Genomic DNA, 72089 nt, shown 5'->3' with positions numbered 1-72089 from the left:
ATGAACTACCAAAAATACAACAATAGTGATAAAGGTAATCCAAATTATAAAGGAAGATAATGCTATTTTTGCAAAAAAATTGGACATGTTGAGGCAAATTGTTTTGAAAAAATGAAACAACAAGCAAATATTGTAGAAGACAAAAATATTTTTCTTACTTGTATAGATTCTAATATAAGTAAAAATGATATATGGTTTTTTGATAGTGGATATAATAACCATATGACAAGAAAAAAGAGTCTCTTTCAATATATTGATGAATCAGTGAAATCGAAGGTTTGACTTGGGGACAAATCAAGTTGAAGTTGATGACAAAGGAACAGTAGTAATGAAAACAAAATCAGGTATTAAAAATTTAATTTATGAAGTATATTATTTTCCTGGTTTGGCACAATTTTTTCTTAGTGTGGGGCAGTTGATTCAAAATGGCTACACGCTTTTATTTGATAATGGTGCATGTGAGATTAAAAGATATGGGCAGCTTATTGCTAAAATTCAAATGGTTCAAAATAGAATGTTTCCTCTTGAAATTTTCTGTTTTAAAAAGTATGTGTTAGCAACCAACGTTGATGAGCAATCTATTCTTTGGCATCTGTAATATGGTCACTTGCATTTTAATGGGCTGAAATCGTTAAGCCCAAAGAATATGGTTCTTGGATTACCTTTCATTAGTTTTTCAAAAAATGTTTCTAAATTATGTGTTTATGAAAAACAACACCAATAACCATTCCTAGTTGAAAAAGCATGGAGAGCTAAAAGGCCATTGAAATTAGTGCATGCTAACATTTGTGGCCCAATGAGAACCAAGTCAATGAATAATAATAAATATTTTTTTGTTATTCACTGACGATTTTACTAGAATAAGTTGAGCATATTTTCTTTCAAAAAAATCAGAAGCCATTGAAAAGTTTAAAGAATTCAAGATTTTTGTTAAAAATGAAAGTGGGTATGCCATAAAAGTTCTTCGTACAGATAGAGGTGGTGAATTTTTGTCTGACAGTTTAAGTCTCTTTTGTAAGCAAAATGGCAAACAGGCAATTGACAGTGAGAAAGATCCCTTAGTACAATGGAGTTGCAGAAAGGAAAAACAGAACTGTGATGAAAATGACAAGTATGTTAAGTGAAAAATAACTTTCAAATATTTTTTGGGCAAAAGCAATGGTTAACACAATGTACCTATTGAATATATCTCCAATAAAGGTGGTAAGAAATAAAACTCCTTATGAAGTATAGAAAAGGATAAATCCCAATGTAAGTAATCTGAGAATTTTTTGTTGTGTTGCTTTTGCATTTATTGATCCAAGTGAAAAAATATATTTTTGTTGGTTACTGTGATGAAATAAAGGGTTATCACCTATACAATCTTGTCACAAGTAAATTAATTATTCATAGGGATGTTATTTTTTATGAAGAACAAGTATGGGATTAGAGCAAAGAAGAAATTCAGTATTTTCCATTTGATGAAAATATGTTGGAGGTTTTGCAGAAAAAAGAGAGAAATATGAAACTACCACCACTCATGATGAAAGTTGTTAGATCTCCACCAACTGGTAACTAGGGCATTTAATCCTCTCTAGATAGAGAAATGCCACCTAGAAAGGTATGTACTTTGGACGATATATAAGTGTATTTTTGCTCTTATGGTTGTTGAACCCATGACTTATGAAGAAGCATGTGTAAATAAAGAGTAGGAAAATTCTATGAGAGAAGAATTGCATACTATATATAGAAAATAATAATACATGTGAACTAACAAAGTTACCTGCAAGGAAAGAACCCATTGGCATGAAATGGGTATACAATGTGAAATACATTGCATAAGGTAAAGTACATAAATATAAGTCTTGTTTGGTTGTTAAAGGATATGTACAAAAACATGGAATAAACTTTTTTGAAACATATTCACATGTGGCTAGATTTGAAACTATTAGACTTGTTATTGCTTTGGCAGCTCAAAGTAAATAGAAAGTATTTCAGTTTGACGTTAAGTCATCTTTTTTGAATGGGTATTTTGATGGAGATATATATGTAGAGCAACCTCCAAGCTTTGTGATTGAAGGAAAAGAAGAAAATGTGTATAAATTGAAAATGGCTTTGTATGACCTTAAATAAGCTCCAAGAGCTTGGTACAATCAACTGGATGCATATCTCTATAAAAATAATTTTCAAAAAAGTGAAAGTGAACCTATATTATACACCAAGGTAGAAGGATCAAATATTATTTATGTTGGATTATCCAATACTCTTATAGAGGAGTTCAAAAGCAGAATGATGCAAGAATTTGAGATGACTAATTTGGGACGGTTACATTATTTTTTTGGTCTTCAAGTAAGGCAAACTAATGATGAAATTTTTGTATCACAAGAAAGTTATGCAATAGACATGCTTAAGAAGTTCAACATGACAAATTGCAAAGAATGCTCAACTCCCATAAATGCCTATGAGAAATTGACAATGAATGATCGAACTATGAAGGCAAATGAGACTTATTTCAGAAGTTTGATTGGTGGGTTGATATATTTGACTCATATCAGGTCAGACATTATGTTTCTTGTGAGTTTGATCTCTAAATTCATGCGACACCCAACTGTGCATCATTTGGGAGTAGCAAAATGGATACTCCGTTACATTAAAACTACATCTGATTATAGAATTTGGTTCAAACCAATTACTAATTGCAAGTTGCTTGGTTGTACCGATAGTGACGAGCAGGTTCAGTGGATGATCAAAAGAGCACAAGTGGATTCATGTCTTGACTTGCATCGGGAGTTGTATCATGGAGTTCAAAAAAACAAAGCTCCATAGCCTTATCTTTAGCCGAAGTTGAATACATTGCAACATCTATTTGGATGAGGTACATCCTTAAAGATTTGCGTCATGCCCAAGATCAAGCAACAAATTTTTTTTGTAATAATAAAGTCACTATTTCAATGACAAAAAAAATTCAATATACCATGGCAGAACAAAGCACATTGAACTCAAGCATCATTTCATTAGAGAGGTTGTGGCAAACAAAAAAGTTGCGCTTAAGCATTGTCTTACAAATGATCAAGTTGCAGATGGATTCAGCTCTTCCTGTTCCAAAGTTTGTTAAGTTTAAGTACTCAATAGGCGTTCATATCAAGGGGGAGAATTGTAAGGGTGATGTAAAAATGTGTATCTACTTGAATAGAAGTTTCAAAAGTAAAGACTAAAATTTAGGAAGTGGAAGTATGGTAGTAGTTAGAAAAAGTAGTTTCCCTGTTTTAAAGAAATAGGGTTGTGGTAGAAGTTATTAAACGGGAGTTGTGGTTCAGTTATTTACTTTTTCTCCTTATAAATAGTGCAATGTATTTTGTTTTACTGTGTGAAATGAAGAAGTTGTTTTTTAGTGTCAAAGCTACCGTAGCGGCAAGAGTATCATTTCTTTATGTTTTTTTATGTTTTACGTTACATCAACTATATTAATTAGTTGATTTTTACTAACACAAACTACTCAGTCTGATAGGATCGACCATCGTTCTCCATTGTATTAATTAATAAATAAGACATGAATTCATCATTCAATGGTAACAGAAATATCGCATCGAGTGTGGCCGGGGCTGATTTCCCGAATCACACTGATGATAAACTTCCAAAGTGCAGCAAGGCTGTAAAGCTTTATGACCACTTTTTTTTTTTTTAATCGATGGTGATGCACCTGATGGATCATATTTTCAATACCTATCGATATCGATTTTTTAATGTGCAGGAATTAAAGGAAAGTAGTGACACTTCCGGTTGACCACTGGATTCATTAATAAAGAGGACAAGTCACCGTTCGATGGCTCCCACCCTGATCCAAATAAGGGGTTGACATCACGGTGGGCAGTGTGCGGGCCAAGGTAGGCACCACCCAGACCCACCTCTTTGATTTTTCCCCCGACTCTATCTCTCTTTCTCTCTCTCACAGTGTCATTCTTCCTAAGGAATTAGGTGTATCTCACAAAGGTGTTTAAATAGAATATTTTAGATGTTTTTTTTTCCTTTTTATCGTGCATTTATGCCCACCGTAATTTAGATTCCTAGATCCGCCCGTCTACAAAGACTAGCCTTTGAATGTGGAGGTTGGAGCTCCTAGAGCAAAGTGTTTGGTTGGCTAGTGCTCCACTGTGGAGCAAGAACGGATGACAACCTTCAAAGGATGAGGATACGACTGGCTTGTAGATGCCAATTATGCACAAGTGCTGTGAAAACCAGAGTGCACCTCTTTGTTGAATGCACATGGTTTAAGGAAGTGCAAAAAAACTTTTGAAGCCATGAACCGAATGAAATCATATGCAAAAATCTTATGCCATTCACGTTTTAGATGGATGACATCAATGAAAGATAAACAAATGGCAAAGGATCATCCAAAGCAGAGTGCCTTTGGTAGGTGTTGGGTGCCGTTCATTTCTATGATGAAGGGCATCCAAGTGCATTGGGCCCTTGTTCTGTCCAAAGCTCCTTGGACCTGATCCTCTCTTGGTAATCACTTCCACAGTATCTAATTGGATATCACCATTGAAACGTTGTTATGGATAAAAAAATATAATGGATATCTTTCGGAAATTAACCTGACTTGATTACATAATTAGATCTAACATATGTTCCCAAACAAGGATAAATGGGACCTTTCTATCTTTTATTTTTATTTTTATTTTTATTTTTATTTTTAAGGAAACCTTTCTATCTTTTATGATTCCGCTTCCCAAGTAACAGAGAGTAATTGAAATAGGGTGGTCCAATAGGGTACGTTTGATGTGCCGTTCTCAGCGTAATTAGGATGAAAATTACGCTAAGAATGACGATTTTCAACAAACATTGGACGCGGCGAACGATGTTCCGTGCGTCCGCCGCATTCTTATAAGTATGTTATTTTCATTCCACCCTTCCCCCTGTTACAAAAATTACAAGAAAGGAGGGAATGAAAATTTCTCGACGGGCGCTCTAAACCATCTCGCACGCCCGACACTCTCTCAGAGCTCCTCTCTCTGTCAAAACCCACTCTTTGAACCTCCATTCCCCCTTTCCGACCCCGTTCCCCTCCGGCGACCATCGCTCGACCCCGTTCCCTCTCTGGTGACCATTCTCTCTCAAACCCACTCTCTCAACCCCATTCTCTCAACCCCCTTTCCCCCTTTCCGACCCCGTTTCCCTCCGAAAACCATCATCTCCCTCTCCTCCCTCAACCTCGCTATCTCCTCCCTCTTTCGCACCATGAGCGCCTTCTTGAACATCTGGAGCTCAATCGCTCGCTTCGACTGCGGCTTTGATGGGAAGAGCGAGATGAGGAACGTCGGAATGTCTTGCAGAAAACCCAGAAATGACTTCGAGGGGTTGGGTGCCTGCACCGGCGCCGTGTACATGTTCATGCAAAGCGACCCAATTCCCATTTGATCCCACGACTCCTAGAACCTCAGATCCCTCTCCTCCGTCGAAAGCACCGCCCTCAAAACCCTAGAATCATCTAGGACGATAAGCACAACATTCGACCGGTGCCGGGGGGAGAAGTTGGGGAGCTTCACGACGTGCTTGAGCTTCCCCTGCGACTTCAGGTCCAGAGACCATGACTTCACCTCCTCCAGCGACATCGATAGCAGCTCCGATCTCTTCGCCCATTTCTTCCCGGAGACCTTCACAAGGGCATCACCTCCGGCCAACGGGAACGAAACCACCGTAAGTGTCGTCGACAATTGCAGAAGATGGTGACATTTTCTCTTTTGATCATTGTTGTCCGATTCCACCAAGCAACACCTGATCCTAGGGTTTCTGGATCGAATGTGGAGCGAAGGATGCGATCGGTGAAGCTCGACGATCCCGAGATTCAGGTTTCCGATTAGGCATTTCAAAAACGAAGAATTGAGAGCGCAGGCATCCATGATAAACTGAAGCAACAAGACTCAAGAAATTCAAGGAAAATTACAGATTCTGTCATCAAACAACGGACATTTAGAACATATCATTTGAGTACGGTCCAAACAAACATTGGACTTGGAACAGTCGTTACGGAACGAACAGAACCAATGTTCTGTTCCATTCTTTTTGTTCATTTCGTCCAACCCTGGACAAGCCATCAAACATACCCTTATGGCGCATTGTGTTTGGAACTAAAATTTGGCATTGTGAGTCCATGTTCTGCTCGATCAAAATCTTATGTTCTTGGTTTTAGAAAAGCATACTTGGATCTGCGTTTGATCTTTGCAATGTGTAATACCAAACACGTACGGTTAAAATCATAAGCTGGATAGAAGGCTTTTTACACGGAAAAAGCTCAAGTATTTGGATCTGATCATGAACTAAATGGAGGCAAACCTAACATACCAAATTAATCCGATCCTATCGTAGGAAGCATGATGCATATGTGGATTCGGAATTGGATCCAAATAAAACCGACAAGAAGAAGAAGAAGAAGAAGAAGAACAAAGGGTGATTGAATTGGAATCCCGGATCCCTAGTTAATATTCAAGATTTGGCTTTTATTTTTGGATTTACTTTCTTATCCGGATCTTATGTAAGATCCAGTATAGGGTTAGGCTTTCTTTTCATTTTGTAAATATTTGCTATGGAATTTTTGAGAGATGGTTGATGATTGAGATTCTGAGTATTTTTTCAGTATTTTTTTTTCTGAAAGGCAAGCTGGGGTTAGGCAGACCCGTACCAGTTGTACAACTATACCATTGGGTTTTGACCCTGCAACCTCTCAACACAAGGTGACGTGCAGTAGCTGTTCCTACTAAACAAACGGAGCCCCCCGTTGATGGCACTGAAATCTTCACCTTTACGTTCTGTCTTGGCCTCCCTATCACTACTCTTGAGAAAACACAATCTCATTTAAAACTGATGTCCACTGCTGAATCAAGATTAGAAACTATAATTGCTCATAGATGACAGATGCCAACCAATGTTATCAGTATCGGTATCGGCCCTGAATCGTTGGGCTGCCGATTCAGTTGTATCATTTGTATTGGCTCAAAAATAATAGAAAACTATTACGTGTCAATCATAACGTGACATATGTTAAAACCATTAAAATAATATTAAAATTTTATTTTTGTTAGTATTGTTTACATTTATTAAAAATTAGCTGAATCGGCCCTGAATCTTATCAAAATTCTGCCGATACAGTCCGATACGCACCGATACTGATAGCATTGGTCCACAACTTCGAAGGGTGCATTGTCAAAGCTTTAAATGCCATTTCATAATTGAGTTTGGTGTATTTCAGAACCTCCTTATTCAGTTGCATGTCCATATCTGAATTAGTAGGCAAGTTATGGCATTATCCGTCAACGCTGGATTCATTAATAAAGGGGGACAAGGATTTGTCACTGGATGACTACAACGGTGTAATAATGCTTGTAGGGTGGCCAGGCTTGTTTCTTAGGACCACCTTCCCAATGAATATTATTAATTAAGTTTGACTGTATGCCATGCCCCGAAATGAATATTATTAATTATTAATTAAGTTTTAGTTGGGAACACCATTTTATCTACAATGATATAGGCTAAGACATATTGGGACCATATATACAAAACCTTTTTTTAAGCAAATATCGGCAATCAAAATCTCAGGAAAATTTGAATATTTTTTTTATATTGTGTGTTTGATAAAAAAATGAAAAAAAAAATTGGATTTAAAAATAAAAACCAATTTTTAGTTAATCTTACAAAAAAATAAAAATATTAGGAGTAAAACATTAATTGTTGCAATTTTTATTGGAAAAATATCGGGCAGACAATTTCACGTGTGTTTTGTGTGTGTGTGTGTGTGAAAAAAACACCATTATTAGAAAATATGGCTCTATCAAGCATAAGCGCATCCATAAATATAATTGAGAGTCAAAGCAACATTATATTCGACTTCCAGCTCCAACGGAAAATATGGGTAAGAAGCTAAATCCACTTGGAGCTAAAATCATTAGCTACAAGGGAAAAAATCATTACTAGTGGACAGAATCGCTGGTACATGTCTTTACCAGCAGAAAAATTCGCCACTGCATTCGCCGGTAAAGCCCTCAACGATACAGATGTTTACTGGCGAATTTGGATACGCTGGTATTGAACCTATACCGGCAAATTTATTCAGCAGTTGTTGATGAAAATTTAACAAGAAATTTTATTGTTTTTTTAAACATATTTTCTTTATTTATAAAACTTGCCTCCTTATTCAAGATGCGATAGGGTCCTCCTGTTGGTATGAGAACTGATCATTCATTCTCAAGTGACAAGGTATAACCCGATCAAGGTTGAGATTCTTGCTTAGAATTATTTTTTTTTTTACTCTTTTTTTATTCACACGAGCACCTACGCAATAAGCCTTGAGTGATGAACTCACCAGAGCTCAAAGAAGCAATAAAGATGTGTCTGGAGTTAGAAAATGTGTGCACAATTAATATTTCTCAGGGAAATGCAAGAAAATAATCGGAAAAGTAAAATTGAGAGAGAGAAAAAGAGAGTAGTCAGGCATTTGGAGAAGCCCTAGCCCATTCTTCGTGAGGGCCTTGCAGAATATCCACATCTCGAGCAAATTTTGAGAGAAATCCAGCAGAGTTTCGATACTCTAGATTTGGATATCCTAGTGTGAAAGGGGTTTTTCCATGTAGAAAAAATGGTTTCTAAGGAAAGAAACCAAAGAAAATTTTAAATTTAGTAGAGTTTTGGAGTTTATTATGCCTGTGGGGGCCTCTCCCCAATGCGAAAGAGTGAAGGTTGCATAATCTAAGCATGCGCATGTCTCTGGAATGATAATTTTTTACCCGAAAATTGTTGGGTAAGTGAGAGGGAATGAGAGAGAAGGAGCTCTTAAAACCCTTGGGAAAAGCCTAAGAAATCCCAAGAAAAGCTGCAGTAGCATCCTTGAAACCTGAGGGGGAAATAAGGAGAGAAACTGAGAGAGAAGACCAAACGCCCCCCCCCCCCCCCCCCAAAAAAAAAAAAAACTGAGAGAGAACAAGAGCTCTTCTCTAAATGCCCAAGAGAGGTGAGGAACTTGAGATGGACAGTCATGGGCTAGGAAGAGCCTGTTCACAGGCATATGCCCCTCTCTGTCCCACCAAAACACCTCAAAAAAAAGGCCTATTTGCAAATCCAGGTTTTAGGGGCTGGTGACAAACCTCTGTTTGCCATTAGCCTCAACCCAAAAATGGGCCCAACTGACATAGTTCTGTAAAAAAGGATCTCCCTATCTAGAAATCAGAGTTTAGCAAGGCTAACATCCTCTTCTACATCTTCCTCTGAGTGAAATACCAAATTTGAGAGTTTTGATGGTAAAAAATGCACTTAAAGTATGACTTACTTCCAATCAAGTTAGTCTCAAGAAAAATGAACTTCTTTTGGTTATAGAGTTTTACTTCGATGTTGGATCAAAATAATTTTTATTTTGTTGAAAAGCTGATCTCTATTTTTTTATGAAATGCCTAGAGGATGTTATTTTATAAGTTCAAATATAGTGAAAATTTGATTTTTGGTTGAAAAGATATGAAACACCTTTGAAATTTCCTATAGCTCTAAATGTTATTGAACTATGTTGAGGTGTTCCCCTCTCTTTTTGATTTTTTTTAAAATCTACCTCTCTTCTCATTTTTTAAATTCATTTTTATGCTCAATTGTGCTCAAATTGGCCTTCATAATTGACTCAGTGAAAGTTTCACATTTGATTTTTTGTCTGACCATTTTGACAAGTCACACTTTCACTTTGGTGTTGAAGACAACAATAGTTGGTTGGGAACCTAAAAAATCTTAGGTGTCAATAGATGCCTCCCTTTTGTTATTGAGTATGAAAATCTCGGTTGATATCAAAGTTGACTTGCCAAGATTTTGATTCAGACAAGGCTGGAGATTCTCTCTACCGGAGAAAAATCCAAAGATAAATATTTTTGTTGGTTTGATTTGATTTGGTGGAGTTTGTCTTGGTTTTGGTGCTAAAGGAGAAATGTTGTCTGACATGAATTGCCAATTCAATCGCTGGTCAAGACAAAAATAGTGACTTGTTTCATACGAGGCCACCGTAGAGATGTAGGGGCAGAAAAGGAGACTTTAATTTTGTTTAGAGAGAAAGTTGGAGTAGGCAAATATCTTGCTTTTGATTTTTTTAATTTTTGGTAGAGAAACTTCAACTTGCTTTGGATGCATGTTGAAAGCTCGAGGGTTCTATCTCAAGGACAACCCAAAATGGAGCTGTGGATCCTCTATTTTTAACAAGCAAAAATAGATGATTTTTTTATAAAAAAATATTTTAGAAAATGGATTCAGGATTCAGGTACGAACTTGAGAAGATAATGAAAAACATTCTTCAAGGCCTCTCATCTTTCTTCCATCATTGAGCAGAGATCAGTCAGATCAGAGACATCAAAAATCTAGAAAAAGATGAGTTTTGGTGGTGGGAACCACCGAAACAGAAAAGAATATCAAAATGACAAAAGTACTAATGTTAGCCAAATCCAAACTTATAAAACGAGAAAAATAAATAAAATGTATACACAAAGCTCATGAATCTCACCACGGACTACAAGTAACCCTCCTATAATAGATGAGCGTGAAAATATGAACATCATGAATGGGCATGAGTTTCAAGGAGTAGAATCAGAGACGAGGGATCCGGGTTCCTAGGCTATGGGTCCCACTTGTACTGAGCTACAGTACAGAAGGGTGGGTTTTATGGTTGTAAACTCTGGGTGAGATTGCTAATCTCACTCGGCATTTGACAGGATTCAATCTCTTCAAGTAGATGCACCCTAGGCTAGTCGATTAGGCCAAAATAAGATAGGTGAGTCATGTGGGTCGGCTTGGCTAGGTATTTCAGCAGAATAACAATGCTTAGGAGTGTAGAGATTGGATTCTAATAATAGAGAGAAGCACCCCTATTTATAGGTTTTTAATGGATCCAGATATGTTTTCTATGTATCTGATATTTGAGGCACGATGAGTGGTTCTCATTCAAAGGGATTTGAATAGAGGGTTATGATTTAATCTCAGAGCAGCTTCCTAGGAAAGTATTTTAATTTTATAAGGGGATTACAGGGAGAGAATATTCCACAAATATTTTTGAAAGTCGCGGGGCACAAGAAGGGATAAAGGTGAACAAATTTTGAAATGATCGAGGCATATCGACAAGGATGAACATTATCTTCTTTTGAGACATTAACGACAAATGATATTGTCATTAAACCTAGTTGTTAACGGTGATCAGTTAGTGGAACAAACAACATCATCAATTATAGTGTCGTTACCAACACACCAAGAAAGGGAAAAAATGATGACAACACATCTTGGGAGGTTTAACGACACTTCGTGGATCCAAGATGGTAGGCAAGTACGCTAACAACAACTCAAGGTTTGTTAATGACAGATGTTTTTGTCGTTAAACCTTGAAAACCCCTAAGACCATAACTTTTGATCTTGGTGTCAGATCAACTTGTTTTTACTGCGTTAGAAAGTTAAAAGTGTCCTCTTTATCTTCTCTTTTGTTTCAAAACCTTGAAAATGAGGTTTTGAAGGTCAAAAATTAGATTGAAATAAGCATTGATAGAAGAATGAAGATTTTTTGGTTTGACCAATATCTTGGTTCAAATTTGGATGTCTATAGAATGTCTATCTTTGTTGTCGAGTGTGTGGAGCTCGATTGATAACAAAGAAGTAGACACAACTGAAAAATAGTGAAAAGATTGGCTCTGACAAAGTTTGTTCGAAAAGAATATCTTGACAAAGATGAAGTCGGTCTTGATGAAGCAAGATGATAGTTAGAGGTGTGTATGTAGCTTAATGTGAGGGTGATGCAGTTCATTCAGACCATTCTGACAGATGCGAGGATCTGGAGGATGATCTATCATTGAAGACCCGTTCTGAGAAGACATACCCAAATCCAAAACAACCCTGGTGCCATAAGTATATGAATGATATGTAGCATGTTGTTGAGCAACATATGGGTTTATTGAGACAGTATGCTAGTGTAATATTTTGTAAAAAATGTTAATGAATGCAACTTTTAATTCTCTCATGATAAATATGATGAATAACACATACTTACACATATTGACACATAATTAGCATATGATAGGTATCCTTTTGTGGATGAGTAGAGAGATTGACCAATGGATGGTGTATGATTATATGCATATTTGAGCTAGATATAAAGCTCATATGGCATGATTGCATGCTATAAATATGGTTGATCCAAACTTGTTCTTGTACAAAAAATATATAAAAATTAAAGATGTAAAGATACTCAAACAATGTATTAATGATGTTGAGATCCTTGGACGGCTGTCGTGGGAGACAATGTGGTATAGAACTTTGTGATAGTGTTTTCTCTAAGAACCCAATAGTGTGATTTGTATTCTTAGACACGATAATAGAGGACATTTTCCATCATTGAGACCTGGAGGTGGTGTGGTGCTTTAGCTGATAGTGTACTGGTATACTAAGAATTTGGCTAGAGTGATGATGCTTGATGATGCCAAGTAGTGACTGCTTAAGGTGATGATACTCTTGGCCACTTGGGGTAATGATGCCCTTTAATGACTTGGGTGATGATGCCCTTAGTCGATTCGGGTGATGATGCCCTTAGTCACCTCGAAGAATATGTGTATACAACTTAATAAAATATAAATTGTGTGGGTGAAAATACCCCTAGCATCACCTTGTACTTCGGTGTTTACCTGTGACAATACTCATAGGGGTTTTAAAAGGAAAATTAAATTATTTACAAGTAGCATGTTCATGCATTCAAAAGTAAGTGATAATATGGAAGATAAAAGTTATCTCATGCATTATACATTGGTTCAGTTATCAGGTGTGATTGCAAGCATATATGAATTGGTTTATGTACCTTAACATTCTCTAAGGTAGTTTTTTTATTTATGTTTTTAATAATCCAAATGCTTAATCATGTATATGCTTATGTTTTGTAATATGTTGCATAAATGTACTATAATTGCCTAGCTGAATGCATAAAATTTAATTGTATTAGTTGTTTATTAAAATGTATTATGATATGATATTGCATTATATATCTTCTTAAAGATGTATGTTTTATTATGCTTATCTATATATACATGCAATGCTATCATGTTTTATTGAGACTTGATGATTTTGACTCCTATATTACAAATATTTAGGTAATGAATGAATTAGTTGGCACGGTGGCAAAATATTGTGGTTGATATCAATAACCAATAATTTTAGATCCAGGATTAGTATTGAATAGAAAAACTTGTTAATTTATTTTGACAATTGTTTACAAACAAATCATTTAATTGGTGAATAATTAATTTAGTTCATAAATTATCTTGGCTCTTTTATATTTTGGATTTGGATTCTTATGTTAGAACTGATTCACGATTTGGACCTTGATCCAAGTTCAATATATACTAGAATTGAATTCAGTCCCATGTTGAGTTATTATACTTGTAACCCGCCGAATTTTCTAACCAAAATCAAAATGAATATTTCTATTGTATTTTTATTTTTCTTTGATAAAGGGTTCATGTCCTTAGTTATCTCTTTTGCAAACTGAGTTCTAGCGAGCTAATACATGCTAGTGCTTGTGATAAAAAGTCCTCCTAATGCTTAGTCTGATTAGAGCAATGTCATCGATAAGGCCTTGTATAAAAAATAGCTTTATTTTTTAGTTAAAATTTTGGTGTGTTACACTTTAGAAGACCGATTTTTCTATCCTCATTGTCTTTCTAGACATGGGTAAAATCATCTTTTACTCGATCCTCTTAGGAGAGTAGTCGCATTCTATATATCCTTAACACAAAAGCCATTAGCATAAAACTAAAAAAGATAATGATTACCTCGATAAAACTTAGCTACAAACAATAGATTTCTCTTAATATATAGAACATGAACATTTGTTAACTTGAAATACTTTCATACTGCAAAGATATATTTCCTGAATTGGTGATAGGAAATTGTAAATCACTTTCTACCATAACACATTCAATCTTGTGGCAACAAAGGCTTTTAGTATGTCATAGCACATGTAGGTCGTCTAATTTTTATCGCCACATAATTGGCAAATGACCTAACTATCCCTGTGGTCACTTTGGGATGCCCTGGATTGCCCTTAAGGATTTTTGAAATTCTAAAATAAGATATTGAAATGTCCTCTTCCTCTACCACCACATCCACCACGACCTCGATCATGACCTTTTTTAGAGAAAAAGATGGTGGTGGATGATTAAACTGGTTGGAAAGACTTCATATTCAACATTTGAAGCCTTTTTTCTTGATTTAGAAGTAGATCAAAATTCTTAAAAAAAACTTAGGAAACTTATTGAGAGCCGAAGTGATAATTATGGTTATAAAGCTTTCATAATCTAGGAAGAGACCATTCAGAGTGTATTGAATCAAGTCTCTATCAGAGACAAGTTCATTAACTGCATAAAGGAAATCCACAGAAAACTTGATATGATTCAAATACTCCAATGTACACTTTTCCTCTTTTTTTACTTTCTAGAGGTCATGCTTCAACTGAAGAATATGAATACTCGAGTGAGACACATATGATTGTTCTAATGCAATCCATGCTTCTAAGGTAAATGGGACATTGGTAATTTGTACCAATATGGATTTTGCAATCGTGGCCTTAATCCAACTCAATGCAAGTTGGTCAGCTCTAGATTTGGTTTTAACAACTCACGTTCTCTGATACACGAACTTGGTGCAAGGAATGAGTCATCCACAATTTGATAAGGTGCTGAGTATACATCACAGACTTGATCTGGGAATGCCATAACGGATAATTGTCCTTGTCCAGTTCAATGGACACCAGAGAGGATAACATGTTCCATTGAATTGCAGGATTAAATAGAGAAGATGAGATTGTTGAACTTGACGGCATATCAATCAAAGACTGGAAGAGCACACCATGATCACAACTTTGCTAGAGCTAGGCTTGGCTCTGATACCTTGTAAAGATTCAAACACACGATTTCTAAGAAGTCCCACACTGAGAGAGGGAGTGAGAGAAACACAATTTATATGGTTTAGTCTATATCCTGACATATGTCCACATGGAAACACTCTCTTTCTCTCTACTTGATGCAGAGAGAGAGAGAGAAAGAGAGAGAGAGAGAGAGAGAGAGAGAGAGAGAGAGAGAGAGAGAGAGAGAGAGAGAGAGAGAGAATCTTTATTTAAATAACCACATTCAAAAGAGAGAGTTTCTTTAATTGATTGAGTCTCTCGTTAGTATAATCCAACATATGAGAAGGACTCTATAATTCATAAGCTTCTTGGAGTCCATACAAGATTGATTATTCTAAAGAATAAGAGTTGATTGGGCATCCCACCCGGGGCTGGCATCTTCTGGTCATGAGTCTCAATACAAAGAAATCTCTTGCAGCTGAGAATCCTTGTCTCTCTAGGATTTATCATATGAGACTTTGTACCCACATTGGATCTTGGATCTGGGCATGAGTCTTCTTAATCAGGTGAACACAGATCGGTTAACATTGCTTAGGGGCTGCTCCAACCTTCTTAGAGAGGTTCCTGTAAAGTTTTTGGTTACTTTTGTGGTATGAAGAGGTTTTCTTGGGTTTGGGCCCCGGGGAGAAACTAAATGGGCTCAACTTAGGATTTGGATATTGGCCAAGGTCGGGGCTTATAAGGGTTGGTTTGGAGGAAGGTGATGAGAAGCTAAGGCTAGGTGGTGTTTCAGGGATATTGAAATCTGTACGGTGAGGTGGGACAGGAATGGATTTGGTTCAAGGTTCGTCGATGTAGGGTTAACTTGGGTGGTTTGGTTAGCTGGGATAGAGGTTATGGTTTGGTTAGCATCTAAGGCCAGATGCTTACCTTTATCAAAACCTGGAGGGATCATGATTTCTCTATGTGACTTCACTCTATGACCGAGGTCCTTTAGGGATTCTGGAAGCTTTCGGTCACTGATTAGACATGTAGCGACTTTTGATTTTTTGCCTTTGTCGTTGAATATCATGTCTACTTCATACCAGCTTGTGATCATCGCAAACTGGAGACACGACATGTTCCCCTTTCCAGGATGCCTTCATGGTGCTCTCCAAAACGACCAGTCTTTGTATTGAGTTCTCGATTTCCAGCATTCTGTCTCCTGACTCACTAGGCTCTCCTTGTTTGGGAAATAGGGGGTACCTGCACCGCAGGAGGGATCTTCCCCATTTGATCAAATCCTCCTACATTTTGGCCTGCAGAGGGGTGTTTTTCTTCCTCTTCCGATTGCAAACAGCTATGTTGGTTTCTACTCTCCATGGTTTAAAAACTAGCCGAGTCAACCTAGTGACTTCGGTTCGACTCGAATGATCTAGAAATGAACATAACTGGATAGAATCATGGGTTGACTCGGCCAAGTCATATATATTATTTTGTATATAATTATATATATTATATGAAATATGATATAAATATTATGTATATTATACATACAAATATGATTATACATATATTAATAAAAATATACATTAAACATATAATAAAAAAAATAATCATATTGTACAACAAAAATGGTGTTTCTCAAAAAAATCTTATAATTTTCAAAGATTGGCTTTTGTCTAAAATTGCAACCTTTCGGCTGTAAAAAGATATTTTCATCCTTCTCACGTGTGAATTTCGTCTGATATGCAAACTTCCCTTTCAAATATTCAAATATGTGAATTTCTTCTAGTATTTACAAATTTCTTCCCAAATATGCAAATTTTCTTTCACATGTTTGTAAATGTCTTCTTGCATGCTTCCACATTTGCGAATGTCCTAACCTTCGCACACGAATATCCTCACACATTTGTAAACATCCTCTTGTATGTGACCCTTATGCGAGTTTTAGTAAAAAGAGTTTGTTGACAAAAACTAACTCTTCAAAAGCATGAAACAACACCGAAGCCTTTAGCGACACTTCAAAAGCACAATGAGCATTTAGCAACACTTCAAAAGTGTCACTAAAGCCTTTAGTAATGCGTCAGAAGCACATACTTAGGGAGAGAATCACAAAATACAGTACGACATTCATAAATTTTGGGAGGAAAATAGCATTTTTTTAGGACATTCACATATTCTCATATTTCGAGAAAAAAAACACAAAAGTTTGGGTGGAAATTCACATATTTGAGAGAAATTTACAAATAAAGGAGAAAAATCGCATATTTGAATATTTGATAGGGAAGTTCATATATCTGGAGGAAATTTGCATATGTGAAGGGTAAAAAAGTTTTTTTATAGCTAAAAAAATTGGTGGTTTGGGACTGACAGATTTAAAAAAATTGTATGGTTTTCGAGAAACAAATCATTTTTTGTTGTACATTACCTCATTTTTCAGTAATAAAAATATCATATAATGCATATTATATACAATATATTGGTAACATACTATAATATATATGTATATTTATATATTTTCTATAAAATATAAACATGACCTAGTGCAGTCACTGAGTTTTAAAACTACGCTTCTCTCTAGCCACTGGGTTTATCTTCCTATTCCTCTTTGTCAGCCTGTTCCTGCATCTATCTGTCGAATAGGACATTGACCCACGTATCCTGCAAAATATCACCGAGTTTCCCAAGAAAAAATATCATGTGAAATTTCCCTCTGGGTTCCTGCATTTCATGAGAATCCATACACTTTTGGGGCTCGTTAGTTGAGAGATAGAGAGAGAGAGACTGCCTGAATCTGGACGCGTTGCTTGTTGCAACACCACTCTTGATTTCTCATTATGCTCGAGCAAATGTGTAGAAAAGAAATAACGATTAATGGGTAATGAGTTGTTTCATTTATTTCAATTACATACGGGTCCGTCCAATTTGAATAAACCCATATCAGGCATGGAGAATGGCCCCCCCCTCTACGCCTATAAAATGCCCCCAGTGCTCCTATCCCATTTCAATATATAAACCTTTTCACGCTAAAATGCTTTCATGGCTAAAAGAGGCCCGGAGAATAAAATTGGGGCTGTTCAAACTTTTATATTGAAACACTTTTTTCACATTTTATTGAAAATTTCATGAAAAAAACACGAATATAAGTTTTGATGTTTCATTTTTTTTAATCATGTTTTCAATAAGAAAGTTTAGGGAAATATATATTTCACTTTTTTCATGATTGAAAATCTTGATGAGATTTCAGATCAGGACCCTGGTTATCCGTATCTGATTTACCAGCCAACAATATATCTGAAATTGAAAAGGCAACCCTCTTTTAAGAGGATTCACAGCATGTGAAACCCTGATATGGTTCTTTGCTTTCCTTCCACGTCGAAGATTTGTTCATAAGAAGCAATATGTGCCTGGAAGCCGTGGCTGCTCAAAGTGCTGCCATATCCATCCTCTGAAACGCATGGAGATCAAATAAAGCACAAAGAAACTTGATAACTTGTTCATGATAAGACAGGAAGCACCACGCACGGGTTAAGACTTGCTTATACAATTTCATTGATTAAACAAATACAAAAACAACAGAGGTGAAACACAAAAAGGCCCTAAGCACGATGCTATGTGAGATGATGAGAATAAAGATGGGCGTAAGAACTGTACAATTACAAAAACTGAGATCTAAGGGCAGATTCCCAAGTACTGCTACCTCTGCATGGCTATCATACACACTGCCTAACAATCAAATGTGAGGGCCTATATAATTCCTGCAAAGGCCATGATCAAGTATCACTTTTAGGAGGTGCTGAATCCCCCTGGTCGGTATTTGTTTCATTGGCATAATTTTCATACTCGGAAAGCAGATCCATGAACTCATTGAGCAGACGCTGTACTTTCCTACTTGATGCCATTGCTGGAAGGATATCTTCTCTGAGGAGCTTGTGCTTTTTCATTCCCTGCATGTACCACAATAGCAAATGCATGAAAACATGTGGTACAATATGCATTTCTAGGAAATTTGCAACATGCCATGTTCATGATTGCATGCATGTGAGTGTGATGGTGTGTGCGCGTGCATGTGTTCATGCACATGGTGTGCATGTGCACATGCAGTTTCTTCAGTCAATGAGCAAATATGCATGAACAGGTTTCATAGGCAAACTGACATAAGCAGGCAATAGCAATGCATGAAGCCTTACAAGCACGAAAGGATCCCATGCAGGGTTTTGAGTAGAAGTCGCAGAATCGACCATGCCAGTGGGAGGACCAAGAAACGTCTCACAGACTTCTCTCAAGCGTGACTCATCTGCTTCCCTGTTGGAAAACAACAAAATTATCAAGAAAGATTGCAGAGTCTTCCATATTGTACAGACTTTTTAAAAGAGAAATTTCCCTTTATTAAAATCAAATGAAAATGGCAAGGAGACAGAAAACAAGGAGCTTGCTGTGTAAAATTCAACCAGCAAGTTATGTAAAAGCAAACACAGGCATCATGGGGCCTTTGCAACACAACACTCCTTTAATTGCATCCACACAAGTACAGATGTTTGATACCAAAAAAGAAGAAGTTGAAACAAATATGAATAAACATGCAAGAGAAACCAGTATCTCTTAGGAACAGCTGACATATATCAGATGGGAGCTATGTCACATGGGTGCGGGTGCGACACAGGTGCTGCACAATTTCAAAAAATTTGGACACGGGGACACGGCTATATATATATGTATACATATTTTTTAAAATATATATATATATATATATATATATATATATATATATATATATATATATATATCCAGTGTGTGCATATATGTGGATATTGTCCTCTAAAGTTTGGCACCAGCACGAGTGTTTTTTACAAACTTTGCAAATTGTACTTTTGCCCTTGCAGAAAGGGGGGTCCGGGGGCTCCCCCCGGCGCGGACTCATGCTATATATATATATATATATATATATATATATATATATATATATATATATATATATATATATATATATATATATATATATCAAAAGATCATTTTTTTTTGTTTTTTGCCTTAAAATAGACATTTTTGGACTTAGTCAATGTTGACCGAGTCCAAAACAAGGACGGACTCGGCCTCGACTCGTTGACCGATTCCGACTCGGCATTGACCGAGTCCAGCCCGTGTCCGAAGCCACACCCATGTTGGGGCGTGTCAACTCGGGTGTGGCGCCTCCCTAGCCGAGTCCGTGTGACTTAGGATGGGAGGGATTGTCTAAGCAATGAAAATTACATCTTTGAATAAAGTGGGTCTTGTGGAGAATAGAGGTTCAAGATACAGAACACAATAATTCAAGATACAAAACACAATAATGAAATCTGGCAAGGACTCAGCAAAAGGTCTAGCAAACTCAATTTTTGTGGTTTTTTGTTTGTACCAACCATATGCACTTCTGTGTCTAAGCAACATAAGATATGAACATAAGCCAATGCAACCCTCCACTGATATCTCATCCAAGGTGAAGCTCACAGTCTGACGAACTATCCCAATAAAATGATACAAAGCAAACCAAAATCACACCACATTCTTTTTTTATCATCCAGTGAATAATGAACAATTGTATGCAGTGTTATTAAAAATGCGCCTCAAGGCGCAAAAAGCGTGCTTCGCCTCAAGGCGAGGACCTTTTTGCCTTGAGGCACTTAAAAAGCGTAACACCCTCAAGGCGTACGCCTTGAGGCGAGGCGCGCCTGCATTAGAAAATGGGATGGGCCCAGACCCGAGTCCGACCCGGACTTGTATGCTCGAAGGTTTGAGAGAACCTGTGTCTTTAAAAAAGACAGGCGCCTCGGGCGAGGGGCAAAAGGCCTCGCCCCTTCTCTCTCCACTCCGTCCCCTCTTGTCCCCCGCGACCGCTGTCGCCGGCCACCACCCGCCGCCAGTCATCGCCTCTTCCACCTTCTTCTTTCCTCTGCTGAGAAGGCGTTGGCGACCCACCGGCCACCACCGTCTTCTTTTCTCTGTTGCGAGGGCGCCACCGACTCACCGCCGTCCGTTCCGGCAACCTCGGCCGACATCCCCGACACTGCCTTTCCTCTACGTTTTTCGGTGACGTCAAAGTCGCTGCCGCCAGGTAAACCCCCTTCTTTACTTCTTCTCCGTGAGGGATCGACCGACAGGGGGGCAAAGCCCCATGTCGTCGCCTCTCGTCGGCAGGGGGTTACCCCCTCCTCTGCTTTTCTCTCTTGGTCGACCGACAGGGGGTGGAGCCCGCTGTCTTCGCCTCTCGTGGGCAGGGGGGAACCCCCTCTGCTTTTCTCTCTTGGCCGACCGACAGGGGAGCGGTGCCCCCCTGTCGTCGCTTCTCGTGGGCAGGGAGTCCCCTCCCTCTGCTTTTCTCTCTTGGTCGACCGACAGGGGGCGGAGCCCCCTGTCGTCACCTCTCGTCGGCACTTTCTTTTGGGGTCGACTGACAGGGGGGCGGTGCCCCCCGTCGTCGCTTCTCGTGGGCAGGGGGTCCCTCCCTCTGCTTTTCTCTCTTGGTCGACCGACGGTGGGCGAAGCCCACTGTCTCTTTCTTTTTCGGTAGGGGGCTCCGCCCCCTGTCGCTCACCTTGTCGTCAAGCAGAGGGCTTTGCACCCCCTGTCCTTCTTGCTTTTGCTTTGCCGACAGAGGGCTCCAACCCCCCCTGCCATTTGCCTTGTCGACAGGGGGTCTCTTCTCCCCTCTGTCCTCCTTGCTTTGCCGGCAGGGGGCTCCAACCCCCCCTGTCATTTGCCTTGTCGACAGGAGGGCTCTGCTCTCCCCTGTCCTCCTTGCTTTGCCGGTAGGGGGCTCCACCCCCCTTGCCATTTGCCTTGTCGACAAGTGGTGAGGAAGGAAGTTGATAACTGCGACTAGGTTTGCTCTCTTATATCTCTCTTTCTCTGTTACTGTCTTTTTAGATTCTTTTTCTTCTAATACATATTTGGTTGTTTATGTTAAGTGTTATTTCATTGATACGATTCTTTATAGATTTTCTTATTTCCTATTTTTGCATGTGTTGATTTTCGTGCTAGTGGAATATTATGTATTGAAGAACGTCTTAGTTTATTATGTTTGATGTTGTGTTCTAGTATTTAATCAAACTGTTGATGATGGTCGCCTCATTTATCGTTTTATTTAGTTGTTTTGTCATTTTGCAAACAAAGTGATGTTTCTAATTCATGTATAATTTTCAACTTTTAGTTGTTTTGTCTCTCCTCGAGGATTAGCCTGTTTCAGGCCAATGCTATAGGCCTTGGATATGTCTATCCATGAACATGAACCTGCTTTTGATTAGCGTAGGTTGGTATAGGTGTCATGCCACTGGATGTTGGGTTATACAATATACTTCTATATGCATTGTTAGTAATTTATCATTGATTCACATATCAAATCTGCCTAAATGTTGACATTGTTCCTCTTGGATTAGTTAACTACTTGTATCTTTACTTTTAGTTGCTAATCTGTGTTTGCATCACTACTAATAGTTCTCTGCATCGGGTATCTTATTATATGTTGATTTTTAGATTTCTTTAAAAAACTGAATAAACATGACAAGTTAATGTGGTATACATTTTTCGCATTTGTTTTCATGTAATGTGGTCAGCAGAATGCATGCTGTTAATATATATTTTGTTACATGCATTTTTGCAGTTGAACAATGGAAAAAGATGTAGGATGGGATCATGGAGTTAAAGTTTCAAATCCCACTAAAGATCCCAAACTCGTAGGACATGTAATCTGCAATTACTGTCATAAAGTGACTACAGGAGGCATCTATAGGCTAAAACATCACTTAGCTGGCACAAAACATGGTGTAAGCATGTGCGAAACAGTTTCACCTGATGTGAAAAGATTTTTTCAGAATCATCTAAAGAATCAAAAGCAAAAGAAAGAAGAGTTAGAACAAAACAAGTTGGATATCGGGAGAAGTGTTTATTTTGGATCATCAACAAGCGATAATGTGAATAAAGAAACTAGTGGATCATGTAGTGATGCAAAAACAAGTAGAAGCTATTGCAAATTATGGGTGAGGGTTCAAACCGCCTTCTTATCACGAGATTATAACGTGGATTTTGAAGGACGAGATAGATTGTACTCATAAAAATTTAAAAGAGTTCAAAAAAGAATGACCAAAGGTTGGTTGCAGAATTATGGCAGATGGTTGGACAAATAGAAAATGATGAAGCTTAATTAATTTTCTTTTGAACAGCTCATCTGGGACAGTATTTTTGAAGTCCGTTAACATCAGCGACATGGAAAAAACTGGTGCAATTTTGTGTAAGTTGTTTGAAGAAGTTGTTAAAGAAGTTGGTGAAAGTAATGGGGTGCAATTCATTACAGATAATGCACCAAATTATGTGGCAGCTAAGAATATGTTAACAGCAGGAAAAGCAAGTTTTTGGACACCATGTGCAGCGCACTACTTGGATCTTATGTTAAAAGATATTGGAAAGATATTGATTTTTAAAGATACAGTAAAAAAAGCAAAAAATTACAAGATACATTTATAGTCATGCATGGGTATTAAATTTAATGAGAAAATTCACAAATAAGAAAGAACTTCTGCGTTCAGCCGTTATTCGTTTTGCCACAACATATCTTACACTTCATAGTATTGGATGTTATAAGAAAGAGTTAAAGTCGATGTTCTTATCTTCAAATTTTAGATCATCTAATTACTATAAGAAATTTGATGCCAAGAACATTTCTTATATTGTTCTTAATGATCATAAGTTTTGGGCTGCCATATCATATGCAATTAAAGTTACACTACCTCTCGTGAAAGTGTTGCGACTAGTTGATGCAGACGAACCTAGTATGAGATTTTTGTATGAGGCAATAGATAGAGCGAAGGAGGAAATTGTTTCAAACCATGACAATGTCGAAAGAAAATATAAACCTATTTGGGATATCATTGATAGACGATGGGACTTACAACTTCATAAGCCTTTGCATGCAGCTGCCTATTATTTAAATCCACATTTTCATTATGCTGACAACTTCAACCCTGATAGAGAAGTTATGAGTGGCTTTTATGATTGTGTTGAAAAATTAGTTTCTGATGCAAATATTCGGTTGGAAATTACAATACAAATCGATGCATTTAAAAAGGCAAAGGGGTTGTTTGGCAGAGAGGCAGTTGTTACAACAAGAAAATTAAAAAGTCCTGATAAGTTTGCAATTATGTTGTTATTTGTCAATATTTTTTTATGTTTTTGTTAATTATGGCATTCTTAATGTCTTTATCATTTTTTTATTATTTTATTTTAATGAAGCTGATTGGTGGAGTTCATTTGGGCATGAAAATCCTGAGTTGATGAATTTTGCAATTCGAATTCTAAGTTTGACATGCAGTGCATCGGGCTGTGAAAGGAATTAGAGTACTTTCTCATTGGTTTGTGACTTTGTATTTTACTTTTGAAATACACTTTTATAAGTTTAATTATCTTATATTTGATTATCAATGATTTGAAATTATAGGTGCATACAAAACGAAGGAATAGACTTGAACAAGAGAAGATGAATGCATTGGTTTTTGTAACGTACAATATGAAATTAAGAGAGAGAAATATGAAGAGGAGGGCTACCAAAGACCCTATATGTCTAGATCATATAGACTCAAACGATGAGTGGATTGTGGAGAAGGAAGATCCAGCGTTGCCAAGTGATCTCAATTGGTTGGAGGATTCATGGTTGGATCTGAACTTTGACATAAATGCCATTGAGCATGTGCCTATTGAAAAAGTCACTCCATCTCATGTTTCACAAAGTGGTTCTAGGCAAGACATGTCTTTAAGAGATCGAGGTAAAGTTATATTCCTTTTACCTAGCTATGAATATAAATGTATTTTTTAATTACATAACATAAATATTTAATACATGATTTTTTATCGAAGGAAAAAGAAAAGCAAAAGAAGTAATTGAGGACGTGGATGAAAAAAGTGTAGATGATGAAGAGTCAGAGAATGAAGATGAAGAAGAACCTATTTATATGGATTCTTCAGATGATGATATTGAAGACTTAAATATTGATGATAACGAGACACAAGAAGAGCCTAGGCCCTAATTCATATCATAGAGCTATTGACCATTTATATGTTTTTTGGGTCTTTCAACTGTAATTGTGAATGTTAACACTCTCATTTTGAAGAGTTATGGACAAACACATTAACATTTGGTTGTTAATGTTAACATGCATTTTATTGTTAATGTTAGTTTTTTATTGAATAATGCTCATATTTAATTTCTTAAATACTTACATAGATCAAGTTGTTGCATTAATGTTACTTTTACATGTTAATCTCATGTTTTTTCCGTATTTATTTGAGATTTTTTATTTCGTGTTGGTTGGCGCTTCATCAATAAAGCATTTCTTATTTATTTATAATTTTAGATACTTTTTACAGTTTTTTTAAGTTTAAAAAAAATATTTGAGGCTTACGCCTCGCCTCAGATTTTGGTGGAGCGCCTCACTACGCCTCGGCGCTTTTCACAACACTGGTTGTATGCATTAACTATGTTCCATCTGAAAAAAAAAAAAGCCTGGGCTAGTTGCTTGACAAGAACAATCATCCAATCACTTGTGCTGCAGTTTCTCTTCATTTGTCGAGATGGAAGACCAAACAATGAAAATGCACTGGTCTTGGAAGGAAAGGCTGAACAAATGAATGGGCCTTGGAAAGTTTGGTAGAAAGGATGGTTAAAAGAAGGGGGGCCAGCAAAACATAGAAACCACATGGAGAGGCAAACTTTGCCATCATATCAGGAAAAAAAAGCATGAGAACTAAAGGACAAAGAGACCCTCCAGACAATATGCTATAAGATTATTCATCAATCCCATATAGTGGAGGCAGTCTTATTATTTTTTTTCAAATCAAATAAAAACGCATTGGGCGCCAAGCATAAGGGATCATAACACTGATTAAGAAATGTCATAATGAACTGTTCCTCTATCTCATTCTATTGGAGAGAAACAGTAAGCACCAACCAACTCCTGAAGTAGGCCTGACATGCCGCTTAAATTTCTTTGGTTCTAAGCATTTCAGAACATCCATATGGTTTCTTATTTACTTTTCTTAACTGTTTAATCCATGTTACCTGGAGGTCCTGGATGCTATATATATATGATTGGTTCCCTCCTAACTGTAGGAGGGTCTGGACAGTCTAAATTTTTATTTTTTTGACAGTTTTTTGGAATCTAATCTTCCAGATGTGATCGACATAGTTTGTTTAGTAGGAATCAACTTTTCAATCATCTGACTATGACATGCAAATAGGTTTTTATAAGGATTCAAAATCAATAGCTTAGAATTTTTAATAAATTTTAAAGCTCATTAAATCATATTTTTTTCATCATAAAATCTTGATCCAACAATCAATTCCTAGCAAATAGGTCATGCTGAACACATCTGTAGAGTCAGATTAACAAACATAGCTTGGAACATTGAAAGTACACTCCACACTTTATGGAGGGTTAAGAGGAACCAAATCTTCATATATAAATAAATAAATATATATACACACACAGAGAGAGAGAGAGAGAGATACAAACATGCTAAATGGGTTTTTGGCTTTTCTGGTGCTTTTTTCGCGATTCTGAATGTGTCCGGCATGGTCAATTTACTAAGAATTGACACCCAGATCATGTGTTTTCAATGAAAAAAAAATGATATTTGGAGCCTGACCGTTGATTTTTCAAACCTTTTAAAAACCCCACCCATGTGTTGGAATTGAACGCCCCAAGAGCTGATCCATATAAAATCAAGTACATAGATCACAACTGTATGGTTAGAATTTAAAAATAAAATGAAAAAATAAACCCCATTTAGCATGTTTGCATCACTCTCTATCTATGTTGTTTTCAATGAAAAAATTGATATTTGGAGCCTGACCGTTGATTTTTCAAACCTTTTAAAAACCCCACCCATGTGTTGGAATTGAACGCCCCAAGACTGATCTGTGTAAAATCAGTACATAGATCACAACTGTATGGTTAGAATTTAAAAATAAAATGAAAAAATCCTGAAAACCCCATTTAGCATGTTTGCATCTCTCTCTCTCTCTCTCTCTCTCTCTCTCTCTCTATATATATATATATATATATATATATATATATTGAAATTCACAGTACTCCAATTGGAAAGAGTGATCATAAAAGTAGAAGGAAAAGTAATTATCTAACAAATTGATGATTCAATGTAGCATGAAATGAATATTTTTCACAACAATAAAATGAATTTCCAGTAGTGAAGAGATTAAATGAAAACCTGGCAAGAAACCGGATGTAGGAGAGGAGGCATTGACGATATTCATTAGGTGATTTCAAAGCCAAGGATGATGCTAGCTGAGCTTCCAAATGTGCCCTGGTCTGCACTCCATCATCAGTCAAAGTCCTGTGACAATCATATCATGCCAGATAGACATCAAAATACATGCCAGATGTTGGAGACAACACGGATAGGCAAGATTCATTAAACTATATTGCACATGTTGAACCCCAAAAAAAAATGTGAGCAAACTACAGTACTAGCAAGATGATCTCAGAAAGAATGATATCAATTAACTAGTAGGATACAAGAAATATAGCAAGAACCATAAAGGCAAGAGACTTCAAGAGCTAGATTGTTCACTGTGGGCCAACTCTGAGAACTACCTAATCTAAGGGACATACCCATGCATCATATTTGGAAGAGAAAGGTTATATTATCTCAACCAATGTTAAAAACAAGGTTGTTTGTACATGATAAGTATCGTTATTTTTGGGGTTTACGATACAATAAACACTTGTATCGCGATACGAGTGTGTATCTTACACATATCGGGTGTATTGTATAATACACCCCTATATCAACCAGTATGGTACGATACATGTAAAACCCATGTCTTTAAGAGGAAAAAAATCTTTTAAAAACACATGGACCCGGGTCAGACCCGACCCGGATCCGTAACCCGGTAGGGTTTTAAAACCCGGACCCGGGCTGCACTTTATAAAACAAAGGGAAACAAGAATCGTGCCCTAGGCACGATTCTTGCAAATATCGAAGGGGAGGAGGGGGGCAGTTACAAAAGGTGTAACCGACCCCGCATTTCTTAGAGAAGAGGGGAGGGGGCTTCGGTGTGATAAAAGGGGGGTGGAGAGGGTCTCGCCCTCTTCACTCGGCTCTCTTTTTCTCCCTCTCTCGTGCGCTCCCTGCATTGCAGCAGCCGACGACGCCGGCCGATCCAGAGTCATCATCGCCGACGACCTCCCACCTGAGGCAGGCATCTACTCCACTCTCGACGAGTGAAGCCCCTTTTTCCACCTCCTTCTCGCTGTCCCCCCCCCCTCGACCCGAGCTCGACAACGGAGAGATTTGACCTCAACCGACCTTGCTCTCGCAACTGCAGCCTCCGATCGTCGAAAAAGCATTGAAAGAGGTACGATGCTCCTCTTTAATCTAAATGAGGGATTGAATATCGGTTCGATTCCGTGTAGGGTTTGGGGATGAGAATCCATGGAAAAATGAAAAGAACCCTATATTGGTTGTGTGCCCTAAGAGACATGGAGGGCAAACCGTGTAACGCCCCGAAATCTTAACCCAGATTTTTGAGGATTTTTTTTTTAATACAGCGGAAACCAATCATACCATAGGGCTAAGCATTCCAGAACATTACAAGTGGAGCAAGACCAAAACATTCTTTTCATTTCAAGATCAATGAAAATTAAGATCAGAGTCCTCACACTATTCTTGGAACAGTAAATCCAAAATCTCGATCGAAGCCTCATCCCGCAGCCGCTCCTAACTCCAATTCTTCACCTGAAATTTATAGGAATTAGACTACAACTGTCTAAGTAAGAAATCCGTAACTTTTAATGTGGTACATCATGAATCCAGTATGTGATATGTGGGTCAAGTATGATGTTCAGTATATACCAAAAATAAACAAAGGTATATACTATGACAATCAACAATTTATCAGAAGTTAACTGACAGGTAACATTAATAGCAGTATTTATATATATCCCACCACCACAATATGAATCCACACAATTATTCAAAGAAATGCAATTATGACAATTCATAATTCAGGTACGTATTCACACCACAAGGTACATCCATTATGCATAAAGAAACATTAAACCATACTATGATGCATAATTTTAGTACAACAAGACATTTAACATACATTGAAAGTTAAACATCACGCATCCACCAAAGATATAACAATTAAGAAAAACAGATAATGTATGCAGGTTCTAATGCATAACAGGAAAATGCATGACTTATGTGTAATGCATCAATCCTCTTATTATATTTCCTTAAGTTTCCCTTTCCATATGCATGCCTTATTAAATGCATACAATTTAAGTTTTTCTTTTTAATTACCGTTGCCCGTGGATACACCAAACGAGTACAAACCCCGAGGTCAAGTAGGTTCCCAGGGTAGCTTAACACACAATTTGTATTTTATTACTGGGTTCCAACTTAAGCCTCGACCGATATCAGGAAACAACACCATCCATCGGAACATTAGACCTCCACATCTAATGTCGGGGACACAAGAGACACTCGGGTAATAAACTCACTTTCTTGGTACCAAAACAAACTCACAGCTGTGACCAACACACCACTCCCGGGTAAAGTGGCGGACTCTCCCTAAAACCGTGGCCAGGAGAAAGAACCTCAATATCGGGTTCAGGGGACAAAATTACAGCACACGGAGTTTTTGTATCCTCACAGTCTCCCCAAGACCGGATTTCTAAGATTCCCATACTCCAGATGAGATATCCCAGAACGTATATTACACTGTTCTTATTCATTATCTTTTTATTATGAGCCAATTAATGAGTTTTACAGTTCCACATGCAAAAACAAGGCAAAAGCTCGCATCAACCTCTGCGAGAACCATCACGAGACTCCAGCCCGTGGAAACACGTCGAACAGTGCAATATAGAACAATAATATAAAGTATGATTTTTGCGATGCATTTAAACAATTAAAGAAAAAGCAAACCCAAGCTCAAGGCTCTCCAGGCCTGTGATGATTCATCTAGACCATCGCTGCATCGTATGCAAAAATCATAACAACTTGCAATGTATGCAATAATACCAACATGATTCCAAATGCACATTCATTCATACCATGTTAACAATGTGCATAAGCTTCCACAGTCATATACATGTGTTCACCATCCATGTGTAAGTACTTTCATGTAATCACTTAACACACATGCATTCATCCATCATCCATAAGCACATAAGGACATTTATACCTGATTTTACATGCTAAACACACATCGATTTTGTGTATGCACATGTACTCAAAACAAATCCATAAATGCACGATAAATAAACAAGTCCCATCAATATAGGCACAGGAAACCTTTCCATGTGTTAACATCCACACACATGAACATAACCCAGATTCAGCAATTGAAACTTCAAGGCTGCACCCATTCATATCATGTATGCGCCTATATCAAAACAACTTTGCCATGACCTATTAATAGACATCAAATACCTCACATGTTACAAACTATAAAGCATGCTAACATGTGCCAAATACATGTGCACTCATGCAACCCTAACACAACCATAAGCATGTCATATCTCAATCATATGCATCTTCACTACGTGTGTCACCTACATCATATACAGGTATTAACCAATGCATATCTCTTTTGAGTGTGGGGGTGTACATGTAAAATTTCATATCCACATCAAGCATACATGCTCAAATAAAAATGTTAATAACTGAACCATGATCACCTTCATGATTGCACAATCAGTATATTGAAAGGCTAAGATAACATTTTTCATATACATCCGACAGAAAGATGAGTTTCTGCATATGCTAAGGACGATAGTCGCTTTACCAATCCCGAACCCGCTATCCTCCTAGCTAAACATCCAACTAATTCCCAAAATTTTCTTGTCATATGTTATACCCATTGCTCCCCATATACTAAACATGAGTACCCATCATAGTTATCTATCTGATAAATATGACCCAGTTGCTCTGTTAACAAAAGTATCATATAACTTAAGATTTTGTTCTAACCGATTTGTTTCCAGCTAAATATCTTTTCAAAAATAGCAATTAAGCTATCCTGAAATTTGTGGTAAACTATCTTTTTGCTAACACTGTTCAATATAGAATGCAGTTAAACACAGAATCAGTTCAGAAACACACCTCGGTGGAATTTAAAAGAAATATAACATTTTATGCATAAGAGTGCAGTATCTAATCAAACTAATTTTTAAAGAAAACAGATAACATGTTACTTCTTCAGCCAGATTCAATAATCAGTCACAACCAAAATAAGATGAGATCTGATAACAGCTCAAAATCTGCCAATATTCAGGTCATTGATGAAATGAAATAATCTCTTACATACAGCTAATGTCCACTATTAGAATTAAACCAATAACCCTATCAAGAACGACTGAGCATGCAATAGGTGTGCTTTCTTGACCGACCCACAACACACACGAGATACAATCAACCCCAAACAAGAAAAGTGCAGAAATCCTACCTTTTCCGGTGCTTTTTCCGACAATCGGAGACAGCTATCGCAAGACGATGGTCGGCCGACTCCGGTTGCTTCTGCTGCCGTGAAGGGCGCGATCGGGAGGCTGCTGTCGATGGTCGGCCTGTTGTTTCCACAGTTGCGATGTCGGTCCGGCGAGGAGATGTGGTTGTCGCGGTTGGGGAGGTCGCCGGCATCGATTGCTCCACTGTGAGGGAGCCGAGAGAGGTGGAACAAGAGAAAGAGAGCGTGAGAGAAAGAGGGCGAGACCCTCTCCCTTCCCTTTTATCGAGCGAAGGCTCTCCCTCAGCGAAAGGTGGAGTCGGTTACGCCCCCTGTAACCTCCCCCTCCCCTTTCGATTTTGCAAGAATCGTGCCCTAGGCACGATTCTTGTTTTCGGGTGTTTTATAAAATAAAGCCCGGGTCGGAACCGCGATGTCGGGTCCGCTATTATAGTGGATCTGGGTCGGCAATGCGTGGCGGATCTACATGGATCTGGGTCATCCGTGAGTGACAGATCCACATGGAGCCGGGTAATGGGTCCATTTTTGGAGCTGATTGGCTCCAATGTGGGTCCAAACCCAAATCACCCACTACCTTATATGGATCCTGGTAATGGATCCTAGGCCCAAAACGCATAAATTCTACTTAATTGCATAAAAAATTGAATAAAATATTCGGTTATTACAAACTGTGGGTCGCTCTCCATGGCTCGATTGTTTGTTTCCCGTTTACTTTCCCATTTATTTTCAAAAAAAAAAAATTATTGTTTCAATGTTGCTGACCACCAGTATGCTGGTAGGTGGCGACAAGCCCAACCGACCCAGTCGGCTGGGTGCTGGCTTGTGACTCGTTTGATTCAAAAAAAAAATGGGGAAAATTTGATTGGTGCTCAACTGAATTTTTTTTTTACTGGGAAAATATGTTTTAGGTACCCACTTTCTTTGGGCTGTGTTAGTGCGGAATAGGGATAAAACTCTGTTATAAAACAATGTTGTGTGGGTACTGATGCGGTAATAGGGATATGAGCAGCTTGAATGCGTGTTGGTATACATGCATTAGACTAACTATGTTCGAAATGGTCAGCCCTACGTACCATGCAAATTTTATGCTTGATAGTTTTTTTTATCTGCTCATGCCTGAGGTTTATCAGTTCTGTCTCTGTAGCATATATATTACTGGTTTTGTTAGACAGGTTTATCATATAAGTTATGCACAAGCCCCATATGAAGGCTACCTGAAATCGTAAGCCCTGGGTCATGATCTGTCGATCCTTGTGTTTTCAAATGTGAATACTTTTTCGTGGTACCAGCTTCTGGTATTATGCAAACTGTATTTCTTCTTTCATGAAAGTCCATGTAATTTCAATATGATTGGTTGATATGTAGTCGGTTGGACTAAATTGACTATTTAGTTAGGAGGATGGGGGTTCGGGATTGGTAAGCCCGACCATCTTCCCTAGCATATGCAGAAACTTACACTTCTGCCCGGTGAATATGTAAAATGTTATTTTAGCATTTCATTGTACTGGTTGTGCAATCATGAATGTGATCATGGCTCGATTATTGATATTTTTGAGCATGTATGTTTGATGAGTATGTGTAATTTATGTGCACACTCACACACTCAAAGGAGATATGCATTGGTTAATACACGTATGTGATGTAGGTAACACACATTACAAGGATGCATATGATTGAGAAACAACATGCTTATGATTGAGTTTATTTTTGCATGAGTGCATATGCATTTGGCACTTTGGCCTAGTGTCATGAATAAAACACTACTTTGGTTTTGTTAAGTGATGCATCAGTGGCCTAAATGAACCATCACTGGCCTAGAGAGCCGTGGGTTTGATTTCTTTTCATATATAATTTGATTTGCATCACTTAAACCACATAAGTTGGTATGGCACACTACTATACTGTTCTAGTTGTCCTCACGGGCTGGAGTCCCGTGAGGGTCCCTGTAAGGGAGGATGCGGGTTTCCACTTTACTTTTGCATATGGTGTTACAAACTTAAAAAATTGACTTTAATAAAAATATAACAAATAAGAACAGTGTAATATATGTTCTCGGATCTTCTATTTGGAAAATAGAGATCTTAGAGATCCGATCTTGAGGAGACTGTGAGGATACAAAAACTCCGTGTGCTGAAATTTGGTCCCCTGAACCCAATATTGAGGTTCCTTCTCCTGACCACGGTTTTAGGGAGAGTCTGCCACTTTACCTGAGGGTGCTATGTTTGTCACAACTGTGATTGTTTTGGTACCAAGAAAGTGGCACTTGTGGGCGTGTGGTGTTTCCGACATTAGATGTGGAGGTCTAATGTTCTGAACGTGATTCGGTCGAGGGCTGAGTTTGAAACCCAGTAATAAAATACAAATGTGTGTGCTAAGTTACCCTGAGAGCCTAACTTGACCTCGGGAATCGTTCTCGTTTGGTATATCCGCGGGCAATGAAAATTAAAAAGATGAACTTAAAGTTGTATGCATTTAATAGGGCATGCATATGGAAAGAAAAAAAATTTAAATGAAAGTTAACAAAATGAATCATGCATTGCACATAATCATGCATTTTCCTGCTATGCACTAGATCATGCATATTTGAATTGTTATCTAAATCATGATATGATGGTGGGGGTATGTTATTTACTTTCTAAAGGCATGCTGACAGACTTGGTTACTTAGTTCTTGTTATATGCTACTACTTTATTGTTTCTTCCTGCTTAGCATATGCAACATGTTACATATATGACTACTTAAATGCTGCAAATTGTTATATTTGCACTCACTCAAACTATTACATGAAATCTTATCTATATTCCTTGTCTCACCTGGTTTCACTAGAAGTAGTTGTGCTCAGAATTTCAGTTTTGACACCCTACTTTATTGGTTTTTCGCAGGAACCGGTGATCAGTGAAGTCGACAGCTACTGTGAGGCACGAGGATCACGCTTGGTCTTTGAGGGTTTCACTTATGGACAGAGTGGCCCTTTCGTTTCATTTTTCAGATCTATTTTTGCTCTTCAGTTCTTTTGTTTCAGTCAGTTTTTTTTTGCTACTTCCTATTGAATAAACATTGTCTTTGAAATTGATTCTTGATTTCTAAATAAAGAGTTTTGTTTTGGTTCTTATTGACGACGATTGTAAGTTCTTTTGTGATGTTGGGCTATCCAGTTGGAATTGGAACTGTGAGAACCCCTGGTTCCTGGGAAGTTTTCCGCTCTGAATATATATATATATATATATATATATATATATATATATATATATATATATATATATATATATATTCGCATTTTCAAGGGGTATGAGTTGGGGTCGTTACAATACATGTATAGTGTACCTAAAAAGACCTGAAAGCCGATTTTTTTTATTTTGGGTTTAAAAGGCTGCTTGAGGGCCGAGTTCTCCATATGTCTAGAGGTTGTTAGAAGGGAAACCCACACACCCTAGATTCCGTGAGATCGATTTGGGGGCCGGTTCGTGCGCAAGAGAGAGGGCTTTTACGATTTTCTTAATAGTGCATTTCCACCCATTTGTTCACTCAAGAAAGTGGGTTAAAGTAAAAAATCTTTATTCTTTATTATTATTGAGTGTTTTGGGAGGAAGATGGCATCAAAAGATCTGGCATGGGAATAGTGCACTCAAGTGGCGAGTAGAAACCGATTAAAATCAATGCAACTATTACCAAAATAATTTTTTGGGTGGTATCTCTCTATTGAAGCATCATTTAGTTGAGACATATTATAATGTACATGTATGCATATAAAAAAAATTGCAGGATGTCGTAAAATGACAATGTCAACAATTACTTGATGATCTGAGAGAAAAAATACAAGAAAGAGAGATGAATAAAGCAAAAATGGGGTATGTCGAGCCCTTAGAGGATGTGTATTACGAAGATGGACTCTCTACTTCTGCTACATCCCATAGCATAAAATCAAAAGTATGATGTTCTACAACGAAGAAAAAATGTGTGGTTGTGTAACACCCCGAGATTTTTAAGCTTTGAAAAATATGTAAAAATTAAAAAAAATCTTTTCTTTTAAAATAAACATCGAAAACAATTTCAAACTTCGGTTTAAAACCTCGAGTGGGTTACATTCTAAGAATCACAGTATAAATCAAGACATAATTTAATTCAAACATGTATTATATATAAAGTCTTTTACAAAAGTTTGGACCATTAAACATTTAGGATTGAAAAATAAAAATCTTAAGGTTTTTTCCGGATCTTGAAAATTTTGATTTTTTGATGTCACTTTGGTCCAGTATCCACTGTCATGCAAGGTGTCTTGTACCTAAACCTGCATTTTTCCATAACACGGGGTCAGACTTGTGAGAGCCTGGTAAGTAAATACCGATTTTAGGTAACTTAAAATATCAAAACATATTCAGAAATCATGATTTAACTCTACTTATGCAATTCAGATTCAGACTATATCAAAATTATCATTTGAGGCTAGGTATCATACAACAAAAATAAACATAAAGATCTACTGATATAATTTCAGCAAATGACAACTCATATGTTAAGTATGATGCAAATAATCACTCATGCATTTAATATAAATAATGATTCATGCATTTAATAACAATGACATTGTCTACATTTTTTAAGTAGTTATTCAAATATTAAAGCTTTTGTTTCGATATTTATTAACCCTGCGAGTACTCGTAGGTCAGTAGTCGTCGTACAATCGAGACCATTTGGGGGCTTATTATGTCATGTATTTTAATTACCCCAAATGACTAGTATACAGATCTCAATGAGAATGGTTTGGAACCGGGAGAAATTCCCCAAGGGCTACTAAACCGTTGGTTCGGATGCATCCTGAACTTCTGCAGAAGTTTGGGCGAACAGAATCTTTCGCTCCCAAAAACATTTTCATACCACATACCCTCTCCAAGGTAAACCAAAACTATATTATTTCATGTGTTTCTATTAGGTAACAATTACAATCCTACGTACTCAACCCATTTAATGTTGCTCTGTATATAGAAGCACTTCGCCTATGAAGGCAAAAAAACACTTTAAGATTATGTGTAAGAATGATTCATTTAACAACTTTATATAAGAAAATTTTCAGTATAATGATATTTTTCTACAATTATCACATGCTACACATTCATCAACATGCTTCATAGCAACAAATGTTGCTCGAACATTGGCCATAGCCTAGCCAAAATAATTCATTTTATAAACAACAATTTCAGGCATTTTAACTCAAAACCTACGGGTTTTATTAAACCCTAATCTCATTATTGAACAACAATTTTTATAACCAACATTCAAGCATGCTAACCTGAATTGATACAAGGAAATAGAAATTAATGTATGTAAACATGGTTCAAAGCATGCGAACACGGATCAAGGTATGCAACTGTTCATGCTAACAAAAATTCACATCTACAATTCTGATGCAAGTATACAGAATATAATTAACATTTTAAATCACAAGCTTTTGGTATAATAACTTGATTTTTACATAGTAACGGATGTATCGAGGTTGGACAAAATGATCACTGTTAGTAGTATTCTGGTAGGAATTTTCATTATATTAAATTATGTTTTCCTATAAAAAAAAATTTGCACTTATCCTAAAAATCATTTTAAGAACCTCGATTGTATTTATATGAAAAATCTAAAGGCTATTTTAAAATGACCTTATTTGTTATAAAAAAATTTACAGAATGTCATCTATAATGAATCGAATATTCGAAAAAGGTCTTGAACTCGATTTCGAGTTATAAAAAATTTTGACAAGACTTTTCGTCATAAAAAATTTAATAAAGGTTTTTCTGAAAAATGGCTTGAACGTCTAAAAAGGGTTTTGAAAATTTTCGACAGAAATTTTTTTATAGTAACTCGAATTTTCCTGAAATATTTACAAAATTTTTTACATAACTACTACTTAAATAATTCAAAAATTCTTGAAATGTTTATAAATTTTTTACCAAAAATCTAATTATAATCAATCGAAATTTTTAAAATGTTTATAAAATTTTGCTAGAACTACTGCTATAATATTTCTATTTTTCATAAATGTTTATAAAAATTTTGCTAGAACTACTGCGATAATAGTTCTAAATTTCAAAAATGTTTATAGCAATTTTGCCAAAAGTACTGCTATAATAGTTTTGTATTTCAAAAATGTTTATAAAATTTTTAACAAAACCTCCCGAGTGTAGAAACGAAATTGGATTAAATTTTGGAAAAATTGCCTCAATTTAAATCCAAAAAAGAAATCCTAAGGGTTTCAGGCAACGCTTCTGCAGTAGAATTTTGGAATTTTTGTCGAACTGGGCAAAACTTCTGCTAACTGAGCTCAAAAATCCAATTTTGAACTGTCAAAACTTCTTCGAGAAATCGAATACCGTAGTTGAATAAAGGCAAGGGGATCGAAGAGTTTTAGCGGAAGAAATAAAAAAAACGATAGAGATTTGGGTTAACAATTTTAGAGAGAAGGGACTGGGGTTAGAGAGAGAAAGAGGGAATAGGAGAGAAAAGGGAGCTTGAGAGAGAAAGTGAGGGAGGGAATTGATGTAGAGAGAGAAGAGGTGGGGGCTATTTATAGCCTTAAAAGGAAGTGCCCCACCCCCCTCTGTCAATTTTCTGATAAAGGAGGGGCTAACTCACCCTCTCCCTTGCCAAGTGTTAGGAAGAGAGAGAGGGAGGGTGGCACCCTCTCTCTAGGTTTTTGACACCTAGAGGACATGGTTTTAAGAGCATGGTTTTCAAAAAATCATGTTCTATTATTTAAAAAATAAATAAATATTAAATCATAGTTTAATACCTAAATTTTATACCTAAATTGCCCTTATTTAGATCTCATATAACCAATGGTTTAAGAATTTACTTGAACATGCCACTAGGGGTGGAAAAATACCATTTTACCCCTGACAATTTTATTAATTCCCTGAAAATACCCCCTAACATGAAAATTACCCTTTTACCCCTTTATATTTGGTGAATTTACCTAAATATGACACTGGAGTGGCAAATTACCATTTTTCTCTTGATAATTTAATTATTTATGAATATGTCCCTGAAATATGAACTTTGAAAACTCTTTGTGTAGATCCGTCAAAAGTTTGAATACGAGTTCAGATCAATATTTGGATTCAATAATTATTCAAATCAAGATTTTTAGACTGAATCCTATCCAAACTACTTCAAAACTGATAAAGACTTGATTTTCAGAATTTATTAAACATTAGAAATTTTTGGATGTTATAGGTTGGGTGCCAGTAATAGTGTTGTGGTTGTCGCCGCGGGCACAACAAGAAGAGGAGAAAGGAGAGGAGAAGAAGAGAGTTCTTCGAGAGGAGGACCACGAGGTAGAGTTAGAGGCTCTATTAGGAGCTTTTTTCCTCCTAGGATTGCACTGGGGTGTAGCCCGACATTCGTACGGTGATGGCTCCTCAACATTTAGTCGAGCAGGCGGATGTCACGATTGGGAGATGCTTTATGATTCCTTTCAAATATGAAAAATTTGTTTCGTTTTCAAGTCATGGCAGATGCCATAACCAGTATTAGGTCTGGATATAAAATGCCTCCATATCATGATTTGAGAGAAAAAGTTTTAAATGTTAATGTTAAAGAAGTGAAGGCATATTGTGATGAGATAAGGCAAACTGGATCTAGCATCATGGCAGATGGGTGGACAGACAGAAAGTTGAGAACCTTGATAAATTTTCTAGTTTATTGCCCCAAAGGAACCATGTTTTTGAAATCAATTTATTTGACTTATACATCCAAGGCAGCAGATCTATTGTTAAGGGATTTCGACCAGCTTATGAAAGAGGTTCAACCTCAAAACATTGTACAATCCATTACTAATAATGCAGCAAATTATAGGGCAACAGGTAAAGAATTGGCAAAAACTTCGCTTGTGTATAACTGTTTAGTTATACACTGTCGGTCCCAAGCCCGGATAAAGGAGGAGGGTTGCGGTAGGCCAGTGACACCCAACATAAAAACTTAGTCACACCCTATGAATATGAACCAATATGAGAATTTCGTTGGTGCGTTCCCTATTGAGCAACGCGCTGTACTCTATAGGCCTGGATCGTCACCCAGAAGCGACGCGTCACACCAACGCCCGGGTGTGGTGTCAAATAGGCAAGGGTTCCCTCACTTTGTTGGACGGGTGGGGGTAAAGAAGGTAGTTCAAAACCATAAAATTAGGTTAGCCACTTGGAACATAGGGTCTTTAACTGGTAAGTTGGTAGAGTTAGTAGATGTTATGTGTAGGAGAAAGATGGATATTTTATGTCTACAAGAGACCAAATAGGTAGGTGAGAAAGCAAAAGTAATAGAACCTTGGGGATATAAGATTTGGTATACAGGAATAAATAGGAATAGGAATGGAGTAGGGATTGTTATTAGTCGGGAGTTTATAGATAATGTAGTTGAGGTCCGTAGGAAGGGTGATAGGATTTTACTTATTAAATTAGTATTAGGTATGGATATTATTAATATTATTAGTGTTTATGCACCTCAAGTAGGTTTAGATGATTCCATTAAGTGTCAATTTTGAGAAGATTTAGATGAAGTAGTACAAGAGATATCTTATGGAAAAAAGCTTTTCATCGGAGGTGACCTTAATGGACATGTAGGCATTAGTAGGGATGGATTTGAGAGTATCCATGGAGGCTATGGTATAGGAGAAAGAAACGAAAGTGGAGAAAGGATTTTAGATTTTGGTTTGTCCTATGATATGTTCTTAGCAAACACTTGGTTTAGGAAGAAGGAGTCTCACCTAGTAACATTTAAAAGTGGGGTTAATACGAGTCAGATAGATTTTTTCCTACTTAGAAAGAGAGATAAGAGTTGTTGCATCGATTGTAAGGTTATATCGGGAGAAAGTGTAGCTACACGACATAGAGTAAATTTTAGATCTTAGAATTAGAAAATGCCACAAAAGGGATAGACATAGGATAGATCTTAGAATTAAGTGGTGGGCATTGAAAGGAGCTAAACGAGGAATGTTTGTAGAGCAGGTAGTTAAGGAAGCTAATTGGTGTCTCGAGGAGGATTCAGAATCAATGTGGAATAAGATAGCGAGTGGCATGAGAAAGGTGGCTAAGGAAGTATTGGGTGAGTCTATAGGCGGTGCACCGCTAGGTAAGGATACATCATGGTGGAACGAGGATGTCAAATTAGCTATTAAGGTTAAAAGAGAGTGTTATAGAAATCTAAGTAAGAGTCGTGATAATGAGAATTTGGAGAAGTATATGATAGCAAAGAAAGAAGCTAAAAAAGTAGTTTAAAACACGAGGGATAAGGTATATAAGGAGGTTTATGACAAGTTGGATACCAAAGAGGGCGAGAAGGATATTTATAGGCTTGCAAAGATGAGAGATAGGAAATCGAGGGATCTGGGTATGGTTAGATGTATAAAAGATGAAACGTAAAATGTTTTAGTCAAAGATGAGAAGATTAAGGAGAGATGGAAAGATTATTTTGATAAGTATTTAATAAAAGTCATGCTCAGGATGTAATAACCTCAATCTTTTTGACAACTAATTATTTAAGCTTATTGGAAAATAACGGGTGTTTTTCTAATTTTGAGCCTCGGATCCATTACCGGATCCATAAAAGAATGCGTAAATAAACCACAATGGGGCATTAAATTATACTTATAATAGTAATTTTAATTAAAACAAATAATTAATAGTATTTATAAAAAAAAATAAAAATAAATAAAGTTTAGTATAGAGGGTCGGACCCACAGTTGGATCCACGGATCCAACTAAGGATCCGGCACTCATAAGCGAAACCGGGTCCATTATTAAAATGGACCCAGCGTCGCGGGTCACGGGCTCGGACCCGGACCCGATTTCACTTATTAAGTGGGGGCGTGAAACAGAAGCCCGATTCTTGTTTTCAAGAATGGGGAAAACAGAAGGGGGAGGGGGGTTACGCAGGGCGTAACCAACCCCGCGTTCCGCCGATAAAGGGGGGAGTGGAGAGAGGGTTTTGCCCTCTCCACTCAGTCTCTCTCTTTCTTCACCCATCTATCTCGTCTCTCTCCCTCGTCCCTCTCTTTTTCTGTCTGTGTGCGTGCGTCGGAGGGTAGAAGATCGCCGACGAGCTGCAGCAACCCACATCCACCATCGCCGACCTCCAGCGAGCTCCCTGTCACGGCAGCAGCAAGGAGCAACCCCAGCCGGCCCCACCCACGCGACTGCAGCCTCCAATCGCCGGAAAAGCTTCAAAGAGGTACGATGCTCCTTTCGATTCTAGGTGAGGGATCGAACATGGGTTCGATCCCGTGTAGTCTTTTGAGGTGAGGGTCCCTGGGGACCTTTTTGCATGGTTGATTGTTGTTTCCTTTGTTGCTTCGAGGATTAAATTTCGTTTTGGGGGTTTCCATCGACCCTAATCCGAAAACCCTAACCTATGGTTTGGAGGTTTGGGGTTTCCATTGTGAAAGAGGGACGGCTGAGGTAGGGGATGGCCACAGCCGTGTAGGTTCCGATTTAGGAAAAAGGGAAAAAAATTCTACTCGGCATGCATAGGTAATCCAACTTGGTAGGATTTAATGTGATTTTCGGGTGTATTGTGTTGCAAAGTCTGCACTATGTTGTGTTCCACCCCAAATCAAGTAGTTTCGAAATTTTGAAGGGTTTTCATATAGATACATGTGTGCTCTACATCTTTTGGACCGGGCCATAGCAGGCCCAGCCGACTGGGTCGGCTGGGTGCTGGCCTGTGACTCGTATGATTCAAAAAAAAAAAGAAGAAAAAAATAGGTATACTGTGTACGTTAAATCCACAGGGGCTGATTTTATTTTTAATTTGGGTTGAAGGCTTAGATTAAGTTGCTGCATAAAAATTTGGGCATCACAAGCTCTTATACAAGACTTGTTAGTGGTGCATTGTTCATGTTGTTCTATGAACATGATTGAGTTTCATCAGTAGTACATGGTTTATGCATCCTATTGATTAGATCAAATTGTATTTTCTGTATTTCACAAGCTTATTCTTTTTCTTATATTGCGTAGTTTAAGTAACCGTTCCCTGGTGGTGTCTAGGAACAATTGATGTTTGGCTATTGCATTCATTCTAAAGGCTGAATCTACTATGCAAATGAAGTTTGCGTTTGACATTATGAAGTCGATGTGTTTAAATAGTTCTCTGTGCTTTTAAAACTTAGCAAGATTAACTTTCTTTTAATATTTTACTTATTATTGTGGACCTGTCCTGAAGAAGTCCAACTTAGGTTGCCTTCTTGGGTTTTGATACCAGTATATCCTGAACCAGATATCCTTTAGTGTAACTGAAATTCTGACTGGGAAAAATACTTGTGAGGTACCCACCTTCCGTGGGTTGTTTCAGTGCCGAGCAGAAAATGAAACTTCTGTTATAAAACTGTGTGTGTGTGTGTGGGTTGTACTGACACTGAAATCGTGAGAGAAACAACTTGAATGCGTGTTGATACACGTGCATTAAGCTAACCATGTCTGTCATGGTTGGTGCTGTCCATAATACTAATTTCATACATGTGAAATAGATGAAAATATTGCTTATGCCTAAGATTTTTCCAGTTCTGTTCCTGCAGCATATGTAGATAGTTGGGTTGGTTGACAGGCTATTTTTCAGCTGGGAGGATGTTAGGTCCGAGATTGATAAGCCCGATCAACTTCTCTAGCATATGCAGAAACTTACACTTATGCCCGGTGAATATGTGAAATGTTATCTTAGTATATCATTTTACTGGTTGTGCAATTTTGAATGAGATCATGGATCGGTTATTGATATTATTGTGAGCATGTGTTGTCATTTAACTGGCAAGTTATTGATATCGTGCAATTAATATAAGCATGTACACTCGATAAAAATGTGTAATTTATGTGCACATGCACATACTCGAAGGAGATATGCATTGGTGGATACACGTATGTGATGGAGGTGACACACATAGTGAAGATGCATATGATTGAGGTATGACATGCTTATGATTGTGTTAGGGTTGCATGAGTGCACATGCATTTGGCACATGTTAGCATGCTTCATAGTTGTAACATGTGAGGTATTTGATGTCTATTAATAGGTCATGGCAAAGTTGTTTTGATATAGGTGCATACATGATGTAAATGCGTGCAGCCCTGACATATAAATTTCTAGATTCGGTTTATGTGCATGGGGGTGGATGATAACTCATGTTATGAATGGAAGGTTTCATGTATCTACATTATAGGACATGTTTAATTATCATGCATGTATGATTTGGTTTCAAGTGCATGTGCATATATGGGATCGAAGTTTATTGGCATGTATAATCATGCAGAAATATTCTCATATACTTATGAAACTATGGATAAATGCATGTGTGTTAAGTGATTACATGAAAGCACTTACACATGGATGGTTACACATGCATATGACTGTGAAAGCTCATGCACATTGTTAAAATGGTATGAATGAATGTGCATTTTTAATTATGTTGGTATTATTGCATACATTGCAAGTTATGATTTTGGTTGTGGGATGCATTGATGGCCTAAATGGACTATTGTCGGCCTGGAGAGTCGTGGGTTTGGTTGTCTTTCACATATGTTTTTAAATGCATCACTTGAACCACATAAGATGGTTTGGCACTTTACTGCACTGTTCTGGTGGTTTGTACGGGCTGGAGTCCCGAATGGGTCCCTGCAAGGGAGGATGCAGGGTTTTCACTTTACTTTTGCATATGTGTGGCAAACTTAAAGAAATGGACTCAATTAAAAATATAATGAACAAGAACAGTGTAATATACATTCTGGGATATCTCATCTGAAGTATGAGAATCTTGGATATCCGGTCTGGGGGAGACTGTGAGGATACAAAAACTCAGTGTGCTGTAATTTGGTCTCCTGAACCCGATATTGAGGTTTTTTCTCATGCCACTGTTTTAGGGAGAGTCCGCCACTTTACCCGGGAGTGGTGTGTTTGAAACAGCTGTTGTTATGGTACCAAGAAAGTGGCACTTGTAGGCGTGGGGTGTCCCTTGTGTCCTCGACATTAGATGTGGAGGTCTAATGTTCCGCTGGATGGTGTTGTTTCCTGATATCGGTCGAGGGCTAAGTTGGAACCTAGTAATAAAATACAAATTGTGTGTTAAGCTACCCTGGGAACCTACTTGACATCGGGGTTTGTACCCGTTTGGTGTATCCACGGGCCACGATAATTAAAAAGAGGAACTTAAAGATGTGTGCATTTAATAGGGCATGCATATGGAAAGATGGAACATAAATGAAAGATAACAAAAGAAATCATGCATTGCACATAATCATGCATTTTTCTGTTATGCATTAGATCATGCATGTTTGAATCATTATCTATATCATGACATGAGTTGGTCGTAGCATAGGATTTACTTATTAAAATCATGCTGCAAGATTTGGAAATTTAGTTCTTGATATATGGTACTGATTTACTATTCTTGACTGGTGAGCACATGCAATTGTTGGTAGTTATAGATATTTGAATGTTGCAAATTTTATATCTGCACTCACTCAAATCACTGCATGAAATCTTATCCATGTTTTTTATCTCACCTGGTTTCTTTAGAAGTAGTTGTGCTCAGAATTTCGGTTCTGACACCCTACTTTATTGGTTTTTCACAGAACATGGTGAACAGTGAGGCTGGACTGGCTACTGGGGATGGATGAGAGTCATACTTGGGCTTGTCAGCTTCAGTAGAGGATATAGTGGCTCTTTCTTTTGTCTTTTAGTTCTTTTAATTTCTGCAATTGTTAATTTACTTTCAGTTTAAGAAAACCTTGTCTTTGAAATTTTCTTACTCATTAATAAAAGAGTTTTAGTTTGTTGATATGGATGATGATTGCAACTTCGTTTGTGGTGGTTGGGCTATCCAATGGAAAGTGGAACTGTGAGGACCCCAGATCTCTGAGAAGGTTTCCGCAACTTCTAGAAAAAAAAAATATTCTGCATTTTTAAAGGGTCTGGATTGGGGTCGTTACACAGGATCTTGGAGACTTCTCCATTCCTTTTCATGAGATGAATTACAGAGGCTTTGAAGAAAATGAAATCAAGGACAGTTGGCCCATATGGTATACCTATCGAGGCTTGGAAATGCTTGGGTGAGAAAGGTTTAGAATGGTTGACAAATCTTTTTAACAAGATTTGGCGGACAAATAAGATGCCTAATGGGTGGAGGAAGAGTACTTTGGTGCCTCTATATAAGAATAAGGGTGATATACAAGATTGCACAAACTATCATGGTATAAAACTCATGAGTCATACTATGAAACTTTGGGAGAAGGTGATTGAGTATAGGTTGAGAAAGGTTGTCATGATATCGGAGAATCAATTTGGTTTTATGCCTGGAAGATCAACTATGAAAGCTATACATCTTCTTAGACAACTTATTGAGAGATATAGAGAGAGGAACAAAGATTTGCATATGGTTTTTATTGATTTGGAGAAGGCATACGATAGAGTACCTAGGGATGTTCTCTATTGGACAATGATGAAGAAAGGTGTTTCTCTCAAGTACATTAGTATAATTAAAGATATGTACGAAGGAACAGTAACCAATGTTCGCACTTGTGGAGGGGTGACAACCAATTTTCCTATAACGGTTGGGTTACATCAAGGATTTGCATTAAGCCCTTTCCTATTTGCTATAGTGATGGATGAGCTTACGAAATCAATTCAAGAAAATGTGTCGTGGTGTATGTTGTTTGTTGATGATATTGTTTTAATCGATGAGTCTAGAGTTGGAGTTAATGCTAAGTTAGAATTATGGAGACAGACATTGGAAGCGAGAGGTTTTAAGTTGAGTAAGAGTAAGACAGAATATATGGAATGTCGGTTTAGTAAGCAACGAAGTAGTGATGGGAGTGTAGTGAAGCTTGGTGAGCAAGAAATATTGGTGGATGACTGTTTCAAATAGTTGGGATCTATCATTCACAAGTATGGAGAAATTGATGGAGATGTAAATCATAGGATAAAGGTTGGGTGGATGAAATGGAAAAGTGCAACTGGAGTGTTGTGCGATCGTAGAATGCCATTGCGGTTGAAGGAAAAGTTTTATAGGACGACAATTAGGCCTGCTTTACTATATGGTACGGAATGTTGGGCTGCCAAGAGACATCATATTCAAAAAATGAGTGTAGCTGAGATGCATATGCTTAGATGGATGTGTGAAAATACAATAAAAGATAAGATTCGAAACGAGGAGATACGTAAAAAGGTAGGCGTTGCATCCATTGAAAATAAGATGAGAGAATTGTTTACGGTGGTTTGGACATATTCAACGAAGGCCTAATGATGCTCCAGTTAGAAGGATGGAGAAATGGAAAAATATATTAGTTAAAAGAGGTCGAGGTAGGCCTAAGAAGACTTGGATGGAGATGATAGGAAAGGATATGAATGCTTTGAACCTCACCGAGTACATGGCATTGAATAGAAATGATTGGAGGAAAAGGATTCATGTGGAAGACCCAAAATGATTTTCTTTTTTGGTTCATATCACTGACCCCAATTGTTTTGGGACGAGGGCGTAGTAGTTGTTGTTGTTGTAGGTAAAGAATTGGCAAAAAACTTTTTTGGTCATTCTTTTGGACCCCGTGTGTTGCCCATTGCATAGACCTCATGCTTGAGAACATCGACAACATGGATAAGATACATCAGACATTTAAATGCTGCCAAGAAATTACTAAATTTATTTACAATCATGCATGAGTTTTGAGTCTAATGAGAAAGTATACTGGTGGTGCTGAATTAATTCGTAGTGTAGTTACTAGATTTGCTATGAATTTTTTGACAGTGCAAAGTATAGTAAAGAATAGAGCTGCACTAAAAAAATTGTTTTCATCATATGAGAATAATGCATATCCCCATGTACAAAAAAAAGGCCCAGAAAAATTGTAGATATGGTATTCAAAAGTAAATTTTGAGATTCATAAATCAAGTTGTTGAGAATAACTATACATTTAGTGAAAGTGCTTTGATTGGTTGATAGTGAAGACAAACCAGCTATGGGTTATATGTATAAGGCCATGGATAAGGCAAAAGAGATCAGTAGAGATAATTTGAAGGAGAAGAAAAAATTGTACATACCTATATAGAACATCATTGATTATAGGTGGACGGAGCAACTTCATCAACCTCTTCATGTTGCAGCATATTATTTAAATCTTACATTTAAATATTCCTCTACGTTTAAAATGGACAGAAAAATCAACAAAGGACTTTTGGATTGCATCAAAAGGTTATACCATGATTATAGCATTCAAGATCAAATTCATTAGGAAATAGAAACTTATGATAATTCACAATATGATATAGGGATACCTGCAGCAATGTGAAACCATGTCACGATGCATCTAGGCTATGTCACACGGACTCGGCTAGGGAGGTGTCGCACCCGAGTCGACACGCCCCGACACGGGTGCGGACACAGGCGCGGCCTCAGACCGAACTCGATCAATGCCGAGTCGGACTCGGTCAACGAGTCAAGGCCGAGTCCGTCATTGTTTTGGACTCGGTCAATGTTGACTGAGTCCAAAAATGTCCATTTTTAGGAAAAAAAAGATCTTTATATATATATAGCATGAGTCTTAAACATAAGCCCCAGAAAAAAAAATTATTCTTAAATATTATCATTTAATTCTCTCTCTCAATCTTAAAAGCTAATAAATTTTCATCCACCAGTACCAACACTTTTCATCCACCCAGTTCTCTCTCTTATAAAAGCTAATAAATTCTCATCTAGGAGTAGCAACACTTTCTCATCCACCGAGATCTCTCTCTCTCTCTTTTTCAAATCTAGCTTTGAAAAATTAAAAGTTTTTAATGTTTTTAATTAATGTTATGAATTTTAGCAAAACTGCAAAAGATGTTTAATGCATTTACCAGAACATGCTTTTAGTTAATGTTTTTAATTAATACCTTGATGATGTTTTATTCCCATGGTAGCTAAGACTCAGCCAAGTCAATGATAAACTCAGCCGAGTTTGGTTCTAACCCAGTTATACTACTATTTTAACTCGGTTAGTTCAGGATCTGAGATAACTAGGAAGAGTCACGAGTCGAGTCCCCGTGTCCAAAATTTATATAGATATATGAACACACTGGATATATATATATAGTCGAGTCCCCGTGTCCAAAATTTTTAAAATTGCGCTGCACCCGTGTCGCCCCCGCACCCGCACCCGAACCCATGTGACATAGCATCTAGGTAATTTATTTTGTCCATTTCAATTTTAGTTTCAAATTGTTAGTTATGATATTTTGTATGATTGTATATGTTATTGTCTTCTAATTTCTAATTTTCTTGTTTTTTTTTCAGACATGTGGTGGGCCAAGTTTGAAAGTAATGTTCCAAATTTAAGAGCTTTTGTCATTCGCATTCTTAGCCAAACATGTAGTGCAAGTAGATACGAGAAAAACTGGAATGTCTTTGAGCAAATCCATACCAAAAGAAGAAATAGATTGGAACACAAAAGGCTCAATGACCTCATCTACGTTCACTATAACTTACCAAAGGTATATAAAATTATAAAGTTTATTTGTTATTTTCATTCAAAACTCAAGCAATTTTAATTTTTTTATGTCAGCTTTTTAGGCAAATCAAAAAGTTAACAGTAAGGAAGCACAAAGAGCAATTGATCCAATCAATTTGGAACATTTTGATGAATTGGAGGCATGGGTTAAAGAAAAAGCAAAAACTCTTTTGAATGAAGAGGATATTTAGTGGATTAACATGCAATGAACACAAAAAGTAAATGATGAAGACCCCACGTATCTTAGAGACAATGTGGATGTTGAAAGAGGAGAAGAAGAAGATATTGATGATGAAGATAATTATGATTATTGATGTATCATGTTTTATTAAAAACTTGGTTATTTAACAGTAAATTAGGGATAAACTTGGTTATTTTGTTTTTTTATGTAATATGAAAGTGTGAGTATTGTGGTATATTCTTAATTGCAAGATATTTAATATTTTGCATTCTTCTTGTGAGATATACATGCAATATTATCTATGATTCTATATTAGTTGATGATTGATGATGTCTTATGTTGCTCATAAAAACATAAATGCTTCATATGTGATTTTATGATTCATCATTATTTCATGTGATATAATTTTTTTAGAATTTTTACTAAATTTTTCTGATTTTTCTTGATTTTTTTTTTATTTTGTTGGATTTTTTTATTAAAAAATTATGATATGTTTACAATAAGATACGATATGGTCTATGTCACTTGGGTGCAGGTGCGGGGGTGCGGCAAAAATATAAAAAATTATATATATATATATATATATATATATATATATATATATATATATATATATATAATTTTTAAGTTTTAACAGTTAGCAACAGTAACACTAATGAAATAAAAAACAATTATCACAATTATCATCAAATCAATTCATCATCATGCATGCAATAAATCAAATTAACAATCTACAATTATATTCTACATCATAAAAACCAACATAATCAAGAGTCTATCGGTTTTAAATTTAAGTGTGAAGCTTCAACTATTCAACATGAATTCAAATCTAATTGCTAATTGGATGCTCCTCACTTTATCAAATCTGAGTACATAGTTTCGGGTTTGGTTTGGATGATTACTGCTTTCCAGAATTAGCTTAGCATGCTGGAGCTATGCTTGAAGAAGACAGAACAACAAAAGCCATCTATAAATTAGTGACGAAGAGAGCATTCTTAGCCGTAGTACTGCAAATAACAAGTATAAACATGAACTGTCAATGCAAGGCAGTGTCCCCCTGCGGATTATGTCCGGCAGAACTGTCTCTATTCTGGTAAAACCAGCAACTCAGCAGCTGATTCTAATGTGCCTTCCTAGTTGCCCAAGGATAATGGCACAGTATACAATGTGTAAGAGCATAGTGTATGAGAAAGCAACGTTGAAATCATTGGGAGCACTTCATAAACACACAGAAAATGGGAGGAAGAGTAAGGTTGCAGAGAGAGGAAAAGGGAGGGCAGGATAGAGGGGTTTGGGAGAGGGAAAGAGAGGGCGGGAGAGAGAGGGGTTTTGAGAGAGGGTTGCAGAGAGAGGAAAATATAGGGTGGGAGAGAGATTGAGAGTGAGAAACAGAGAGAAGAGAGACAGAGCGAGTGAGAGAGAGTACCTAAGGAGGAGAGGTCCGGCGAATAGGTCGTCGGTGGCATCGGGGTTCGGCGGAGAGGTCGTCGCCGGCTTCGGCTTCAGAAGGAGAGGTCGAGAGGAGAGGAAGGGAGGATTAGGGCAAAAAAAATGTGCCCTAATCCACCCCTCCACAGTCCATTTCATTGGGCAGATTTTTTTTTTTAAAGTCTAAAAGCTGGACAGAAATGACCCTGGGTGCGTTGATCTCACCCAAGGTCAGGTTGACCGCACGGCGCACGCGCACCTGCGTCGCGTCCACAGTCCATTTCATTGGGCAGAAAAATTTTTTTAAAGTCTAAAAGCTGGACAGAAATGACCCTGGGTGCGTTGATCTCACCCAAGGTCAGGTTGACCGCACGCGCACCCAGGTGCGGCACCTGGTTGGCCAAATTCCTGTGACTTAGGATATGGTGTTACTATTGGACTGACCGATACAGGTAGCGATACGTTACTTAAAACCTTGGTTAAAAACACACCTAAAGGCACAAAAAGTGTGTCTCGCCTCAAGGTGAGGCCCATTGTGCCTTGAGGCACGCATGTATAGCACAAAAGGCCTGAGGCATGCACCTCATAGACCTTGAGGTGTATGCCTCAAGGCATGCGCCTCATAGGCCCTGAGGCGTATGCCTCAAGGCGAGGCACACACCTCAAAATGATTAGATCAAATGGGGGTCAAAGCCCTCGTTTGAACCAAATATAATATGTAAAAAAAAGGGGGGAGGGGGGGAGGCCCGATGGGTTAGGGAACTCCCTCTCTCTCTTCTGCCGAAAGAAGAAGATGAGGTACATACCCCCCTCCCCCTCTCTCTTTTGTCTCTTCTTCATTTGTTTTTTTACTTTCTTCTTTTGTTCTTCTTCCTCTCTTCTTCTTTTTCTTGTTCCCTTCTTCTTTCCTCCTTCCTTTTCTTCTTCTTCTTCTTCTTATTCTTATTATTATTATTATTATTCCAGCCTTTTTCTTCCCTGTTTTTCTTCTTCTTCCCTTCTTATTAATGACTGGATTTTTTCAATTAACTGACAGTATATAAAATTTGTATATGTCAATTTTGTTAATTACTTTATGCTTTAGTTTGTTTAGAAAAAAGTAGTACATGTGAAATTGTTACTTTCAGTTTGTATAATTATTTGCAAATATGCATGTGACTGTGACTCTTAGATCATGGAAATTAAAAAAAAAATTGTTAAATGAAAATGTTTGTTTTTTTGTTTGTGAGAATAAGTGTAGATATGGATTATTATTATGTGTGATTTTAGTAGTTTGATAGAGCTAATTTTTCAAACATGTATGAAAAATTAGTTTAATGTTTGTTTAAAATGTTAGATGAATTTGTGTGCATTATATGATGATGTAGAGGAATTTGATTGTTAGCGATTTTGCTAAATTTTCATTGAATGCCATATTTTATTTGTTAGATACTTAGATAAATTAAGTTGTTTCGCTAATGTCACTTTTACTGTTTTACAAGTTATTCTCATATTTTTCAGTATTTATCAGTTATTTCTTATTTTATATTGTTTGTTGCTTCATGAATAAAGCATTTTTTTATTTGTATATTTAGATATATTTTTTTAAATTTTTAAAAGTTTTTAAAAATACATTTTTGAGGCTTACACTTTACGCCTCGAGGCTTATGCCTCGCTTCATTTTTTGGTGGAGCCCTTCGCTACGCCTCAACGCTTTTGACAACACTGATTTCAAATGAAACGATATGGGGCATGCTGAGATATAATGTGTTTTACCTTTCTTGTGTGCTGCCCTTTCTTGTATATATATCATTATTTATAGGGGTATTCTTGTACATTTACTTTAGTTAGTTGTAGAGTCAACCATTTTGTACTTTAGTGTAACAAGAGTAGACGTCTAAAATATAGTGTTGTAATCTCATTCTTAGAGCTAATGAAGTTTCTCATTGAGTTTGCCTCCCTGTCTCTTGTGTCACTTCTCCTCTTGCTTTGATAGTACAAGACCCAATAAATCCTAATAAATCTAGCAAAATTTGCAGGCTTCCAATAAACAGCATCCAAAACTAATATTTCAAATGTCATTACAATATAAGAGTGCTGGATGAAGCAGTAAGATATGCATACCTGCTCCAACCAGGCTTTCTAGCCAAGAACTTCCCAACATCAACCTGCAATGCAGCAAGTTCACCAACTTGACCCAGGTTCCAAGAACTTGCAAAGTTTGATGCAGGAAAGCAATCATCAGCAATCCTCAGCCAACAGCAAAGGCTCAAATCAAACAGAAAAGCTTGATGGGTGGCTAAAACAACCAGAGGTGACCCCGATCTTGAGAATCTTGCAGAGATAACTTTGATCGAGCCTGAGAGAGGTCAGACAGAATTGAGTAACCATAAACAACAGCTCAAAAGAAAATCGGTATGCTAAATCTGTAGGCTTTATGATTACATAGTTACAAAAACAGACCCAAAAGAGTAATTCAAGAAACTGAGACTGGAAACATGACTAATTTCACATTGAGATATCCAAAGTGGCAGACTGCAGGAAATCTAATACCTGCATCCTTTGTAGACGAATCGCGCATAGAAGTAAAAAGAGAGATGAGGGAATCATGCACAAGGCAGGTCCTATTAAAAAGATCCCAAACATAAAGCAATCCCCTCTTTGTGACCAGCAACAGCTTCCAGCCCTCATCACAGTCAATAAAAATTGCTGCAGAGCCCATCATTATGGTTGGCATTGCTCTTCTCCCACATTTAGTGTAAATCTTCAGAAGTAGGCAGAAATAAGAATAGACCATCAGCAATAATAAATATAACAAAAGGCTTTAAATCTAGTGTTGTTCTTTTTACAAACTTAGCTACGCTTTCACAATGTGCATACGAAGAACACAGTGCAATAAGATAAGAAATACAGAAAACCCTTACAAAGCACGATACCATCTACAGCCTATAAACAGCATTAAAAACAGTGCAAGGTTCTGCAACAAGGTCAGCACATATTTACTGCTTTATACATTCAATAATCTAGCCTCGTAAGTAAAGTAGATGATATTTCCCAACCGTGTCAAAGTTTTCTTTCCTTTTTCAGATGTGCATGATGATACTTTTGTTAAAATATGTTGTAATTTCGTATATATATTTTATATATATAAGGTGATACATATACATATATTACATATGTATATGTATCTACCTATTATATATATAAAATATATATATTGCTAAGGGTAGTTTAGGTAAGGGTAGTTTAGGTATTTTACACATATTCATTTTCGTGAATATGGTTTGTAATTTTTACCTTTTTTCTTTTTTCTTTTTTCTCTTTTCATTTAATGCATGTACTTGCATTGGGAGGGGCCCAACCCACTAGTCGTTGGACCCCTCCAACGGTCACATTTGTGATCGTTGGAGGGGCTCCAACGACTATGTGGAGCCCCTCCCAAAGCCTCCTAAAAGCCCTATAAATATGGGCAGCTCCTCTTGTATTTCTTTAAGGGTTTGGGGATTATAGCCCAACCTCTTTAGTTGTTTATGAATCTTATGAGTGCATTTGCACATTTGTGATTCCGTGTGTTGTGCTTGTTGTGCACAAGTGTTCTTTGGTGTGTATGTTCACACATTTATTCTCAAGGTTATTGCGTTATCGACTAAAGTATCTTGTTGAAGATACTTTTACATGGTATCAGAGCCTCGTTGAAAAGGAAGAATTGTGATTCGCCCTCTCTTGCATTCCTCGAAAAGCGTGCCTTCAAGTTTTTTGAAATCAAAGAGGATCACCTTCTTCGAGCAATATTTTAGGAGCCTCTCTTGTCAAGAAAGACGCAAAAAGTAATTAAGGTACGTATTATCCCTTGTATTTTTTTCTCTCTAATGGGCGAAAAAGACTCCCATTTCTCTCTTGGGTTTAAGCTTAATGGCTCAAACTATCATGTTTGGGCCGGTAATATGGAAGCCCACATTAAAGGAAAGGGGCTTTGGAGTTACATTCATGGATCCATACCGGAACCGGAACCCAAAATTACCATTATTGAAGGAGGAGATATTAAGATCCTTGAAGGGGATGAAAGACAAAAGGCCCTTGAAGAGTATTCTAAAAAACATGATGATTGAAAAATGAAGAACTTCAAGATCTTATCTTGAATTTTCTCATCCGTTGAGACCAAGATAAACGCCAACATCATCAAATTTAAAAAAGCTTCCGAAGCTTGGGTATATCTTGAGAAAATGTACACCTCAAGAGATCTATCCCACAAGTACTTTCTCCAAAAGAGGGCTTTGACCCTCCAACAAAATGACATGACCATTCGGGAGTACTTTGCCGAATTATCCTCTATTTGGGACGAGCTCGCAATTCTTGAACCTAAATGGAGTGGTGAGGCAATCGAATTAAGGCAAAAACAACTTGAGGAAGACCGGTTCTTCAATTTTTTAAATGGCCTTAGACCCGAATTCGAACAAGTTCGGTCCTCTCTTCTCTCCGCCTTCACATCCCCCTCACTTGAAGATGTTATCACCAAGCTAAGTGGTGAAGAAACTCGTATGGGGATTGGCAAAAATAATCATAGCATTCTTGTTACTTCCTCTACTCAAGAAGATGGTGAAATGGCTAATGTCGTGTCAAGACCAGGAAATAACATGAAGACCTATAGACCTCCTCATTTCAAGAATCAGAGAGGAAATGATCAGTATGGCAAAAGAGACTATAGCAAAATGACTTGCTACTATTGTAAAGAACCCAGACATATCAAACCTTTGTGTCCTAAATGGAAGAAATTGATTGCAACGGCTATAGCATCTCAAGTTGAAGAACGACCTTCTTCATCAAGTGAGTCTCTTTCTCTTCAACAAATTGTAGATGCACTTCAACCTCTTCTCAAGGGAGATACTTTCGGAGCTGCTATGTCATCTTCTTCCCCCGGTAAGACATCTTGGCTTTTAGATTCCGGGGCATCCTTTCACATGACCCCTAGCTCTTGCTCTCTTTCAAATTTTTCTAAAAATTCTTTTCCATCCTTTGTCTAAACCGCGGACGGAACATCTCTTGAGATTAAAGGAATAGGTAATTTTGAAAAACAAGACTTCTTTGTTCCAAAAATCCGTTTTATTCCAAACCTCAACTTAAATCTTCTTTCTGTCTCCCAACTCTCGGACCATGGTTGCGATATAAAATTCTCTTCTAATAAATGTTGGATACAGGATCGTCAGTCCGGGAGATTGATTGGAGAAGGCTCTAGAAGAGGTGACCTCTACTACGTAGATTTTCTTCAAGTTCCCAAGAGTCAATTTTGCAACGTCGTCCAAAACAAAGATATTCATGTATGGCATAAGAGATTGGGTCATCCCAATATTGTTAAAATCTCTTATTTGCCTTTGATTAAACATCTTTGTAAAAGTGACTTTTTGTGTAATGAATGCATTCTTGGGAAAATGAAATGTTTGCCTTTTCCTCAAAGATCCCTGTTTACGACAAAACCATTTGAAATTGTCCATTCTGATGTATGGGGACCGGCTCCGGTAATGTCAAAAGGAGGATTTTCATATTATGTGATCTTCGTGGATGAGTACACTAGGTTTTGTTGGATTTATTTCCTTAAACATAAACATGAAGTTTTCTCAACTTTTAAAAGTTTTCACATGATGATTTCAAATCAATTCAATGGATGTTTAAAAATCTTTAGGTCTGACTCTGGAGGAGAATACCTCTCAAATGAATTTAAGAGTTATCTTGAAAATTTTGGTATTCTTCACCAAAAATCTTGTCCGAAAACCCCTCAACAAAATGGGTTAGCCGAACGAAAGCACAGGCACATCATTAAAACAACTAGGATTTTACTCATTTCTCAAAACATTCCAAAAAATCTTTGGGCTGAGGCAGCCCTTACTTCTGTCTATCTCATAAACAGACTCCCATCGAAGAATTTAAACAAAATTTCTCCCTTTGAAAAACTGTACGATAAGGAACCTGATTATAGCAGGTTAAGGGTCTTTGGGTGTAAATGTTTTGTTCTTACTGATAAGAATGACAAACTTTCTCCTAAAGCCATTCTTTGTGCCTTTCTTGGCTATTCTGAAACCCAAAAGGGGTTTCGTTGTTATGATATCAAAAGTGATAAATTGTATGTTTCCAGAAATGTGAGTTTTTTGGAAAATATCAGTGGATTTGAACGTTGTGACCCCCATAATGAAAATATGGATTACTCCTTTTTATTTGATTTACTGAATAAAGACGATGATACTAATGATAATGAGTCAGATCAAAGTAACCCAAATGAATTTGAAACCGAAGAAAACATCTCCTTGCCTCCTTCGTCACATCAACCTATTGAATTACCTAGAGACCCTATCACCTACTCTCATAGAGATCAAAACAACTTTAGGAGTGCTCTTGACAGATATAATGATGCCAGTCCCAGTGCCTGTCAGAATGAAGTGATCCCTCGTAGAACTGAGAGAAGTAGAAGGCCTCCTTCTAGGTTCATTTCCTATGACTCTTTTTCACCAAGATATAGAGCCTGCCTTAGTGTCATCCACTCCTATATAGAACCTAGAAATTTTGAAGAAGCACGAAAGTGCCCTGAATGGATTAATGCAATGGACAATGAACTTGAGGCTCTGAGAAGAGCCAAAACTTGAGAGTTTCAAAATCTGCCTAAAGGCAAGAAAACAATAGGGTGCAGATGGGTGTTTAAAGTAAAAACTAAAAGTGATGGATCCCTTGAAAGGTATAAAGCTCGCTTGGTTGCAAAAAGATATAGTCAAAAATATGGTATTGACTATGAAGAAACTTTTGCTCCTGTAGCTCGTATGATCACTGTCCGATGTCTTATAACTGTTGCCTCTATCAACAAATGGAACATCTATCAAATGAATGTTAAAAATGTTTTTTTAAATGGCGATTTAAGCGAAGAAGTTTATATGGATGCTCCTCCTGGATTGGAGACTCCTAAAGGAAAGGTGCTTCATCTTCAAAAAACACTCTATGGCCTAAAACAAGCCCCCAAGGCTTGGTATGATAGATTTAACTCTGTAATGATTGAGAATGGTTTTTCCTCTTGTTTTACTGACACTGCTCTTTTTGTTAGAAAATCCAATGCAGGGATTGTTATTTTACTTATATATGTTGATGACATGCTCATCACTGGGAGTGACTCTAACGGGGTTAAGAGTATAAAATCTATCTTAAAAGATAGATTTGAAATGTCTGACTTAGGTTTTCTAACTTATTTTTTGAGAATTGAAGTAGCATACTCTCTTAAAGGATATTTCTTATCCCAAACTAAACTTGCTTCTGAGATCATTGATAGGTCAGGTATTACAGATGAGAAGCTTTGTGAAACTCCTACGGTAGTAGGAGCAAAGATGAAAATTGATGATGGAGTTCCCCTTTTGGATCCTACACCCTACAGACAGCTTGTAGGATCATTGATGTATCTGAGTATTACCAGACCAGATATATCCCATGCAGTTCATACTGCAAGTCAGTTTCAGCAAGCGCCTACATCCGTTCACATGAGTGTCATCTTACGAGTCGTAAGATACATAAAGGGTACTCTAAATAAGGGAGTTTTTTTGTCCTCTTCTTCTGACTTAAAATTGATTGCGTATACTGACTCAGATTGGGGAGGTGACCCAAATAACCGTCACTCCACTACTGGTTTTTGTGTGTTCTTAGGAGACTCTCTAATATCGTGGAGATGCAAGAAGCAACAAAAGGTGTCACTCTCCTCCACAGAAGCTGAATATCGTGCCATGGCAACTACTACCATGGAGATTGTTTGGATTCATCAATTGCTAGAAGACATGGGGATTACAATAGAAGGGCCCACTAAGCTTTGTTGTGACAACAAGAGTGCAATCGACATCGCGAAAAATCACACCTTTCATGAGCGGACTAAACACATCGAAATGGAGTGTCACTATGTTCGTGAAGCATATCTAAAAGGAGTCATTGATCTTCCTTACGTCACGTCCGAATATCAGCTGGCAGACTTCTTTACTAAAGCTTTGTGCGCTCCGCGATTCAACTTCCTTCTTGGCAAACTATCGGTCATCTAGTCCTAAGTTTGAGGGGGGGTGTTAAAATATGTTGTAATTTTGTATATATATTTTATATATATAAGGTGATACATATACATATATATATATGTATCTACCTATTATATATATAAAATATATATATTGCTAAGGGTAGTTTAGGTATTTTATACATATTCATTTTCGTGAATATGGTTTGTAATTTTTACCTTTTTTCTTTTTTATTTTTTCTCTTTTCATTTAATGCATGTACTTGCATTGGGAGGGGCCCAACCCACTAGTCGTTGGACCCCTCCAACGGTCACATTTGTGACCGTTGGAGGGGCTCCAACGACTATGTGGAGCCCCTCCCAAAGCCTCCTAAAAGCCCTATAAATATGGGCAGCTCCTCTTGTATTTCTTTAAGGGTTTTGGGATTATAGCCCAACCTCTTTAGTTGTTTATGAATCTTATGAGTGCATTTGCACATTTGTGATTCCGTGTGTTGTGCTTGTTGTGCACAAGTGTTTTAGGTGTGTATGTTCACACATTTATTCTCAAGGTTATTGCGTTATAGACTAAAGTATCTTGTTGAAGATACTTTTACAACTTTGTCCGTGATCAAAATTTAGAATCCAAATGGGTACTTGAGCATGCTTCAGAAACCAAAGTTGCAGGCATGGATCAGATAAATCATAAAAGACCAGAGGCTGGTATGCAAAATATCATGATACCTGCAAGCAGCCATCTTCTGTACCAACCGCCCAGAAATTAGTGTTTCCAGCCAAGACAGTCACCTTTCCTGACAACCTATCAGACCAGAGAACAGCAGCTCCTTTGGAGCATGTAACTTCAGTTTCCTTAGGCATAGGTGCATTCCCTACCCCATAGATTTCATTTAAAACCCGCTCTACAGGCTTGGCCTCCAAGCAGAATGCAGTGCTATCTTCACCTTTTTTCTTATCAAAGACGTGGATCGAAAGAATGTCTCCAGGTACATGTCCACCTAACATGCCAACAAAACCAGTGCATTCCAGATTAATTTTTCCATCATTAGCAGCCGAGACTGAAACTTTCTCAAGAACCAGGTTTTCAGTAATGGCGGCTCTTGCAGTTACTCCACTACGCTCTTTGACATCAGATGGCCTCTTAAAGGGAGCTTCCTTAGCTCCAGCATCAACACAAAGCACCCCATTATCATCCTTCTTTTGCTCTGAAAATGGGAGGCCCACATCTAATGGAGCTCCTTGAGTAATGCCCAAGATATTCTCCTTATGGACTGGAACACCAACTGCTTCAGGAATAATTCTTTTTCTACCATCAGGTCGTCTATATTCTCTCTGTTTTACTGGACTAGAAATTCTTGCAGCAGCTTTATTCAATTCACCACCACTAACACCACCTGAAATTTCATTTTTCTTTTCATCTTCAGCAGATGCATCAGGAACCTTTGGATGTGGCTGACCAATGATTGAGTTATCAGTATCCATGGAAGCTTTTCCAGGCATCTGATTTTGATGAGCAAGAGTAGCTCCCTTTTTGCTAGCAGATTGTTCAGCAGATGCTGCCTCTAGCAACAATTGTGCAGGGCTTTCAGCTAAGTTTGTCTGTCTGCCTCTGACGTCACCATATCTACTCCTTTTCAACTTATCTAACTCAGCATCTGTCAACCTATGGCCAAGTTCTTTAACCTCAAAATGAAATGTGGCTATAGTCCCATCCAAGGAGCAAGCAAAAAGGGTATAACCATCTGGACTCCTATTTCAAAGAAAGCCATGATTCAGGTAATACAGAATAACATCATATACCAGACAGCACTGTCAGATGGAAACTGCAAATGGACAGTCAATTAAAATTGGCAAAAAAGAAGCGGAACTTGAAAAATGATTTGACATAACTTAAAATGACAAAGCCCTAAAGTTAATGCACTTTCATATATATAATTTTGTCAGAGTGGTGAAACTACCCTAATGAAGTGGCACGGCCATTTGTTCAAAATAATCCTTTTTATGGGTAACCACCAGACTCAAGTTGCTTCTTGGTAATCACAAGCTTCAAGAAGCCAACCCTGACCTTCAGGTTTTAGTTTTTATCAGTAGCACAGACAGAAGGCATCCACTTTCAGTAAGAGCAGACCAAAACAATGTACACATACAATTTTAAAAGCATTCCTCAAAAAAGTTATAATGCATCACATTTCATGAGAATTATTGGCATATGTGCAAGATGTCCTTACCAGGATAAATCGACCACACTTTGAGTAAAATAATGTTTGGCAACAAAAAGTGGTCGAGGACTTGCCGTTGTCCAAACAGTAATAGTGCAATCTTGACTCCCAATAGCAATCACATTATAAGGTACTAATTCTTTAGAGGAGGATTTTGGTGCTGTTTCTCTTTCTGCAGATTTGGAGGCACCATTTGACCAACCAATTGATTCAACTCTTGGGTCTGAACCATTAGTATAAGTCTTCCGGAACATAGAATGGTTAAACTTCACAGCAACAACAGGGGCATTGTGCCCAAGAAAATCAAAAGTAGCAGACCAGTCACCTCTCTCCAGTACTGGTGCAGAGTGCCTGGGCTTCTGAAACCCATGTGTGGTAGTGATAAAGTGCCCACAGGGTGACCATCCAAGCCGTCTAAAGAATGTTGATCCTACCTGATGAGATTATTGTGAACAGTCAAATGAGAAAGAAAAACAAAAGAACGACAAAAAAAAAGAAGCATTATAAAAGATCAAGACATACAGATTTTCCCCAGTGTCCTTCAGTCCTATGCTCAATGCTCCAGTCGCTTGTTCGCCAGATGATGACAGTCTTATCATCTGATTGGCTTGCAAGGAAGGAACCGATAGGATCCCAAGCAATTCCTTTAACTAGGCTTGAATGGCCTCTTAAAACAGCAGTGCAGATGCCATTATTCATATTCCATATGTGGACAGTATTATCTAAACTGCAGCTAGCCAATATTGAGTCATCAGGAGACCAGTTAAGATCCACCTACTTCAAGCACATAAAAGGAAACACCTCGGTTAGACACTAGACAGTGTATCAGATTAGCAAAATGACAACATTTATGGAAAGAAAATATCAAATTAACAACAAAAAAAAAACTAGAAGTTAATTACCACGTCAGCAGTATGCCCCCTCAAGGTCATCACAACTTTCCAATTTTCTACATCTGGGGGCTCCCCACTGCCAAATTCAGTGGTACCAGTCCCAGGTTTTCTCTCATGAATGAGAATCACCTGATCATCAGAACTGGATGCCACATACCGTCCATGTTTAGCCCACCTTACACAATTAACAGATCCAAAATGATCACGAAGTGTAGCCAGCAATGCTGGTGCTGATTGATCAAGTTCGGCCTCCTTGGATGCAGATTTCATATTCCAGATACGAACCTTCATCAGAAAATCACCAGTATAAAAAGCAATGCCTAATGAAGAAATTTTTGCATCTCGGATCATGGAAATCTAGAATTAAATGGTCTGTGCATGGTACAGCCAAAGAGTTGGAGAAGCACTAGGAAATAAGATAATTTCCTATAGTCCATAAGCTGTGAATCAAGATGCATCTGCTTGTGTCGCATCACTCTCCGTGCATGTGTGTATCTGTCTCACCAATTTCGGTGATATGTTGAAAATGTCACAGTTTAAAAGGTTCATTTGGAAAAACTGAAAAACTGTAAAGTATCATAATTCTTTTAACAATACAAACTGAAAATATTGCAATGATATCATTATAATTTTGTGGCATTCTCCAAGAAATCCAGTTTGTGAAAATACTTTCAATAGTCTTATTTATTAAAATCCCAAAAAAAATCCCAAAGAAAAACACTTTTTTATTTTTAATTCTCCAAAAAAAACTTTGTGGGGTGAGAGAGGGGGAGCGCAAACAACTAATGTCATTTAGTCGCGATATTTTTGTTTTAGCGATATTTTGAAAATATTGCAAGATTTTCCCATTATCATTGGCTACCTTAAAATATTGGTATTTCTCGCGATATTTTCAAAATATCACCGATATTGGTGATAGTGGTCCATCTTATGTGAGGTCTACATTGATCTTTATTCTGTGGTGTCCTTACTCTGTCATTTTTCACATCAACTGTTCAACATAACATGGTTATTTCTATTTCACATTAAAAAGAGTAAAAAGCAAGAAGGTGGAACCACATCCACAGGAATATATCTGAAAAGCTTCCTAACAAATCCACTTGACAATGAATATTTATGCAGGTTAGAGCCACTATTTTTTATTCAGACTTCAGGCTATCTACTATGTCACATAGGTGCATGTGCGGATGGGGGTGTGGGTGCAGATGTGGCGATGTGGCACTTTAAAAAAACTTGGGTGCGGGGAGGGTATATACATATATATATATATATATATATATATATATATATATATTTTTAACAGTTTTAAGTTAACATTAAGTGTATGTGTGTGCATTTATGTATTTATATATATAATATAGATAAAAATGGACTTGATTAGGGTTAACTGAATCTACTTTTGGATAGAAATGGACCTCAGTGTGGTTCACTTCACCTAACACAAAGGAAGTTGTGTCCAAGTGTCGCACCAGCTTGATTACGGGTGCGGTGCCCTGTTAGAAGAGTCCGTGTTACATAGGCTATCTATGATCTCTAACTTAAACAATGGTCACACACTTCAAACATCTGCCAAAAGGAAGTCTGATAATATATTTTCTTATGCCTTTCAGCCACGGGCATGAACTCATAGTACTAGGCAACATGAAGTAATGATTACCAGACAAAAACCAAATATATGGCAAAATAAAAATATGAAGTGATGATTACAGGGTTAAAATAAATTCGTGCGAAAGAAACAATTGGAATTCCTATAAAATCCAAAACTCTAACTAACAAAATAAAATAGAGAATCAAACACATTCCATTGGGCTATCTAAAGCACCGAGAGTCAATGATAATAGATTATAGAGATCCAAGCATCCACTGAAATTTTGAACTATAAAAGTGCTAATTTCTGTAGCCCAAGAAAAGATGATTGTTACAGAAGTTATGAGCAACAGCAGAAAGAATACCAATATGTCCATCAATAGGAAATTTGAACACTAGTGGTGCTAACTTGTACTGCCCAGATGTATTGATCTGCTCATCATTCTGAATTATACCCAGTCAAACACATAGTAAATCATGGATAAAGTCGATGATTCATCAGATTGGCAATCATCACATGGGAACGCACAGAGCCAGAATCCTACTCAGTGGAAGCAGTTAAGCAATCAATCCCAGAGAAATAAAATTTATAACATTTTTAACTACCATTGTAAGGCTAAAGCTAAAGCTAAAGCTCAAGCAGATTGGGTTCATGCCCAAGTCTACAATCCGATTTGCCTAAGTTCAGGTTGTCAACTCAACTTAGGCACTCAGGGGGTGTTTGGATGGATTCAGTTACACAGGAAAGACAATCAATCTCTATAATGCAACTTCCTTGCTTATCCCACGTGCCTGAAGAAAAGGGTGCATCTAAACAGCCCCTTAAAGAGAAAAACTGCTACAAGAATATCACTCACGCACAATGGCAGTTACAGATCCATCTTTACTCACTGACAGCCTACTTAAATCAAAGGTGGCAAAAGAACCATCAGTTCATATTCAGTTGGTGTCAATACCCATACTTGATATGCCGAGTCCAAACAACCATATCAAATATGCACAACAAATAGTTTCGAACAAATTCAAAAGAATCCAACAAAAAGAGACAAATTTCGAAATAATCTAAGAACAACCAAAAGACCCAAAAAGTTAAAATAAACACTCCAGGAAACGGGAGAGAGAAAGAGAGCTCCATACTACTTTCCATAATCCCACTCTAAGCAACTCATTAAAACAAAAAGAGCCACCCATTTCCATTTAGAAAAAGAAAAGAAACGCTTTAACCCCAAGCTAGCTAAATAACCAATACCCAATGAGAAAGGAAAACATGGTGCAACTGAGAACGAAAGATATCAAGGAAATAAAACTCACCTTATGATCTCCTCCTGCGGTAGCGAAACGGAGGCCGCCAGGTTGAATATCTATTGAGAATATCTGCAGGCCTCCATGTTTCACCCATCCTGGCTTCTCAGTAATCATCTCTCTCTCTCTCTCTCTCTCTCTCTCTCTCTCTCTCTCTCTCTCTCTCTCTCTCTCTCTCTCTCTCTCTCTCTCTCTCTCAATTCCAACCTTTCTTTCACCTTCCTCCCTTTTAACAGTTTTTCCTCCTCTTGGTTGCCCTAAGATTCCCAAACTCAATAAAAAACAACATTTTAGCAAAGACCCACTTCTCTAATTGATCTGGAAGGCCCAAAAAAACAATCTTTGATAGATCTCCCTGAAGAACAAGAAGAGACAACAATGCAGAAAGGGGTAAACGACCTTAAGAAAAGAAAAAAAAAGGAAATATTCCTCTGCAGGGAAGATGGTGATGAAGGTAATGAAAAGATAGGCCCTTTAAAAAAGAGGAGGAAAAAAACGTCATAACCATAGAGAAATAATCCACTTGTTAAGTTTAAACCTCCCTAAAGTTAACGAGGGAAAACCCTAGATGGGCAGCTTTGAATTGAAATGTAAAAAACTCTTCTCAAAAAAAAAAACCTCCCAAAAACAGAAATTAAAAAAACAATCCCTATTGCCAAGAAATCAGAAGCACCCCTTTAATACTTCTATGGGATTAAAGACATACCCAAGTCGGGAAAATAAATAGGAGGAGAAAAGGGAGGGTGAAGATTGAAAAGTGAACTGCCATTAGTTTTAGTCATGAGGGATGCAAAAATAGTGGTATGAAACAAGGGAGGACCACACCATTCATTAACATGATAAAATAATAAAATAAGGATGAAGAAATTTCACCTCCTTTCATGACCCACAACAAGGAGTAGCACCAATTCCCTATCCAAATTTCTTCAAGCTTGATCTTTTCGTCTCACCTTGAAGAAAAACGAAAACCCTAGACAAGACGCTAGATAAGTGTCTTATGTTTTCCGATGGAAAGGATTTACTTTTGTGTTAAGCTTTTTTTGGCTTCTAACATGTGAGGACCAAAGCTACCAACCGTGTAACCAATGTGATTGGTTGTAAATTCAGACTTCGACCAAAGTCCTAGCCTAGCCAGGATTTGTTGAGTCAAGGAAATAAAACAGCAGTGAGTTGGCTAAGACCAGGTTGACTCAGCCCATGTGGTCAACAAGGCTGTCAGCAATTCGGGTGTGGGTTGGATCCAAGTTATGCAGGTCTGTTGACTAATGGAATGATGAGCAAACAAGATCCAAAATTAAATTTGACCAGGGCCACAGACTGGAAGTAAATGCAACTCTAGACTGGACCTGCTATAACCAAACCCTGAGAGAGAGAGACGGGTTGCTTTGGGCAATGCCTTTATAAGGGAAAACAGCAATCGATCCACAGGTTAAATGGGTCATATCCAGATCCGATTCACACATTTTTGGACTGGATCCAGGACAGTTTTTTTGTTTATTTAGTTTGACTTTCTCTAAACCAGATAATAAAGGTTACAGATCGGGTCGGGTAGGCGCTCATATCTGGTTCATTATATATTGGTAGCCCAGTGCCTTCCATGCAGTAATTCGACCCTTATTAGGTCTTGCCCTTCTCAAATTTGAAGCTCATTCAAATTAATTTGGTTAGACACTCGACAGCATGACTGGGCTTGGACGAGTTATCCTACCAGGGCAGGTTGGACAGCTTGACTGGGCTGGAACTGGACTTGGAGTTGCTGGTACCAGGTCTGAACTTTGAGTGCAGTCTAGTCCCATCTAAATTAGGCAGGGCCAAGTCAATATTCAAAGTTAGGATGGTAAAAACCTGGCACACTCTTTATATCTCTGTCTATATATATATAAATATATACATATATATGGAGAGTACTTTGTTTTGTTTTTTTACAAAAAAGGACCTTAAAAGCAATCACGGCCTTACATGTTATTTTTGTGATAGCCTGTAAGTAGGGGTGGGAAAATCTGACACTACCCACTAACCCGCTTCTTAGCTAGGTTCAGGTTTGGCTTAAAGAGGTTCATGTCGTAAACGGGTTGACTTGCCTAATCCATTTATTAAATGGGTCAGGTTCGTGTTAGAGGTATGTCAACCCGACTGACCTGTTTAATAAAAGGGTTAGGCGGGCGGGTCAACCCATTTACCAACCCGCCCGTCAACCCGTTTATCCGTTTAATCGAACCCGACGTGTCAACCCCTTTACCTGACTCCCAACCCGCCCCCTAACCGGCCAACTCATTTACCCGACCCGACCTATTTATTAAACAAGTTAACCATGTCGTGTTGGGTTACCCGTTTAATAAACGAGTCGGGTTCATGTTTGCCATAGCCGACCCATTTAATAAATGGGTCAGGTTCCTGTTGAGGTATGCTGACCTGCCAACCCGCCAACCTGACCCGATTGTCACCCCCTACCTGCAGTGGCGTAGCTAGGATTCATGTGAAGGGGGGCAAACAAGGGTGCAGCAAAAAAAAAATGTGTGATAGTCAGGGGATTCGGGGGCAGCGCCCCTGATTTTTTTTTTTTTTTTTAGATAAAAAAAATGGCTATAATTATTAATAAAAATCTATTTCATATGGACGAATCAAACTATTTGCTGCAGTCAGGGCTGGGCTAAAAAAATGGATAAAAATCTATTTCATATGGAATTAGGGCTGGGTTAGGACTGAGCTTTAAAAAAAAAAAATTAACTGTTTCGGGAGGCAGCCCAGTCCTGCCCCCCCTAGCTACGCCTTTGCCTACCTGTAAGGCGTGATCGCTGCTAAAGGCCTTTTGGGTGGACGTGTGTCGTGCGATGGTGTGTTTTCCAGATCAACGTTTACAAGGTGTCCACCATTACTCCCGTCTCTCTCTTCATTTTTTTTTTTTTTCCAAAAGGGAGGTTCAGCAACTGCTGCTAAATGCTGTTTTGATGGCATTTTAGCACACGACCATCGCTGTTTAGCTCAGAAGATGGTAAGCAGTTACCATTTTCTCTCTCTCTCATATATATATATATATATATATATATATATATATATATATATATATATAAAGAGAGAGAGAGAGAGAGAGAGGAGAATTTGTCTGTGCATAACGTTAACATAGTGTTTTGGGCCGTTGAGAAAGGGATATTTAGGGTATGTTTGATGGCGCATCTCGCGCATTGCACGGGATGAAAAGCCTCAAACTTACATGTTTTTTAACAAACGTGGGAATCGGAGGACGTGCACCTCCGCCGCATCCATATTAATACGATATTTTCGTTCCACCCTCCTCGTTACAAAAAGAACGAGGACGGGGAACGAAGTTAAAATGCCTCGATGGGTGCACCCCTCTCTCTCGCCCATCTTTCTCCCTCTCTCTCCCCTGTGCACTGGCGGCCGACGGAACGGGAGGCGAGGCCGGCAATGCGTCTCTCTCTCTGATGACTGTCGCCACCACCACCGTTCCTCCTCCACCACTGTCGTCGGATTCTCACTGGAGTCGCCACCGGCATGGGAAAATTCCAAAAAATCAGAGCTGCGGCTTTCATTCGGTCTTCATTTTGCTAATCCTTCTGAAAGAGATGGAAAAATCCGAGGAGAAGAGTGCCTTCGAGTCTGTACATTCCTTCCCTTCCCTTCGTTTCTTTTTCCTTCCCTTTTCTCTATTTTTTTTGATAAATTTTGTTGTAGAATCTGATTTTTGAGTTAATTTTTAGGAATTTATGTTGTGAATATCGATCTAATTGTTCGTAGATATTTGTTTCTAGGTTTTCCTCGTGGTGTTTGTCTGGATTTGTGAGGGTGTTAAGTGCTCTTGTTAAATTGGGGTTGGGTTGGATGTTGGCATTGAGATTCCCCTTTGTTTGCTTCTTGTTTTCTTTTGTTGCTTCTTATGTTATGGTAGAGATTTTGATTGGTGATTCAATCTTTATTTTGTTTGAGTTTCGCATGAAAATTTTTGCAGTGTGGTGTCCTAAAAATGGGGGTTTCTGTGTTTAGATTGGTAAATTGGAAGTATAGTTTGTGATTTTTCAAGTGTCTGGCAGAATCTCACATAACAACAAGAAGTTGGCAATTGGGTATGAACCATGATGGACTTGTCAGAAAATTATTGGTTATTAACTGTCTGACTTTGGTAATTTTTGATGTACTTCTCAAATTGGTAAACTCACTCTTTGTTACTAATTCTAGATTACTAATGGCAGCCATGGTAGCCTTGTTCAAGAGTTTAAAAACAAAAGCATACATGCATCTAGTCAGAAATTATTGGCAATTGTTTGGAAATGCATAGATGTATGAAATTATTGGTAGTTGTTTGGAAATGCAAGTGTACTGAACAGTGCAAGGGGCGGGAAATGGACATTCACATGGTTCATGGATTTAATTCCCTAGTTCTAGTGTGGATATGAAAACCTACATTAGCACATGCATAAAGTATGGTTTTGTTGTTAGACAGCACACTTGTTCTTCCAGTAGTATGTTGTGGAATTTATTGTACTTGATTTTGATAGAAAATGGCAGTAAGTTACTGTAATTTAGTTTATGATGCATGAGTCAAAATTTAAGAATCTTGTACAATTGCTTAAGACTAATGAATTACAGAGCCCAACACCCACTTTTTTGAATCATTAAATGCCATTCTTTTCTGTGACCCCAATGCCTACTCAGCATAGTAGATTTTTCTGTGAGATCTTTTTGTTCAAGTGAATCATTTCTCAAGCTATTTGAATCGTTAAATGCCATCCTTCAAATTGCTTGTTTATTTATTTTATATGTATTTATCTTTTCTTTGTTGTTGACATGTGATGACCTACATCATCTTATGAGAACAATCTATTTTGTACTGATGCAAGCATGTTTATTAGATGAGAAGGAGAAGCTCGAGTTTCAGGTTTCTTGTGTCAAATGCAACAGCTGGATTTGTCATTGGCAAATGTGGTTCAACAATCATAGAGTTGCAGTTACAATCTAGAACTCATGTTCAGTTGTCCCATAACAATGAATATTTTTCAAGAACATGTAGAATCATTATGATAACTAGAAGTGTTAGTGAGATACTTAATGCAATAGAACTTGTACTTTCAAAATTGCAGAGTGAGGGTACCATTGTAATACAAGTTTTTTTTACTTATTGCTGGCATGGTTGCACAACAATTGTGAATTCAATATTAAATTTGTATTTTTTTCTTGATAAATTTATGTTATTCAGTTACATGTCGAAGATGGTGATGATGTGGATTCTACAACAAAGTTGGGACTTGTAGTTCCAAATAGTGCATGTGGTGGTATAATTGGCAAGGGAGGCGCTATAATAAACTAAAATATTGTTTTTGTTGTTGTCATTTGTCATGAATGAACGATTTTTTAGTTTTTAGATTCAATCCTAGATTTTTAGATTTTAAACATTTTTTTATGTTATAGACCCAATTCGAGATTCGAGGCAAAAAATCATAATAAACTTGTTAAAACATGTAAAATGGTGTGTGGATCAGGTCATACAATCCAAAATGAAGTAATTTGACCCATTATCCATGATTGTCTAAGTTGTTCGCACATCATCATCAAACAATGAACATTTGGAACACAACATCCGAGTACAGTCCAAACAAACATTGGACTTGGTATAGTTGTTTTCTGTTTTTTTTTTTCATTTCGTCTACTTCTAGATATACCATCAAACATACCATTAATGCCCCTTTCATACCCAGCGAGGAGCTCATTTGCGAATCCTACTCCCTCTTTTCCTCTCCCTCGCTAGCCCTCTCCTTTCCTGCATCGAATCTCTATCATTGTAGGCTCTGCCTCGCTAACCATAGTTGGAGGCCGGAATGTCGCCCAACACCCCCTTAAATCAGGTGCACCCTTTCCCCTCTCTGACTCCCTTTTTCTCTTTGCAACCCTATCTCCCCCTCCGCCTTTTTTGAGCATCAGGCCTTGCGTAAGCCCCCCTCTCTCTCAATTTATCTATCTCCCCTTTGTGATGCTTAAAATCCTTAATGGACCAAGTGGTTTTCGGAGTTATGGGGCGGGCCTTGCACGAGTTTTGGGAGAGCTTTTTTTAGGGTTCTTTTTTAGGGTGATCGAGGGTTTTGAATCGTGACCCTATAGTGCAATCATATTTGAATTATTTTGATGAAGTTCTTGGGTGTTTACATTTAACTTCATTTTGTATTTGAGCTTGTCATTGGTTGTGCTATTCTTTGTTGGGAAGTGAAGTTTGGTAGCATGTGTAATCTTCTATCTGTAAGTTAGATATTAAAAATGCAAGAATGAGATTTTGCTTTTCAAACTTTTGTGTTCTTTGCATATAATCTTGATCAATTTATCAGTGTGATTTTAAGTTCATTAGAAAGCTTATGATATCTGTAATATCGCACATTTTGGTACTTAGTCCTTTTATAATTTTGACAAAAAATTGGTTAAGTTTGTGAGAAAAATCGTTTGAAGCTCAATTTTTAGACTGAAGTCTTTGAGTCTGGGCTTGACCCAAGTCTCATCGATAAGGTCTATGCGAGTCAAACGAAGCGTGAGAAAGAGTTTTATTTTTGACTTTTAAATTCAAGCGAAATTCGGGTTATTTTTTGGCGAAATTTAGAATTTGATATTAGTGTTATATTAGTGTTGTATGTCGTTTGATGCGTCTCAAAATTATGAGCGCAACGGTGTTTTACTTTCCTCAATTCGGGTTTTGGTTGACCCAAAAATTATGTTTTTCTGAAAATTGATCAGTTTGTCGAAACAAATCCAGAGTTGGATGACATATGATCTGAATTATTATGGATTTGGATCTTATTTAAGACCTACTTTAATCTGGATTTAATTCAGATCTTGATCCATTTTCATTTTAGGTATGAGTTTGGATTTTGGATTTGGATCTAGATCTAAATACAATGCCCAACGTTTTTACAAGCTTTAAATTCAGTTAGGGGATTTAAATTGGAGTTAATTAAGTATAAAAAGTCTTCCTAGTCAATTTGACTATTTTTGAAAGTTTTTAAATAATTAATAATTAATAAATACAAAAAAATGTAATTATTTAATTTTTATTAATTTTGGGTTTGAAATTAAGGCTGATTAGGGCTTCCTAAGATGGGTCCTCATACTTACCTATAAAGAGCTAAGAGGATTTAAGGACTCAAAAAAAATTGGAAAGTTTTAGAAAAGTAAAAAAAAATAAGTTTGAAAATTTTGAAAAGAAGGAAGGTGAGAGAGGGTCCCAAGGGGGAAACCCTCCCTCTCCAGCCCATCTAAAGAGGGCCGGCGAAGGGGCCTCTCCCTCACTTTATAAAAAAAATTTAAAGAAAAGTGAAAAGAAGAAAGAGAATGAAAGAGAGAGAGAAAAGAGAAAAAGAGAGGAAGAAGAAGAAGATGGGGGGATTCAACCTTCTTCAGCCATCAAATCCACCTTCTACCATCATTTTCTTCATCTTGAAATCATGGTACGGGTCTTTCTCTTGAATCGAATGAGAAAAAAAGCATGGATTTGTATTATATGCAATATTTTAGCAAAAATCTTTGGAGAAAGAGTAATATGAATATTTACTCTAATATGGGTTTGATGTTTCTTGTTTTTGAAGTTTATTTTGGGGAGAAATATATTTAT

At 37.5% G+C, this 72089-nt stretch overlaps 1 protein-coding gene across 2 annotated transcripts; it reads right to left on the bottom strand.

Annotated features, from left to right (window-relative positions):
* Positions 1-18322: 18322 nt before the first annotated feature.
* Positions 18323-65037, bottom strand: LOC149847086 (protein HIRA-like). 2 transcript variants are annotated; one of them, XM_089998288.1, is made up of 10 exons: positions 64493-65037; positions 61604-61879; positions 61224-61475; positions 60711-61135; positions 59209-60232; positions 53016-53226; positions 52587-52821; positions 27104-27229; positions 19042-19156; positions 18323-18798 (listed from the first exon to the last, which is right to left on the bottom strand). In XM_089998288.1, exons 1-10 carry the CDS (start codon positions 64598-64600, stop codon positions 18625-18627), a joined length of 2946 nt encoding a protein of 981 aa, XP_089854414.1. In that variant the 5' UTR covers positions 64601-65037; the 3' UTR covers positions 18323-18624. The 2 variants fall into 2 exon arrangements, with proteins under 2 accessions (XP_089854414.1, XP_089854415.1); XM_089998289.1 differs by lacking the exon at positions 64493-65037 and having other exon boundaries at positions 61224-61478; positions 61604-61714.
* Between the last annotated feature and the right edge of the window lie 7052 nt (positions 65038-72089).

Source organism: Nuphar pumila, chromosome 2, assembly GCF_984573655.1.
Source record: "Nuphar pumila chromosome 2, dmNupPumi1.hap1.1, whole genome shotgun sequence".
NCBI lineage: Eukaryota > Viridiplantae > Streptophyta > Magnoliopsida > Nymphaeales > Nymphaeaceae > Nuphar > Nuphar pumila.
Note: the sequence above shows the minus strand (reverse complement) of the source record. Positions and strands in the feature narration are given on the sequence as shown.

Excerpts from the sequence above, each read along its gene's own strand:
- LOC149847086 (XM_089998288.1), bottom strand. The coding sequence starts at position 64,600 with ATGATTACTGAGAAGCCAGGATGGGTGAAACATGGAGGCCTGCAGATA. Across the intron at positions 61,476-61,603 it reads GGGGGCATACTGCTGACGTG|GTGGATCTTAACTGGTCTCC; the intron begins GTAATTAACTTC and ends TGCTTGAAGTAG. Across the intron at positions 18,799-19,041 it reads CATGGGATCCTTTCGTGCTT|GGAATGAAAAAGCACAAGCT; the intron begins GTAAGGCTTCAT and ends TGGTACATGCAG.